Source organism: Amblyomma maculatum, chromosome 3 (genome assembly GCF_055883805.1).
Source record: "Amblyomma maculatum isolate TAMU_Amacu chromosome 3, ASM5588380v1, whole genome shotgun sequence".
Lineage (NCBI taxonomy): Eukaryota > Metazoa > Arthropoda > Arachnida > Ixodida > Ixodidae > Amblyomma > Amblyomma maculatum.
In genome coordinates this window covers 97,172,373-97,244,461 of record NC_139346.1, presented here as the reverse complement: position 1 = coordinate 97,244,461, position 72,089 = coordinate 97,172,373, and the positions used below count along the sequence as shown (strand labels likewise).

General features: G+C 45.0%; 1 pseudogene; it reads left to right on the top strand.

Moving 5' to 3' along the window:
• The first annotated feature begins 17,799 nt into the window (after positions 1-17,799).
• Positions 17,800-59,202, top strand: LOC146195387 (nose resistant to fluoxetine protein 6-like; annotated as a pseudogene).
• Positions 59,203-72,089: the final 12,887 nt, after the last annotated feature.

The following is a 72,089-nucleotide window of genomic DNA, read 5'->3' as shown; positions in this document are numbered from 1 at the left end:
ACAGCTTGTTTAGAGGAAGTATTCAGAAACTTGGAATGGGAGCAGTTAGGGATAAGGGTAGATGGAGAATACCTCAATAATCTGCTATTTGTTGATGGCATTGCCTTGCTAAGCAACTCGGGGGATGAGCTGCAAATAATGATTGATGACCTAGACAGGGAAAGTAGAAAGGTAGGCATGAAAATAAATATGCAGAAGACTAAGGTAATATTCAACAGCCTCGGGAAGGAACACCAGTTTAAATCAGGTGAGCAAAGTACTGGAAGTAGTAAGCGAATATGTCTACTTAGGACAGGTAGTAACCGCAAATCGAAACCATGAAAAGAAAATAACAAGAAAAATAAGATTGGGATGGAGCACATTTGGCAAACACTCTCAGATTAAGAGTAGCACCTTACCGGTATCGCTCAAGAGGAAAGTATACAACAGTTGCACCTTACCTGTACTCACCTATGGGGCTGAAACGTGGAGGCTAACCAAGAGAGTTCTACTTAAGTTGAGGACAACCCAGAGGGCTATGGAACGAAAATTGGTCGGGTAACATTAAGAGATAGGAAGCGTGCAGAGTGGGTCAAAGAAATAACTCAAGTTACCGACATTCTAGTGGAAATTAAGAAGAAGAAATGGACATGGGCAGGACATGTATTGCGAAGAGAGGATAACCGATGGTCACTTAGGGTAACAAACTGAATTCCAAGGAAAGGAAAGCGTAGCAGGGGGCGGCAGAAAGTTAGGTGGGCGGATGAGATTAAGAAGTTCGCAGGTGTCAAGTGGATGCAGCTAGCACAGAACTTGGTTAAGTGGGGACATATGGAAGAGGCCTTCGCCCTGCAGTGAGTATAGTCAGGCTGATTATGAAGGCGATGCTGAAAAAACTAAGGCAGTATTTTGCGAGCAAGACGGAAACAAGTTGACCTCACTTATCCCTTAATGTTAGTTAAGATAGAAGGGGCAGCGGTGACGTTGCGGTAGAACATCCGACTCGCATGCAAGAGGACCGGGGCTCAAATCCCGGTGCCGCACTGTTCTCCACGGGATTAAAAAAATATACCCGCCTTTCGATGGAATTGCATAAACAGGTTTGGGGTGCGACCTGATGCCGGTGGGCACCTCCGGCAACGCACTCCCTCACCAGAACGGGAGTTGGCCACCCTTGTGCAGTAATTGGCCGCAATCTCTCATGATATGTTCCATAAAACCACGGGCGTCAGTCACCAGCGGCTGCGGAACGACTGGCCACGGTAGCGGTCACACCTGTGACGCAGTGGAGCCAAGAATTCTTGGCTCCACCGGACAGGCCACCATTGGAAACTGACCCTGACAACGTTTAAAGCTGGAACCCTAGCTCGTGAAGCCATTTTATCAGTGCTGTTAGAGGAACTAGAGGGAATAAATGGAATGTCATAGGGCTTAGTGAGGTTAGGAGGCCGAATGAGGCATACACTGTACTGAAGGACCTGCATGTACTATGTTATCGAGGTTTACCAGAGAGGCGACAACTTGGAGTAGGTTTCCTTGTCAATAAGTATATAGCGGGTAATATAGATGAATTCTATAGTATTAATTGGAGGGTGGCAGGCATTGCAATCAGGCTTAATAAGCGGTATAAACTGAAGGTTCTACAGGCTTATGCACATGTATGTAGTTATGATGACCAGGCAGGAAATCTGCATTGTAGGCGAGGGCGTGAAGTTTTGAAGCTTGTTTCACCGGACGAAAAGCAAACATGTCGATAGACTTTTTAAACCTGGCTAAGCCTCTGGCTTAATCCTAGTGACAAGTGCCGGCAACGCGCTTTCTCAGCAATTAGGTATTTCATCGCCAACTGCTATTATAATCGTCATCGGCATCAATCCAACGGCATCAAATCCAGGGCAAAGACCTCTCACCTCTTCATTTTCCCCGTCCAGCGGGAGCTGCTGTGGCATAAACACACACTTCATTATCTCGTGCGGCCACCTAGCATTCAGCTTCCAGCTGTTAGATTGCCTTATATTGAATTCTATTAAGAATTGCTTTGCGGCTATATGTTACCTTGCCGTTGCGTCACCGGCCCTGCCGCTGCGCATTTCTTATTGAGTGATTACTCCAGATATGAAACTGCTTAAATAGTTTCTATTTTTATTTCCTTGGTTAAAATATATATTATGTGTTCACTGAATATCTGGCCAATAGTGAAAATTGTTCTGAGAAGATGTATAATATTACAACAAATTATGATCGGCGTCGCGCAGAGACACCTTTTTCATGCAAAGGGCCTTTTAGCAAATATACAATGATCATACAGAATGAAGATATGCCGCCCATGGCGATGACATTTTATCTCCAAAACATAAAGAAGCATGTATCGCAGGCATGTCTAGCCACATGTCTGAAATGATGCTATATTTAATGTTTTTTTATTCGGCGACTATAAGGCACGCGTGCAACTTGAAATTTACAGAATTGAAATACAGTTGTGCGGTAAAACTGTGTACGCCTGTTCTGAGTGATACATAGAATGAAAGCGTATGAAACAGAGTGCCAAATATTTCATGCTTGTACATAATACCTTTATCGAAAATCACAAACAAAATAATTGGAAGACGCTTAAACTTTTCGTTTAAAAATTCAACGCCATAGAGTTATCGAGCCCCGCTCACATCACCTTTTCATGCTCTCCAGCCTCGCAACCCACACTTATCACAACACAACGCTCCTTTTTTGTAATAAGAGCGTGGTGCAATTCCTCTCGAGCATTTGATTTTAACCACGAATCAGATAACCTTCGTTTGGGTATTTCATCTCGTTTAATATCTACAGTCTGTTTTTTTCTCTCTTGCCCTTAGCCCACAATGTGTTGAAGGCGTTGCAAAGATGTACCGGCTGGCGGCTCTCGCCATCTGTTGCGGCAGCGCCATACAATTGAAAGAACTTTGCAGTGAGCACCGCATGCGTGGTAAACAATGCGGGAGCTTTCTTTGCTACTCGCTTTTACAATTACTTCCCTAATTTCTTTTTTCGAACGACGCACCTAAAATTAGCTGACGGTCATAAGGCAGTGCATACTTTCGGTCCACAATTATTCTGAATTAAGCAATTCGGTTCTTTGGCAAAATGCCTGCATGCTGGCTTCGCATTGCGAAAGAACCGGGTTGGACTCCGCTGGTTTCCCCAAAACTTTTAATGTTTCTTTTATTTCTTCTGATTTTCGCGTTGCAACCATAAGGCCAACATCCGCTCTTCTGCGAAAGGAGCGCCTAAGAGTTTTGCGTGCATACCCATTCCCAGTCGTTTCTTAAAATATCCAGAACAATAATTCAGCACGAGGTAACAAACTATAAAATTACATCTCTTACTGTATGTTTCCAAAAGTGCCATCATAGCGTAAACGTCTAGGTTCTCATGCATTGTAACGAGCCTGAACGAAGGCGGAAAGGAAACAAATACACTGTTTTTAAAAATGCGCCGCCTGATCTATGACTGGGACCTTTGCCATAAAGGAAAGCATGATAATTAGGTTATTTTTATTCAAAGCTTATCTGTGGTGTAGGCAGGATGCGTCGGCAGCGCTCTCTACTGTGCGGGTTACCTCTCGAGGTGCCTGCCTTAGCAACAAGTATACTAAAATAATGGATTTCAGTGCAATATTATGATTTCACAAAGCTTATATGATGTTCGTGGCCCGATGTCCTGGAATTGTCCTTCAGGTGTTCGAATACCGTGTACTTCTGTTTCTCTTATAGTAGCCGTTCAATATGAAAATCTATGTTGGAATTTTCTTTGTCCTTGTTCCTTCGATTTCATAGGTTTCTGTATGGCTATTCAGCAGCAAGCATTATCACATAGTTTTATCATTTTATTTTCGTTTTGCTTCTAAGACGTACTACAGGGTAAGAAAAACCGGATTCCTTTCCGTACGAACATTAGAATAAAGCCCTCAAAAATTTGAATTTGTAAAACGCATCTGAGAAGCACATATTGATGTGATTTATTATTTGTGTGGTGGAGTTGTAATATAGGGCATAAATGCGTTTTCTCCGCCTATTTGCGGAGGACCATCCAAACCGCCGATCCCACCCAGTTATCGCGTGCGCTAACGAGCGCACGCCGCCCACTGCGGGCCGTGCTCTTGGGAACAAAGGAGCAACAAGTGCTGACAGCAAACAGCTACTTATTCCCGCAGTAACAACGCCAGCTAGCAATACAACACACTAATAAATCTAGGTCTTCCGACTCAACAACAATGCTGTTACGGGCGAATGTTCGCTCATTCTAAGGCAAGGAATAAACTCCGAGGCTGAACAGGACGGGCAAGCGGGTAAAGCTCCGCAAGGCTACGCCTCACCGGCGACTGCGGAGTGCTGCGAGGATGTGTCCGCTCGCGGCGCGTTCAGGATGACTTTCCCAGCATGCACAGGGACGAGGTCTTCTTTGACGCTTGTGCTGCCGCGAAGCTGGCGCCATATCTCGATAGTTGGTTAACGTTAACTTTCCGCGCTGCACCACCTTATGGTAGCTAAGGTAGCTACCACTAGGGAAAGCCGATTGTAAAGGGAACGACGGGAGATCATTCCCACAGTTTTCAAGAGATTACCACTATTCGCTCTATTGGATCGTCCTGAACTGACGACTCCGAATGGAATGTAATGAACGTTTTGAACATTGATGAATCTTTGACGAAGTGTTATTAGCTATGCTAATATTGGTGAACAAGGCTGTGAAAAGACTGCGAAAAAGGCTGACCGCCGAAGAATTGACGGGTTTGAATTGTAGTGCTGGCGAAGACTCGAAAGTGCCTTGGACTGCCAGAAGGTCACATCAGTCGATATTGTCGACCATAAACCCTGACTGCTCATTGGAGAGTCAAATTCTAAAGTTAAAGCTCAGCTACTTTGGTCACCTGATGAGAAGAGAGGAGTCGCTGGAGAAAGATTTGATGTTGGGAAAGGTTGAGGGTCGCCGGAAAAGGGGTAGGCAGCGAACGCGGTGGTTAGATGGCATCCTCGAGGCACTGCAGATGAAGTTATGTGATGTTAGGAAGATAGTGAGAGACCGGAAAGCGTGGCGTGACATGGTCCATAGGGTCACGAAGAGTCGGACACGACTGAACGACTGAACTGAACTGAATATTGGTGTCAGTCGAATATTTTGGGGAATCCCCCAAGGTTCATTAGATTTCTAATAAGGTAGTAATTACTCAGTGATATCCACCCAAGTGCAGCCAAACGGCTACAAAGGAAGCAATGCAGCTTTGATCTGTAAATCGAAATGGGAATGGTGTAGGTCAAACACCATTCACCTATACCATTCCCACTTCGACTTATAGATCAACTCGCTCTCGCCCTACCATCGGTGGTTCTTGCCATCCTTGTTAACTCAGACGGTAGAGCTACTGCCCCGGAAAGGCGGTGGTGGCGGGTTCGATTCCCGGATCAGGACGAATATTTCTCTAAAGACGAAGTTTCTAAGAAAGTTGTATAGCTTTCCTTTGTAGCCGTATGGCTGCGCTTGGGCGGATGTCACTGAGTAATTATTTCCTTATTATTGCTGCTTTCGCAATCTACAGGGCTTAACTAAATCTAAGCCACAGCTTGTGGCATCCTGTGCTCTAAGCTTATCGTCTACTTTCATAATGCGGCTGGGGCCAGACTTGGTCCTGGCAACGAGAAGCATAATCGATGCTGCTAACACAGGACGAGGTGTTGGGTGTCGTGTTGCACGTCACAACTTATACTACGCTGCTGCGGTGTCGGGTGATGACATTAGTTTGCCTTAGTTTTTTAATCCGTTGAAAGCCCACAATTACCAGCAAATTCTTTGTTACGAAATGTTCTTCCCTATTTCAAAAGCACCAGTGAACAAAGTAGTCCACAAGTACGCACAGACATTCATTACAATAACTCTTCACAATGTAAAGCATATCAAATACTGCCCCTACCGTGCACAAATGTAGTTGCCGCAAACAACATGTTAGTAAAACAGAGCATATTCCAGCCGAGCAGCCTTCACAGTATTCAGGAATGAAACGTCAGCCTCTGCCATGGGGACGGTAACATTTATTTTTTCACTTATATTTGGTCTTATCCCAGCTATTTCTTTTTTCAAGCAAACCAAAGAAAGCTTTTTAATGAGCACAGTAACTGCTCAACTCTTTTTCAATAGCAACCTTGTGTCATCCGAAAAGATTGCAGGGGCTGCAAGCAACGTTAGGAAGTGCTAACCGTCAGTTGAGTTAACAATCAAAGGCTCTGACTAGGAGTAACACCTGCTGCACGTGCATAGCATACATTGGGCAACAAGTTTCAGTTTATGGAATTGCTCTAGACCGAGTTAAAATGAAAGAAATTGAATCCATGCCACTGCCATTAGACAAAAAAAGAAAAAAACAAGTATTTTGGAATTATCATCAACTCGGAGAAATTCATTCCCATATTTTTAGAAATCACTGGCCCAGTTCGTAGAGATTGGAATGACCACAGACTCTGAGCAAAACACTGAAAACGTCAAGGTCATCATGCCGCATTTGCTGATGAGTTCTATGCTGTGTTCGAGACGTCAAAGCCCGTAATAATTTAAATAACGCTTGTTCTTATGTGATGAGCTTAGTATAACCACAAACATACCCACGGCACTTGCTTCAATGGCAATGCCAGCTATTGCACGAAATGAAAATGAACTTCTAACCGAAATGTTTGTGCCCAAGACATTTCACTATTATACCTGCAGACCTAACTTTACCTTGCATCTTGCAGACAAATACATGCACAATGTGGCAATTATTTAATGTTTTATGGTGCAGGACTACCATGTGAAATAGTAAGTAATACCATCATTGCAGCTTCACTACACTCTCTAGAGACCAAAATAAGATGAGTACACTCATTCGGGTGGGGATGATGGGGGGAGTATGTAGTGGAACTCGACTGTACTGCTAGAGGCACAGTGACGCAAACCATGGCTGCATGCCTTCGCTTTCTCAGCCCAAATGCAGCATTGTTCAAAAACTTGTATCATATTACACCGAGGAAAGCAAACAAACTCCTTAAGGGATACCTAATAATATCGCCTGACCGTAACAGCCGTTCCGTAAACTGTAAGGTCATGGCTCCAGCAAAGGGGAGGAGTCGGAGTTGATAAAGCTCCTGGAGCCACCGCGACAGCGACGGGAGGGAGACTGCTTGCAAATGTCGAGTCGACAACAAAAGGTAGAAGCCTGCTGTATTCCGTCCTGTAAGGACAAGACAGTATTGTTTGTTTCTTTACTGTTGTCAAGTAATAACGAACACATAGTCGCGCCACAGTTCAGGTCAGAAAGCAAAAACAAAAATATGCTGCTATAAAATACATCATGTTTGGCTCTTGAGTCTGTTTAAAGCAAAACACTAATTGGCTTGCAGAAAAACTGTCGAGTTGATTCCAGGGGTTACAGCTTCATGACTATAACACTGCCACTTATGCTTCAAGGTTGTTCCAAGGTGCTCTCAACATGTTTCATACGCAAAAGACTCATCAAGAGATATACCCCGCTCGAGTGGAGCAGTGGTTACGGCGCTCGACAACTGTTCCCAAGGACGCGGGAACGAATCCCGGCCTCGGCGGCCGCTTTTCGATGGAGGCCCAAAGCAAGATGCTCGTGTGCTGTGCGATGTCAGTTATTGTCAAAAAACCCCAGGTGGCCGACATTTTCGGAGTCCTCCACTACCTCGTCTCATAGCCTGAGTTGCTTTGAGACGTTAAACCCCACAAAACCACATCAAGAGATATATCTCTCCAAAACAAATAGCCCCGCCTCATCTAACTTAAAGCACTATAGCTAGCAAGATCAGTGTAACAAGATTTACACCTCTAACTTGTTGCTTGCGAATGGACATAAAAAGCAAGGCATCCATCTACTGTACGATATCAGTGCATGTTAAACACCTTCTGGTCTAAATTTCTGCCCACATTCCCCCTAGCCAGAATTGCTTTCGAACTATAAAGCCTATAAACCATACAAAACCAAAACATCAACCCTAAATAAACGCGTGTTCTCTGATGTCGAACATGCAATTGTGGTGTGCCAAGGTTGTGCAGCACAGTCTAGCATCATCGGTGCTCTAGCAGTGACCACCTGATGCTGATGAGGTCTCTGCAGGGAACGGTACCCTTGAAAATCTCTTCCTCTGATGAGCATGGTCTTGCTCGCCTCCTGCAGGACCAACACAGTGCCCTTGAAGAAGAATATTAGAAAACAATATAGCTGAACACTCAAGTTATCTTTAATACCACCTTTTCCTTTTGTGAATTTTGTAAATATTTTTTCGTTTGTAGCATTGTGATGAAAGGAAAGCACAATATCCGTGATACTTTTTGATGGACAAACACAAAATTTTATTACTGGTTTATAGAAGAGCATTGGAATAGTATCTTTAACAGTTCGCAGTAGACACTAAAAGAACCTAAGGGACGTAACAGCATTTAAACTACAGGCCTTCGTTTCTCCTACTATGTTCTGGACACTTCCAACAAACCCCGATCTCAAGGCGGGGAATGCATGGCGATGACTTTTTCACCAAACAAGCTGCATGCACTCAAGTAAAATGGACGCTATGAACAAATGCAAGAGCTCGAACTTGAAGCGGCAATCAAAGAACAGACGCTTGGTAACCTGAAACCTTGTAATCTGCTTTTTAGTACCTGTGTGAATAAAAAAAATTGCGTGTGGCCGTAAAATCAAGCCAACAGTCGGCGAGACCAAGGAAACGGTAAGGGATTTTATTACTGTTTACGTTTCGCTTTTCGTTTGAAGTATTATTGTAATGTCATCACGGTGCACAGATTGCGATACTAATTCAGGCCAGTAGCAGAAAGTAACAATAAAAAAAATTGTCCTACGCTCTAAACCTCGTTGACTGTCCGCTTTCCTTCGCGTATCCTTACGAGCCCCTCATTCACTCTTCAAATCTCTGCTAATGTGGCCTATATATGTTATGATTTGATGTTATATTGGAAATGCAGGATCAAAGTTTGCAATACGCAATGTCATTGCTAATCTATCAAATTACCTTCCTTGAGGTGTGTTTTGCGTACCAGGGTCTGATAGTAGCGTCATCACGAATGGTTGGAATGCTTATCTAACATCCCCGAGCAGCGCTCTAAGAACACCCTCAAACGAGAGTTATCAGATTCGGTGGTCGTGGACCACACCTGGCCAACTGGTGATGATATCGAAAAATTGTAGCTTCGGTCTGGTGACAGCCTGCATCAAACCACCAATTCATCAGTCAGCAAATTTAGGGCTGCGTAAGGCTTTTCATTTTATGGGCTTGGGACAAGTTACCCAGCTTGCAAAGATGCTTTCTGTTGCACTCAGTCACTGCAGGCACGACAGTCCGTCGTTGAGAAGACTCAGTTCTTTTAACAACTGCGAAACTCGCTCTCAGTCTCGTATTATTCACGTGGCAGCGCGGCGCTACATGCATTGGTAAAAAAGCTGTATTCTTGGGCGGCCATTTTTTCCAAAGCAGAAAGCTGAATCACCAGCACATCAATTGACATATTTCGCTTTACATCATGCACCAGCGCTCGAGACAAACAAGCTAACAGTTGCCCGTTCGTACACCGCGGAAAAATAATAATTGCTTACCGAAACGTTGATAAAAAATTCAGCGTTTGGACGGCCAGGTCTGTGAATTCTCCCGTCATCAAAGCCTATACAGCTTGTCAGTCCAGAGAAATCGGCAGTTTCAAAAAACTCCCGCGTCAGGGATGAAAAACTTCGCGTCAGGGAAGTGAATCAGCATCGGGCGCAGGTTCTCTGCTATGAACACGGTGACTTTACCATTTGCGCGGCGCACCGTTCACTGCGGAGGCCTCACGACGTCTTCGTTGCCGTTTCGAAGGTGCCAGTTACATACAAGCAATGCTATAAGCAAGCTTGAGCGTGGAAGCCACCGCCGAGGCAACATCGACAGCAGCTTTCGCACTGCGTTCTTGACGAACTAGTAGAGAGCTAGACATCATCATCATCATCATCATCATCATCATCAGCCTAACTATACCCACTGCAGGGCGAAGACCTCTCCCATATTTCTCCATATAACCCGGTTCTGTGCTAGTTGCATTCACTTGACCCCTGCAAACTTCTTAATCTCATCCGCCCACCTAACTTTCTGCCGCCCCCTGCTTCGCTTTCCTTCCCTTGGAATCTAGTTTGTTACCCTAAGCGACCATCGGTTATCCTCTCTTCGCACTACATGTCCTGCCCATGTCCATTTCTTTTTCTTAATTTCCACTAGAATGTCGGTAACTTGAGTTATTTATCTGACCCACTCTGCACGCTTCCTATCTCTTAATGTTACCCCTACCATTTTTCGTTCCATAGCCCTATGGGTTGTCCTCAACTCAAGTAGAGCTCTCTTGGTTAGCCTCCACGTTTCAGCGCCATAGGTGAGTACAGGTAAGATGCAACTGTTATATACTATCCTCTTTAGCGATACCGGTAAGCTGCTAGTCATACTCTGCGAGTGCTTGCCAAATGCGCTCCATCCCAATCTTATTCTTCTTGTTATTTCCTTTTCATGGTCCGGATCTGCGGTTACTACCTGTCCTAAGTACACATATTCGCCTACTACTTCCAGTACTTCGCTACCGAATGTAAACTGCTGTTCCTTCCCGAGGCTGTTGAACATTAGCTTAGTCTTCTGCATATTGATTTTCACGCCTACCTTTCTGCTCTTCACTGCTCTTCATCGTAGATCTTCAATAAATTTTCCCGATGACAAAGGGCTGGTCGAGGAATCTTTGGCAGGGAATACGCTTCTGAAGACACCATATTCATTGCGTTGCAAACATATTCAAGCGACGCAACCAAGCAAGCCACGTCGCTCTGGTGGGCAGCTATGTTAAAAAACAGCGAACAAAATCGCCCTCAGGACATCCCAATAGCTGACTTGCAAATTGACCTGACTTCGAGTGAGTCAAGGCGAGTGCAACCTACCTTTGAAGTCAAGTACGATTTATGAAGCGCGTTGCGGCCGCCTGGAGACCGCCGGAAGACAATTCTGAATCAAGCTACATCTCTGTAATTTGAGGTAAGTGCCATGCTTTTAATGCTTTAACGGCAAATCGCTCCCTTAAGATGTTGAAATTGTGTTGTATTGTGAACTACATAGTGAATCTGGCTGGAAAAAGACGGCCATGTTCTTTTCTCTTAACACGGTATCTTTGCGCAGCATGGCTCATGAATTGAAAGCGCTTTTCTGTTGGATAGATGTCAGTTTTGCATTTGAGAATGATAATAGAGGGGTAATATCAAAAACTCTTGAGCTCGCCGAGACCTCTTAAGAGCGATAAGACCAAAGCCGTCAGGGCTACTTCTACTCTAGTGTAGGAGAGCGCCTTCTACGGTTCGTGCCAAATTCGAGGTGAGTAGCTCTACTCGCCGGCGAAGGCGCGCGCTCGTTGCACCCTCTGGTCTTCGTAGCTGGGGGCAGATGAGCTGGCGTGCGCCACGCTCCCTCCTGTAGACGAGGGTAATACCTCGTAATCTCGTCGCACCCCGGTGTTGCAATGGAGATGGCAGGAACCCAAGACGAAGAGAATGAGGATGTGGTTCTCACGTGACCAGCGTGGCTTAGTTTGGTAGCTGGCGGGTTTTATTCCTTTCTGTAATGTACTATAATAATCTGTTATACTGTACTGTAATAATCTATTTGAATTTATTTGATTTTGATGACGTTATTATATATTTCTTTCTCTCTTTTTGTGAACAGATTTAGAAATAATTGTACATATTGCGGCGGAAATTGTCATAAATCAACCCTCACGGCTGCAGGCAGCGACGGCAATTGATGTCATTAGTACCTCTCCAGTTGACGGTCTCATTCCGTAGTTATTAACCGCCAGATAAGTGATCAGTTGCTGATATTTATGTTTGTAGAATGCTTAACCCCACAAACACAATGCTCGTTTTTGTGGTAGAATGAGAATACCGTTGTATAAACCGAGACACAATAAACTCCTTTCGGGAAGCACAAGGCCGTGGACTAAACATGCGTGCTCAGCAAAGGTGACCCAAAATGTTTATAATATGTTTACTACGTTCAGGTCTGTTGACCAACGCTGCTTTCCACCGGTCACCTTTAAAACAATGAAAGGATTGTAAACATTGGATAAAAACTTAAGGCATTCAAATATTCAAAATAACGGATCTCTAGAAATATTTCATCAAAAGCCGATCTCTGGAAGTTTTAGCGAGCTGTAATATGCACGGACATCATGTCTTTGTCTTTTTTTGGCAATAAAAAAAGAATATATGAAGATATATTTAGTTCAGCTGTACCAAAAAGTAATCACACGGTGTGGAAAACTATAACAATTTTGTATAGAGGTAGACGTGCAGTCAACACGTTGGATATATTAGTAGTCAATGAATGCCTGCATGAGAAACAACAGGCAGATAAATAACAATTGCTTCGTCGCACTGATAGGCGAAAAGCATGGTCCGCTGAGCTTGGAACGCCTTGATATCCGGTTCCATTCCTATGCATACTTGATACCTACTCATGCCACTGAGATAAAAAAGAAATGCATTTTGGCTATGCGTTGCAGCAGATCACGGCACGGATCCTAGATGGCTTTATAATTCTGCCGGAGAAGCATAAATTTTATGTATTAATCCAGTTTTATACTATATTTTAGTTGCTGTTTAGAACCTGTAGCCTTTCCCAAAAGATTGAAGATTGCCGAGATAAACGTTCTCCACAAAGGAAGAGACTAAAACCGGCTGCCAAACTATACCTCAATAACTATTCTGTCTATTGTTTTTCCGAAGTGTTCTAATAAGCGCGTACCCAGGGGAAGGTACAGTTTGTGTTATACATATAACATAATAACCTCTTGTTAGCGTCGTTAACTTTAGGAAGAAAACTTTTGACAGTGGGCAGCCTTTCAACAGCATACGACCAAATTAATCGCAAGGCAATATTAGGCAAATTGGAGCAGAGTGAATTTCGCGGGAAATAGTTTTAAATGGTTATATTCTGCCTCAGGTTGCGTATGCAGCAAACGAAAGTAAAAATAAATTATAATTTTATTTGCGTGTTCTCCCGCGTTCTAAAGGGCAGCGTTTTGGGGCAGCTGCCTTTTTTAATTTAAGTCAATAACAACTCCTGCTTAAGTAAGGTCGAGTTCCGAATTTACTTCGACGACAGCACTCTATTCTACTTAATGAATTGTCTAAATGCAATTAATAAATAGAAATGCTGAAATACCAAGACATTATTTAACAGTCGCCGCAAAAAGCTGATTCTGGCCGCCCACTTTGGCTATACGTTGTTCCCCTGTAATTGAAAAGGTAATGCTGTGAAACGTTTAAGGGTACTTTGTAATGAAACATGTCAAAGTATGAGCACGTAGAAATGATCGAAGACAAATTGTCGAAGGTTGCTAGTATGTTGCTTTGAATGCGACGTGTACTACCGCGGCTTACAAGGCACAACGTTGGCATGCACTGTATTCTTCTGCACCTAATTTCCTCATGTCGGGCATCATGTTATTTACTAATATTGGATGGCTGCAAGTACATCAGAAAGGTATTGTTCACAGTAATATACTGATCCCCGATTTCGACATACATCAACCTTTTCAGCACAGAACATCGTCCCCGTTTCTCAGCTGTATGATACCAAACTGTTTAGAAGCTACAAGACTAATTTATTAGAACATATCTCCTTCATGACACTACTGCCCATTTTAAGGCAAAAATACAGCAAAAGTATTCTACTTGCGCTGGTTTCCTATAAATTCTGCCTAAACCTCAAAGGAATTATGGCGGCCGAATGTCAAGCTATAATCTTATTTACTAAACAATGTAGCTGCCTAATCACTCCCAGAAATGTTTTGTCTTGTTAAGTTGCACATATGTTTGTTATATTTTCGTTAGGTTTGGGCGTCCTGTTTCATGCGCGATATCCCCTCCCTCCTTTAAAGCATGTGTAACATGTGTAGTTACCTGAACCTCTCTAGCTGCTTTCCCCCTCTGCATAGCTCCAGAGGCTTTCTTAAACTCATCTTTCGTTACTTATGGAGCATGCGGTTGCTCTTCACTACAGCCAATTTCGCTTTTGTCATTACTACCTTGGTTACTGTAGAGATCTGCGTAGAATCTCTTGGCTGCCTTCATTATCTTGCCCATGTTAGTAATGACAATTGCCGCCTTGTCCTTTAAAGCATACATCTCATCTATGCTTATGCCTAACTTCCTTATTACTGTTTTCAGGCAACGGCCGTTCTTGAGAGCAATTTCTAACTAACGACCATTTATGTTTTAGATCATCACTACTATATCACTCAGCTATTTCGCTGACACCATCAGTTTGATAGACAGACTGCTGCTGACTGCATTTTCGAAATTGCCGAATAACCGGTTGAGACGCCACATTAGCTATAGTGTGACAGAAAGGTGTGACATAATCGTGGCCGGCCGGCGTTATTATCCGATAAAGGTTTTCGCCTTAATAAACTTTTCTCAATTGGTTCAACAGACCAGTTCCACGTCGATCATACTGTTACGTACATCTCAGGAAGGCATGGTTCAAACCTCGGCTATAGGCAAATGTGACATCACGCCAACCGAAAGCGCGCAGAAGCTCCAATAAAAAAAAGCAAGGGGACATTTAGACGCAGCTGTAAAAGAGACAACCGAACAGGATTAACGGCTCTCCATTGCGGACCTTCATTCGTGTACACGCACTTCGCTTAGTCACTAATCACTTCAGTTTTGTTCCTCACTTCACATGTATCATTAGTCTTTTGTGATAAGATACCAACATTATATGAACGACCACCAGGCATAAAGCCCATTTTTGTTCTAGCCTATCGCTGTACTGCGCACGTTGTGCTGTGTATTTATAATGGTAGCATGCCAGACTAGAGATCGAAAGGCCGCAGAAGGTGAAATTTCAATTGTACCTTCCCGTCACAAAGGACCTACCCGAATCGGCAACTCCTGTGATTCGGTGAATATGGTCTCCTGATGTCACACAACGCTCCAACAAATCAGTGACCTCCTATATCGCCGATTGCCACCTATGCAGAGGTAGGCTCATGATTTTTCGCTCTCAACGATGAGGCCAGAGTTTCTGGAAAAATTGGCCTTGAACGCTACCGAGTTAATAGATCACAGGATGGTCGCTAGGCTGTGGCGCGACTGATTGATCGTAAGCTTTTTTTCAGAGTAAAAGACCTACAAGTGAGTCTGAGCTTGCACGTAACTGCAGTGATAATCCCGGTAGGTTCACAGTTATCACATGCAGCAGTGACAGTTAATCTGTACATGTTTTCATACATGCTGGTTAGAGGTAGCAATGTTGAACTTCTTGTGATCGCGGTATACAGAAAATAGTTGCAATTATAGGCGAACGAAATTCACTATCCAAGGGTGCACCAAGGTTTACGGAGCTTCCTCCATAAACTCGCCCTTAAGAAAGCTGGGCATCGGGCTGGGGTACGCTCGGGCCCATCTTTGTTCAAAAGAGGGTTTCGCCCCAATCTCTTTCCGCAGCCGAGGCTGACGCTCAAGCCACCGGATGCCAACCATTCCCTCCTTCACTTTACCAGTGGCCCCGTTATTCCTTCACCAGGTGGGGTTCGCCTCCCTTCTTTTCACTAGGCCGCGGACCCCGACAAATACATCGCGAAACAGAGAAACGGCCATATATAATATGCATTTATAATTAAAGCTCTCACAGCCTAAAAATCCCTCAGAGACAACAACACCAATAGACGACAGTGATATCTGATCGCATGGACATAGCGATACTAGTGGTGGTCGCGGGGCTTAACGTCCCTAGTGATTAAAGCTATCGTAGAGCCTGCGGCGGAGGGCTCCGGAAATTCCGACCGCCTGGGGTTATCTAACATGAACTGACATGACACAGCTCACAGGCGCCTTGCTTTTCTCCTCTTTCGAAAAGCGGCCGCCACGGAATCGAGTACGCATCTTTGGGCACCGCACTCGAGTTCTCTAGCAGCTGAACTACCACGACCTGACACATGGCAATATAGAAAACAAGTATTTTTGAAGGACGTCAACGACAGTTTGCTGATGAGTCGCTCATTTGAAGCAACGTTCATTAGGCCAGTTAACTGCTGGTTGCTTCGAACTTGTTATTCTAAGTGCGAAAGTGCCACACACTACTCTGTCCAGCATGTGCGCTTATTTGCTTAAGTTTATGAATGAAAATTCTAATGGCTGCCTTCAGCCGGCTGTTAAAAAGAATGCGTATCGCACCCCTGAGGTCAATATAGAAAGCGGGGGAACGGCAGACGCGACCAACGCTGCTGCGGAAGAGGACGCATTGTTGGCTGTTGATCGTTTCACGTTCTTGAATGGAATGGGTCGCATTTGGAGAAAGGCGCGAGCGGTGCAGCATGCGAGGAGGCGCCGCTAATAGCTCCCGTGTCGGAACCTTATAACGGGCAGCAAATAACAAACAACACACAAAATTTCCGGCTAGGACAGGTGCCTTTGGGTGACGACCTTGGTTGACCATTTAGCTATGGCCAGACGGAGTAGTACCAAAAAGGCATTGGAGCGAGCGTCTTCACGGGTTTCCACTGGGTGGATGACCACGAACCTGAACAAGGAAGAGTCACAAGACAGCGGGGGTGGTTGTGGCGGATGGACACGTAAGCGGCAGCCGTCCTTGGGTAAGCAAGGCATAGCCCTGGTCTGATCTTGGTCGCGTGTTTCTCTCAGTGCGAGAGCAGTGATGCGACCGGGTGCAGGGCGAGGGTAAATCACCTTAGCCCAAATCACTCTACTCATGCCCCCTGGTTGGAGGATTCAGACTAAGAAGAGGGGAACCGAGGTTATAAACGGAGGCTGCCGACAGAGAATTGGTGGTTCTGGCTGGAATCCCGTCTTAGGCTCCGTCGAACTAGGAGTCGCTCCCAGGAAATCGCTCCAGCCAATCCCAGTCTTTACTATAACATTTGCAATCTTACGCAAATACTTCATGTCAATGCGTTTCATATATAAAAGTCATAAGTAAAGATTCGAGGTCCTTCTGTCTCGCTCATGTTGGTCCCTGACGGAGGAGCACCTCTGGTGCAAAGGGCACACTGCCGGAGAAAGGAGCCAACTATGAACAACCCTTAGTTAGCGAAAGGCAGTATAACATTACTCACATCTTTCTGAGTTTACGCAGCGTTCGTCTCTTACATTCAATCGTTTGCCGCAGCGGGCCACTTAGAGAAGTGACACTTCAAAAATGAGGATGTCTGTTCACATATATGGTTCGCAGGAGTATGTAGTTCGCAAAGCCCTTCCTTCGGCAGGTATCCGCATAATAATATTAAACTGCCAATTTTAATTTAGGTGTAGGTAAAGCAAGTCCTTTGTTGAGCAATCGGATATGTTCGCAATTCTTTGTAGGTATTCAAAATACAATCACAAACCCTTTCAAAAGTACGGCGCAGAACATGACTTACCGAAAACACTGCAAGCATGCAGGGACTCCTGAAAGTTTTGCATTGCACCGCAATTATACCACTGTACTATTTTTCTATCAAAGTTGTTTTCAATCGCACGAGTGTCCCACGGCAGCAGTTAGCTTCCCATGCATATGAATAGACATAGCCGGACACCTGCGAGTTAACCGGCTGCGGCAGGCGACCTATAGAGAACTCGCAGCTGGCGGCTCTGGCTACCAAGCGGAACATGCGCGCTGCACATGTACCGCTCAGCGTACCCAACTGAGAAACGTGGCACATTTCCCGCAGCCGCGTCATTTGACCGCTACTTCGACCCCGACGCCGACCACAAATAGAGATATGGCGTTCAAATGGGCACAGCTAGCCTATGGTCTGCTTTGCCTCATGCTCGAACTGCCGCCCGTCAAGCCGCTTGAGATATGTAAGTGCTTGCCGTTCACTTTATCAACACCCAGGGCATTGCATTGCATTGATTTGATTTGATTTGTTGGGATTAACGTCCCAAAGCAACTCAGGCTATGAGAGGCGCTGTAGTGGTGTACTCCGGAAATTTCGACCCCCTGGGGTTCTTTAACGTGCACTGACATCGCACAGCACACGGAAGCCTTGAGTTTCGCCTCCATGGAAAAGCGACTGAAGAGGCCGGGATTCTATCCCGCGTCCCAAGGGCATTGCATCTACGAATCAGTGAAAGCCTAAACGTTCTGGGCGCACGAAGGCTTGGTGTCAGCCCCTCAGCAGCCGAAATTAATGAGGTAGTCATTTTTATGAGAAAGGCGTCTTGGTGGCCGAATCTGTGGTTATCGCTAATGACTATCGGATCAGCGCCTACCGACCAAACCAGAACCGTTTGAAGACGCATGAAGTATCTTAGTTATATGGGCTCGTTTCTATCCGAGTACGACATTAACTGCACGACGTTGGTGCCATAGTAGTTTATGCCTATTACAGGTTTATTCTACATGAGTGAAAAATACCGCCGTATAAATTATTTATTCGTTTCAATAGGCTACAAAATTTTACAATGTCACAAACTAAGCAATAGTTCCGCACAAGTGAGGCAAAGACGTGGCAAGATGAAACTATGAAACGTTACCGATTCACGCTATGAAACGTCAGCCATTCGAAATAAACACAGAGCTTTCTACTATGACATCCTACACAGGCCACGTGCCGCTTCACAACTTCCCAGCTTCCAAATCACATGCTACTTTGCAACTCTGTCTGCATGTACCTCTGGTCCCCTTGCTTATAGGCGTTAATAAATAAACAGCGCGAAAATGAGGACGAGACCAAACAAACGCGGTTTGAGGCTGTTTATTTATCAACTTCTATCACGCACCTACTAGCCCGCAAGCGCTCTCTTGAATCACCTTGCGTACCGATACCATGAGAGCACTTCTTTTCTAAAAACGGAAATAACTTGTAATGCGGAATTTGTTACGCAGCTTCTAACTTTGCTGTGGTTTACGACTGGAGTAGAAGGTACGTCACTGCTGCTGCTGCAAGCAAATATGATAGGCTCTCATAATGGTATACACAATTCAGTTTGAAACCAGATAGAATGAAAGAAAATAACTAATAAACAACTACTTTTGCTATGAAAGTGTGGTCTCATATTATTTATCTTATGTACGACAGGAGTATTTTAAATAAGCGCTGCAAATTTGACCAAATTAAATATTTCTCTTGACAATATAGCCTCGGGTGCGATCGGTCGTTGTTGCCACGGATTTGGGATTTATGGGACGTAGCAGCTAGAGATCGAGCAAATTAATGTTCATGGAGATGAAACGGATCTGTATATATTGGTGTGAGTTAGCCGTTAACAACACAAGAATGCAAAGACGGAGATCTATCAGGAGAAGAAATTTCAGTCATGAAGCGAGTTCAATAAGGAAGAACGAACTTGACAGAAAAAAACACGAAAAAAAGTCAACCTAGTGATATGTTATTTTACCTTACTCGCTTCTTATTACAATTATATAAATTATTTACCTGATATCCCCACCCTCATAGCTATTCCAAAAAGAAATGAACGGCAGAAAGATGAAAATTTATTGACTGTTACCTTTAATCGAACCGAAGCAACAAATTTCGGTTTGGTCTCTTTTGTTTCATCGTACGAACGCAACATCATTCTATTCGCACTCCTTATCTAAGGATGAAAATGAGTGTGCCTGCATATACTGAAACTGTGTGCTGAATACAATCTGCCTTTTCCACAAGGCCGCTCTGCGCATGCGCGCCTCTCCCCTGGCTGAAAACAAACCACCAACCCAAGCTGCGTATGCGCAGTTCTTGGCCTCCATGATCAACGCAGCCGTACCTGATCTCGGAGGTCATGTTTAGTTAATATTCGCGAAAGGCGCATGCGATAGATGGTTGTAGCTGTCAAGAACACGCACCGTCATTTCGCTGGCGCCAAGGACGTTTTCAACCAGTAGCAGAAGAATTTTCAACCACACCGAGAGGGCGCCACATTTTGTGAAAAGGGCGGATTTAATGTAAAAGTCGTATCGGACACTACGACTTGCACAGCTTTTAAATTCTAAGGCGACCTGCAATGCAGTTTGCCGAGGCTCGTTTCGCCACCTTGTAGCCACGGGTATCAAAGATCAGGCCTGCTATCTTCTTCCGCGCGCAACTATTGAAAACCGAACTTGAATTACTCGCGCGTTTTTGGACGTTGACTAAATTCCGCTCTTATTTGGTTCACATGCCCTTTTGCGTGGTGACAGACCACTATGCCTTGTGTTGGTTGTCATCACTTAAGGGTCCTATCGGGCGCTTAGGTCGCTAGGCGTTTACTAGAATACACATTTGAAGTTGTCTACAAGTCAGGCCAGTTACATCAAGACGATAACTGTCGCGCAATCCCGTCGATCCTCATTGATATTGACTGTACTGCTGACGAATACGTGTTGTTTGCAATGACCTTTCTGCACTTAGGCGCCGAACAAAGTCCTGACCCTTCCCTACGACCGATTATTGACCAGTTGCGCACCGACTACTCCGATCCTTCCTTTAGTATCTTCATCCTGCTTGACGCTACTTTGTTCTAACGTAACATGAGCCTAGATGGCTCAAAAATGTTGCTCATTCTCCCTACTCATTTCCGCTCTGCTGATTTAGCTCACCTTCATAACCCCCTAATGTACCGCATCTGGGAGTGTCATGCACGTATTATAGCGTAGGCTGGTAGTTTTTCTGACCTGGCCTTTATCGCTCTGTGCCAGCGCCTGAAAAAGCCGCCGCTTCAACTTAGTGGTCACCTTCAAACAATTCAAGTTTCTCCTATGCAATTTTCCCGCGTCGGCCTTGACGCCTTTGAGCCTTTCCTGACATCGACTTCTGTGAACAGATAGATTGTGGTCGCCAGTGATTACACAACATCATAATCTTTCACGCGAGCTATAATGAACAGCTGTGACTCCGACCACGATGATTTCCTTCTTCAAAACGTCATCCTACTTCTTGGCTGTCCCCGTCAATTACTTAAGGATTGAGGGCCCAGCTTCATTTTGAAAGTTGTGGGCGACTTACCTCGGTCATGCTCTATCCGCCATAAATTCACGACGGCCTATTGTCTCCGAACGACTCACCTTAATGAGAACCTTAACCGGACTCTAATGGAAATGATTTCCATGTACGTTTCTGACCACTATCATGAATGGGACGTTAATTTGCCTTTCGTCATATTTGTATAGAATTCGTCCCGTCCAGATACAAGCGGATACTCACCCTTTTATCTCCTCCTTGTCCGTGACCCTCTGCACCCTTCGACAGTTCACTGTCTGTTGAAGCCCATGGTAATCGTTATGCTTCCATTGCCATAGCAAGCCCCGACATCGCCCGAAACATTATTCTGGACCGTCTAAAGGCTTCCCAGACAGCCCGGAAACATTATTACGGTCATCATAGTCATCATCGAGATGTATGCTATCCGCCGGGCTCCCTCGTCCTTCTTTGGCTCCCGGCCTGCCGTGGGTACCTGTACGAGAAATTAATGCACCTTTCGGCGTGTTCCAACTGCGTATTGCAGCGACTTAGTAACGTGATCTGCAATGTAACGTCCTGTCTCTAATACCAGACTCCATTGTACCATCTGCACAAACTATTCACGTCGCTCGTCTTAAACCATACTTCCCGCTCCTCATTTGAACAAATACAGGGACCGTGTTTGCAACGCGTTGGGGTAGCGTTACGGTGTGTAGCCGAGATCTTAGAAGACGAGGAGGATGTTTTGGGCGCTGTGTTCAACAACGAAGACACTGTAGCTGAAGCTGTTGTGTAGGTGTACACTGATGTTTCCGAGGTGCTTCTGAAGTTGAACTGAGACTCTTACTGCTCGGGAACGCACCATAATCATATCACTAGGTAACAGACTGTCATTATACAGTTGCAGAAGAAACTCAGCCGACAGAAGACTGCCTTCTCATCTCCCCGTGGAAACAATTCACCTGACATTTACCTTTTTGCCTTGCATGAATACAAATTGCACGAACGACTAGGATGGCGGGAAATGCTTACGCTAGCCGCGTGGTAGTGGTAGATGGAAATGCGTGGATCTCTACTGTTTTTGCTTGCTATGCTCGTGTTCAAGTGTGCGTAAGCAGAAGAAGGAACTTTGTTGAAAGTATTAGAATAGGCGTGTGCTGTAATGAGGCATGGGATGTGTGGGTGGCGGTGGCAGCAGGATATATTGTTGCGTTGTGCAGAGATGGTGGAATGCAAGGCATCTGATGTGCATACACAAGCCGATGGCCACTGCCAACGACGCTGTGGAATATCAACAACCGTGCTGGCGACATATGTGAATTGCAATGCGTCACCTGCCTGGTTGGCAGCGCACACACCCCCTGCCTTGTTTTCGAACACAGGTGTGAAATCAAGCTCAATACACTTACTGCGCTTCATAACTTGCAACCCAGAGAATTCAACTGGTATTCTCTTATCAACGACACGCGCTTTTTTTTAAGCCAGCAAGTAAAAGGAATACCTGGTCAACAGACAATGATTAAAAAGCTGGTCTGCTTGGTTACGTGGCATTTAAATTCCTTCATTGCATTTTTCAGGGTGACTTTAAGTCATATGCGTGGTTTCACAGACATTTCTAAACGCAATATGAGCCAGATGAGCAGTCAGTGGTCCGAGAACATATCGATGAGTGCCGTCATAGAAGAGAATGCAGCGAAGAGTGCAGCGAACGGCAGTCGCACGGGAGCCAAGATTCTAGTGCCTCGGGGGAAACAGTAGCACATAGAGGTATCTTATAGTAGTCCCATAATGTCCCTAGAGAGCCCTCACAATTAATCTTTAGGCGCTTGCTGAGCTGCCGGCCCCCCACATGGTTACTCTACGCTGGTTCAGTTAACGCGTCCGCATGCTTTGTTGGTAGAGATAGACGCTTCAGGCGGGCTCTTTGCCCTTCACTTCTAACAAGCTTATACGCAGACATCTTCGGTAAATCAGGTGGAATCCTTGATGTAATAGCGGTAACCTAAAAAGGTTGAACATGCCTTTCGCTCAGTTCAGTTCAGTCGTTCAATCATGTCCGACTCTTCGTGACCCTATGGACATATCACGCCACGCTTTCCGGTCTCTCCCTATCTTCCTAACATCCCATAACGTCATCTGCAGCGCCTGGAGGATGTCATCTTACCATCGCGTTCGCTGCCTATTCCTTCTGCGGTGCCGCTCAACCTTCCCAACATCAAATCTCTCTCCATCGACTCCTCTCTTCTCATCAGACGACCAAAGTAGCTGAGCTTTAACTTTAGAATTTGACCCTCCAATGAGCAATCGGGGTTTATGGTTGACAATATCAACTGATTTGATCTTCTAGCAGTCCAAGGAACTCTCAAGAGTCTCCGCCAGCCCCACAGTTCAAACGCTTCAATTCTTCGGCGGTTAGCCTTCTTCACCCTAACGTTATGTATGTATGTATGTATGTATGTATGTACGTACGTACGTACGTATGTATGTATGTATGTATGTATGTATGTATGTATGTATGTATGTATGTATGTATGTATGTATGTATGTATGTATGTATGTATGTATGTATGTATGTATGTATGTATGTATGTATGTATGTATGTATGTATGTATGTATGTATGTATGTATGTATGTATGTATGTATGTATGTATGTATGTATGTATGTATGTATGTATGTATGTATGTATGTATGTATGTATGTATGTATGACTTTATTAAGGAGCCGTCAAAAGACCTTAACCTTAAATAACGATAACGATCATATTGTTACGAAGCGGCAAGCCGATGAAGACAGGAGGCAGAACATGACCGATGACGATGGTAGATGACGTTTAATGAATATTCCCGGCGGGCCTAGCGCGAGCGCTCCTGCCCGCGCTACTTCCCGCTTCTTCTTCCTTGTCCTCCGTAACATGACCCGGGGCCACCGAGCGATCGTCCCGATCGTGGACGAGGAAGTTTAGCGATGTTAATGATTTAATGGAATGATGATGGGCGTGTCTGGATGCTTGAAGAAGAAGAAGAAGAAGGAAGAGTAGAACGGCTTGCCGGTACGATGTCTGATGCGTGGGTGATCAGCCTCCCTTGGAGCTGTCAACCATCCGGCACCAGAGTCCATGGGACCGATGGCTCGAGGTCACGTCGGGCAGCTTGGGCGGGGGTTGCGTGTTCGTGTCCATCGGTTCCTTCGGGTCATTCAGGTCTTTCGGGCGCCTCATTTCGGTTCTGATTGGTCTGTTCTCCTTGTCTTCAGGTCCGGGCTGGAGGCTGGGTGGTGGTAGTTGTTCAGGTCTGGGCTTGAAGGGCTGGGGCGAAGCTGCTCGGCGATGTCCCTGGGCCCTCGGTGATGGTTCCGGCTTGAAGATGGCCTCGATGCTCCAAGGAGAGGACGGGGATTTCGTACGCCGCACCTCCAACCAAATGTTACGAAGCGGCAAGCCGATGAAGACAGGAGGCAGAACATGACCGATGACGATGGTAGATGACGTTTAATGAATATTCCCGGCGGGCCTAGCGCGAGCGCTCCTGCCCGCGCTACTTCCCGCTTCTTCTTCCTTGTCGTCCGTAACAATATACTCTCCATGTTCGAGTAGCCGATGGCTGCTTTGAAAACTACTGGTCGTCCTAGCCACCCAACGTTACTTGGCGCTGGCGTTGGTGGCGCTGAACGTTGCGATGCAGTGCTGCCAGCTATGCACTGTAGATTACCTGTAAAGGCAAACGAGCCGTTTGAACGACCGCGCTTAGGTGTAGAACGAAAGTTGTTTTACCATCCTGCCTTCGACATGGCGGTTTAAAATATTGGATTTAGTCGTTTTTTTTTCTCGAATGAGAAGCCAATAGAAAAATCGACACTGTTGCAGTACACTGCAGCCCATATGCTGGCAAACAGAACCGACGCACAAAACAACTGCAACAGCCGCTACATTTTTGTGGCATGTATTGCTAGATAAAAATGACACAGAGAGCAGTGCGGCTTTGCGCAGTATTGTACAGCAGCTGACTTATCGCGAGAAACACATAGGAAAACGAAAAGAGGCCTTTTGAAAGTGGCTGGCTTCAAGAACCACGCCAGCAGTAAGCTCATAAATGAACACAAAGACCACCGTGTCAGTCTTGTCAGCAGTGTGCACTTGTTGCAGACAGCGCTGGAGACTGAAATACAAGCGTTTTCGCAAAAGGACGCGAGAATCATTTGCCCCCTTGTGTTCGCATAATATTTAATGAAGTACACTTTCTCTCTGATCTTAAAGCGGGCGACTGAAGCCCATTATAGTTAGGCAGTGCGATCGCTTTACCCATGTACGCTTGTGCAACATTGTAGCAGAACTTCTACATCAAAAATGTCCCATGTAACATAACAAATGAGACCACAAAATATTTTTATTTTTTGCTTATTTCTAACAATACCTTGGCCTCAGTGGTTTCCATAAGCAAAACGAGTAATGTATTTTACACGTACGCACAAACACACACACACACGCAGGAATCACACGTTACTGTTCGCTACCAGCGGAGTACCCTATCGCGCCGGTTGTACGCCACTGCTGTTCGAAACATTCTCACACCTGAATACAGCGAACGAAAGAAGTAAACGACAACGCAAAGAGAATCAAGGGGTACCTAAAATAGCCTAGTGCTATAAGTCTACAAATAGCGCAAGATGGAAAAACAAAATCAATAAAAAATCCTACCCATCAGATGGGCTTAACAAAATTTGTTCACAAGCAGTGAAGTTTAAGGAGTATTTATCTACCACTGTCTGAGTTGATTCCAGCCAGTTCACGTCAATGCATTATGTGGTAGAAACCTTTAGATCAGATCATGGAATGAGATTTTTTTGATGCTCGTTAATTCCTGTTATATGTTCAGCAGTAACACCTCATCCTTTTGTTATATCGTCAAGCCTTATTCTCCGCTTATTTCAATGTGAACACCTGATCGACCAACACCGCTCCGCGAAACTCTTTCCAGTGTTGCTGCCGTCAATATTGGGCGAATAAGGATAGCGGCGAATGTGGGTGTCAGTAACGTCTATTCACGTGGTGCCTAGTTTTTTGCAATTAGTGTCTCTTTTGTGACGCAACCTTTCTTTGGACAGCATTCAGGTTGTGGTCATATCATTTTTCTGCCCATTAAGCAAGCATCTGATAGGGAGGTTAAAATAGTCGGCGATAGGGATTTCAACAGACGACATACGTACATGACCGTACAAAATATGTACCGACACGGCTCAGCGTAGCCGCACTCTGCAAAGCGTCAGCCTATCCAACATGGCCGCGCATCAACGGAAAGCGAATCAGGCGCACAGGTGCTTTGTGTTGTCTGCTACAGCGCGGGGGTGCGGTGTTCTTCTTTACTGAGTGCATCTGTGTGCTTGCAGCGGTCAAACACACCGAGATGTCACATTCGCGTTTCATTCACTGCAGCGTGTTTTTAGTCTTATGGAAAGTTATTAACTAGCAGACCATGCTAGGTTGGAGGCATCAATCTCTTATCCGCTGGCAAGGCTGATAAGCTACTGCAAATGAAGGCCAAGTCCTACTGAGAGATTTCAGAATGATTTGTGAGAGCTCGATCCATCACACATTATTTATGTTAGTCGTGTGACGACACGCTATCACTGTTAAGTGTACAGATGCCACTTTTTCTTTGCTGCTTATAATTATGTTGCCTCAGTGATACACTGTAGCACTGCAAGCATGGTGCGCTTTCACGCTGCAGTAGACGACACGAAGCACCGCCTCCAGGCCTCAGAGCTCCTACGCAAGTTAGCATTTACGCACGGCCGCGCCGAATTCGCTGACGCTCTGCGGACGGCGGCTACGCTGAGAAATGTTTCCACATATTTTGAACGGACCTGTGCCTCCTAGCCTATGCTTTAATGACCTCACACCAAGTGCTCTGGCACAGTGGGAGCTGTCAGAGGAGAAATGTAAAGGGGACGCCGCCAGTGAAGCATTAGAAGTAAAAAGGGCATCGCGCTTACGGTCACGTGGTGGCGCACGTTCCACAGGAATGCTCGTGGGGAGCGGGCACCGAGGCATCTCCTCTGTCATTCCAGTCGTCGGCAGAATGTAATTAAGCAGCCGCGTGCATGTGAACGTGTGTTATGGACAGTGAGCAACAGCCAAACAAGCAAGGCTGTGCATGGCAGGCCTCGTAAATGCGTCGATTCTGAAGAGGCACAGCGACAGCACGGAGAAACACAGGACGGCAAGAATGCGATCAGACATACGAAAAAAGAAACGCTCGGTGCTAACAAAACATCTTTGCTGTCTCCGCTAGGGCGACGCATTAGAAATTACATTGCAGCCAGAAACAGCAATTCTTTCGTATTCCCAGGTGCAAGCTTCTTAATTGTCTCTACCGAATTTTATTCTCAGTTGACACCGTCATCACGGGTCGGCGGCTGGACCTGGTCAAGTTCAAAGCTGTGCAGTGGGAGCCGTTCCTGCTGCTTCTCAACGCCACTCTGAACAAGCAGACGGTCCTGAACGCTGAGTGTCGCGCACACATGCAGCGATTCATCGACGCCATGGTCCAGCGGGAAGCTGCGGGCCTGGAACGTAAGGCTTGAGTAATTCTTGTGCGGCTATGAAAGCTTGATTCACAAAGGAGACAGCAAAAACGAATCAGATAGCGACAGAAAGGATTACTGCTAGTTTGGCTATCACTATGGCTCAGGATGCCTAACACGAGGTGATGTCCGGTAAAGATGACATTGCAATAATTCATGGGATGAGAGCTAGTGTTGAAGCTACAAAACTTGAACAGTACGAGCTTAATATCTCTTAACAGTTCCGAAAATATCGGTAGCTTGCAGATACCTGACCCAGGTGATCAGTCAGAGCGCCAAGAAGATGCAGTGAGAGTGCAGCTGCGTTGTCGATATCACTGATGCTTCGTAGCCTGGCCACCACTCACCGAAGGTTTGTGAACACTTTACCTAGATGGAGTGCGGGTTGTTGGGCTAGTTCGTTTTGAATATTTAAGAAGCAATTAGCGGTAATACTTGGACGGGGACAGAAGAAAACATACACGACGATTCACATACGCTACTACCAAATATATATTGGGATTTGAACACAAATAATATAAATGAAAATGTGAGCATGCGCAGACCGTACAGGCATACACGTCACGCAATTCCGATCTATTATGGCAAAAAAAGAATTAGAAAGGCACATTAAACGTCATAAATCAGCAAAGATGCGTCACTCGCATAGCGATCAGATAATTGTTTTAAAATAGATGGCCTCTAGCACAAGCCGAGCTTTTACATTTGCGCTCCTGCCTAGAATCTTCGTGTGTATTACGGCAGTTAGGAATAACGGATTAAAAGGATAAGCTACATGTGTACCGTCGCAGGCTATTTCGATAGCGTGTATCTGCGGAATATGGCGTCCACATATATTCACATTGACAGTGGTAGCCAAATAATGACTCCCTTTAAAGCTTCTGGGAGCATTAAGGTAGTATTCCATTAAAGTATCAAAGTAAACACGATAAACTACACGCTAAACAGTGAGCCCGTTCCCTTCAGTAAAATTAACCATGCAATTTTCAATTTTGTTTCACAGGAAAGTAAAAACTTACTTCAAAACTTGGTTGATGTAACTTATGAAGGTTGACTTCTTATACATATAGCATGCTGTAACCTAGTAAGAGTGCATGTGATTATACAACAATAAAATGCTGGGTCGCATAAACGCAGTATTACGATCCAGCGCTGGTCAACCTAACTTTGATCGTCTACATAATCACATATATTGGCTCACATTGTCATAGAACACCCGCTCCGGCAATCTTGAGTGCTGTATAAGGAGTGAGTGAGTGCTCGCGGCCTATACGTCTTGGCTCAGCACACTCTACATACTTGTTCAAAAAATAACACATTTTTGCCAAGCCCTCCTTATGACCTCGATAACACGCCCTGCCACAAACCATCTGCTCACAACAGCGCATTATGATGGACCACACACAGAGTAGTTGGTGCGCATATCTATATCGCAATAAACATTTTTACACCTTCAAAGGTGCAACGTTGTCCCCTGGTTATAGAAAGACCTGGAGTCTTTCTATAGCGGAATAAACAAGACATTTAAAATTCTTTCCTAAGGGAGCGACTGTAGACTTTTTATTCTATTCTATTTCTACTTTCAATATCTAAATACAACGGAAATAAAGAAAACTAAACAATGAAGATAGGAACTAAACGATATTCTCGTTTGGAATAGTCAACCATTCAGCCCCAGTGGTTGTCCATTTTCGACATCGTCCTCTTTCTTTAATGTTCCTCTCTTTTTTTCGGAGAGTTATAAGGATGAGCGGAAGAGGCGATAGGCAGGACCAGATTTTCAAGCTTTGTATGAGCGCTCTCCCGAACCTCGCCCTGCAAATTTCAACCCGTGCGGCGGCCTTGCTGCACAGTTCTTTCAGAATGGAATACGTCGACTTAAGTTTCCCTCTGCGACCACAACCAGCCAAACGAGGAGCCGTCCGTCTTCATCATGTGAGTTAGTCGATGACAACGCCCAAATGGTGTTCTTTATACATGCTGATCAACACTTAGTTTCCGTATGATCAAAGTGCGCGTCCTCTCGGCAAATGCTTCAGTAACAGATATAACCGGAAAAGAACGATTCTCTACCTTTTCCCCTTCGCCTTTCTGTGTTCTCATTGCATCGCTACTTTTAATGTGCAAGTAACAGCTGAGTTTCTTTTCATTTGAAGGGTCCTTACGCCATTCCATATTGCTTATTATAGAACAGCGCTTTAATTAGGTACGACATTAACTTATGTACAGCATACCCTCTGCGAAACAGGTCATCTTTAATCAGATTAAAAGGGAGGGTAGACAAGTGTGGTTTCCAGCGTTTAATGTCCCAAAGCGAATAAGACTATGAGAGACTCCGGAGTGGAGGGCTCAGGAAAATTCTACCGTGGGGTCCTTGTACAATGATGTCGCACAGTATATGGGCGCCTTGAATTTCGCCTCCATCGAAAGGCTGCCACTTAGACCAGAATTTGATCCCGCGTCCTTGGTTTCAGAAGTCGAGCGCCGTAAACAAGGAGCCACCGAGGCAGGGAATAAGTGTAACCGCCAGAACGTTCGAGAGTCTTAAATGAAACCCAGTGCAGGATTATGCAGCAGTGACTGAAGATTATGGCGCTTACATCTACTTTCCCCGACAGCATCATCTTGGGAGCCTTCGTTGCTGCTGTTGTCGTGGCCACAGCTCTGGACGTCATCAGCCGACTAAATTTGCCTTTTATGAATGACGCTTCCAGCTACACAGGTAGTGGTAAGAAAAAGATAACTATCCACTTCAAATCCAGTGAGTAAAGTATTGATAATATTATTGATTTATTGTCAAAAAATGTACAAGATAATAACGAATCCGTCTAAACAGATACGCTCCTCAAGTAGAGTAAAACAAGGCAGTAATGAGGAGTTAGAATAAGCAAGAACAAAAAATTGCGGAAATAATTGAATAGGCTGAAGGAATAGCTGATGGACAAGATATAAAATTATTATTATACGTATGCTTCTTATGTCTGTTCTCTCCATTACGTCTATTTTTTTAGAAACTGAAACGAGCTGCTCTTTTGCGTCTTTTGAGCTTGGCGTAAGCAGGTATTTCCAAATATAACACCTTTGTTTGTATTTTTCAGGAATGATTGATCGCAAATATGAATGTGGCCTTGTAAATAAATAGAAAAATGAATGGATTAAATTGCAACAATTAACACGAGCCCTGGCCTCAGATGCAGCCAGGCTAAAAGACCGAAAATATCGGCAAAGACCGGAGAACCCTTGCTTAAGTTCCTCGAAGTGTCAATTTTTTCTTCCTCTTTATGCTATATTCTACGTCCAAGGAAGTAAGTCCCCTCTAGCTTTTTTCTGTCTTTCGCTCCTTGCGACACTCTCATGAACACGAATTGTTGTGATATTATCTTGAATCATGCAATTGCATAAGACTAGTGACAGAGGGCAAGAACTTTGTGCCAATAATCGGAAAAATGCCGCGTGTGAATTCTTAACTTTCAGAGGTGCAAAAGCGCGTCGCTACAGAGGGCCTGTCTAAAGGCGCTGGGCTTTTTCTAGAGACCTTCCACAGAGCGACTTTGGTAATTAGGGTTGCACAATACAGCAGAAAACTCTTTGCCGCCCATTGCGCCGCCTGGATTAATCGACTAGTTGTAACCCGCACGGGCCAGACCGTTCTTTTGAACCTTGACTTGACTAGTCAGCAAGGTCTCGTACCAAAATTAGCTATACCGTCCGGGTGGTCGAACTCGTTCACAGCCTATCCCCCACTCCACAATATGCATCCTCTGTTCTACCAAAGGCACCGGAAGGCGCGGACCAAATACATCCAGGAAAAATACGGGACATACACTGAGTCCTACTGTGTAGAAGCAGCAAAGTCAGAAGCGGGGCGCACAGCAGTGATTGTATTTCACCAACAATAACTGGTTTATGCCCGCGCCCTCCCCGATGACAATGTAAAAACGGCGGAGGAGGTGGCCATTGCTTTAGTCGCCACGCATACCAACTGCGATCTATAATCACAGGTTCTATGGCTGCTTACCGCAACTACAAGGGGACATATTCGCCAAAGGACGAATATGTCCCCAGGCTGCCAGAATATTAAAAAATCATGGGCAGCCCGAACAAGACAAATGCCTCGTCTGGACACTGGGACATGAAGGCGTGGAAGAGAACGAGTGATCATATGCCGCTACCCGAGCTCTCCTTCCCCAGGACTCGACCCCTCCATTGCCCACACCCCCTGTCCCGACCCTCTGGCGACGTACGCGCAGAGGCTACAGCACTGCAGACTTTCTCGCAAAAAATATTCACCCCCAGCCAAGGGTCTCTCCAAAATGGAGGAAGTTAGATGGCGACAGGTACATATAACACACCAGCCCGTTTAAAGGCAATACACTACGAGTTCTGCGACCCCAAATTTAAATATTGCGGGGAGAAGGCAGGCTTTCACTACATGGTGTGGAACTGACCACACAATCCACCTGATGACCCAAATGCAGTAACAACTATTGAGGGGTGGGAGGCTGCCCTATCCAGCGCTAGACTAGAGGCCCAACGGGCCCTCCTGACACGCGCGCGGATAGCCGCAGCAGCCGCTGGAGGTCCGGGCTAGGGACCCCACCTACACATCCCCCTCCCTTATCAATAAAGTTTTTCAGACAGGCTGCATCACCTTCTTCATTCCCTACGCAGCGTCAGAGAACAAGGCTATGGCGCGGTTCCAGAAGCTGTCCGTGATTGAGGCAGCACGTTCCACGTTCCGCATGGACGGCGGACAAGGCGACTGCCTCAACATATTCAACGGCTTGCGGGTGCTGGCAGTTGTGTGGGTCGTCACCCTTCATACTCACATCTATATGGACAGCTCGCTCTTCGGTGAGAGGCTGCCCGCCTTTTCTTGCGTCTACATTGTTTTAAATAGCGTTTCTTTATTTCTTTACGATGAACACCTAAACGAGTGAACAGAGCACCCTGCCAGAAATATTGTAGAAGCTGCTGCTTCTGTTTCTGAACTAGAATTAAGATCGGCGTCCTCCTATCGTAACTTATTGTCTGGGATTATAATCCCGCATGCACTTAAGGGCGAACAGGGTCTTGGGAAATTGTGTGGGAAATTCTGTTTCCAATGCAGAGATGAAGCAGAGAGTAGGCCCACTTAGACGGTAGGCACATATTAGGCTCACACAAGTGCCACTCATCGGCGTTGTCCGCGCTGCAATGGAGTGTAAACTGCACTGCCGGGTGCTGCGATGGGCCGTTCTCTATCGTTTCGCTGACATGAAGTTTTGGGAAGTGTTTTTCGAATGTACGTTTTCGTGGTCTGCACAGCTTGAATGACCGTTACAATATAATAAATTCACTGCATATGGCAGCGTGTTAGGCTACAAAAGAAGCTGCTGGATTCGCAGGAACACCAGCGTATAGCGAACCTGTCAGCGGTACACACGCATGGCTTCACAAGCAGCGTTTTAAAGATAGATTGCTTCCGGAATAACGCATCCTCTTTGTGTTTCTTCAAACCTCTCGCCAACATTTAGCGACCTGTCACTTCTTCTTGTGCAATCCAAAATGAGAAAAATGTTTTGTTAAGTTGTGTTTTAAAGTGTTTCTAGGGACCTCCCTTCCCCCCCCCCCCCAACACTGCGTGTTGTTTTAAAAATAGTGTGTTGCGAAATGGCCTTTCCTATTCTCCCAATCTGCTCGGATGTTCATGGGTGCTCGGTACCAAAAAACGATAACACGACTACCCCGTGAAATTAGAAAACTGCTTCGAAATCTTTTGCATCCATGTATTCCTCAGGGCGCTAAGCCTACTTTTTACACCCAGTCTGTTGTGGCGTCGTGAGCACTGTCGTTGTAAACACGCTGCTAGTCTGTAAATCCCTGAGGCATTGAAGCCAATCGGTCATCATTGCAGTGTGGCGTCACGCACTCTGTGATAAGAAAATAAAAATAAACAGAATTCGGCCTACAAGCGATTTGAACGCACGATGAAGCCTGTAGGGCAGCTTCCTTGTCCGCTGCATTAATAAATTAAGCCATCGCCGTTGTTGCTGTTTTTTTGCTTCCTTCTTTAGTGCGTGGAACCGCTGATGCCCACCATCGGCGGGCTCCATAATGCGAGCCCGCTCTATACGCCCCTTTTACGTAGCTTTTAGCTGCCTCCTTTATCTGTTCGTATTTTTCTCCTCCGCAGAAAACACCAATGAAATGTACAAAATGTCAAGAACCCTTGGCCGCCAATTCCTAGTGAACGCAACCATGAGCGTAGGAATATTTATGCCCGTGAGGTTAGTCTAGACGAACATTTCATTCTATGTTCTTGCGGCCCTCCGCCTGACCTGCGTGCACTCATCAAATACGGCAATTAATTAGAACGGAAAACGAAAACCAATTTCTGGCACGCCGAAGGGAGAGCTGCATGAAGGATCTTACAACGACAAGACCTCAGCTACCTTCTTTATCAAGCATTGTCAAGAGCGACTCTTCACTTCCATATGCAATATGTGGTTCTCCTCACGAAATGTTATATCAAGACGTGATAGTCAGCATCACACGAAGAGGCCAGACGATTCTGAAGAATTACCAGCTAGATATGCAGGCACTGGTACTAATTATTCAGCTCGTGATGTTTTGCTTAGCGTTTTATTTTATTGATTCATTCGTGTACTTTCTTCATTGAGGCGAAAATTATGGTGATTAATGCATTTTAGACATGCAGGATGCACACTCTTTATTTTTATTTTATATTTCATTGACCATTTTGTCCTCAAAATAAATCGCGCCTCCTGTTTAACATACGCACGTTTTTATTTTTATTTAAGAATTGTTATTCAGCAAAAAAACGTTCACGTCTCTTTATTGGTTTTTGTTTAACTCACAAATACTGAGAACTGTTGGTTCGTGGCGCTTGAAGATAAGATTTTCAGATTAAGGAGCGTGCGATTCTGGTGCATTTGCAGCGGTTTCATGCACTGGATGACGGTTTCTAAACGATCTAGTGACAAGCATGGAAAAGCGCCCTACATCGCCCTAGTGCTCCGGCGGTATCTCAGGTGAGCTTTGATTTTTTGATAAGCCAATTAAAAACTATTAAAAGAAACATCCTTGTCAACTTATTTGGTTGGAAGCAAAACCGGTATACCATATGCGCAGTGCACCCTATAGGCGCCGCCACAGGAGAGGCTGCGTTCAGCGCCCCACGCGACAGGTTCCTCGTCCCTATCAGGAAGGCTCCCCCAACGTCTCCGCAGCCATGGCGTCTCCTAACGGTTTACCGTTTACTGTAGAGGCGGGATTTTGGATTGGGTTGAAAAATCATTTAAAGTTGCAATAATCAGCAAGGGAACTAAACTTTTTGAAGCAGACAGTGTGCATGACGGCAATGATGATGTTGAACTAGAAGCCCTGTGCATTGTGCAGAGAACCAACAGTGCTCCATCGGAAGTCATCAAATTAATGGTAAGATATATATATATATATATATATATATATATATATATATATATATATATATATATATATATATATATATATATATATATATATATATATCTGCTGGATATTTAGCGTCCTGACTGTTGCACCGTTAGCTTTATGCAATTCACCAACAGGCCCGGATTACATTCTTGAAGCTTAAAGTATAGCGTCCGGAACAGCCACTTGCGCTTGATTCTTTGTAGTCTGAGGGGAAAATACTTGGGTCGTAGAGCGGCATGCTCTTCTTCGTTCGATTTCGCATTTCCCACAAAATTCCTGCTATATATCTTGGATTTCGTTGAAGGCACCCAATCCGTGCCATCTTCGTGCAGAGGTAAGCGTAAGCATCTCAAATTGCTGCGCACATGCAATGAAGAAAAATGCGGCGCCTTTATCTAAAGTCATGTATTTGCAACATCAAGACACATGTCCAGAAACATATTGTTTTGCGCATTCTATTACTCCACTAAAATCCTACTTCTACAGCATGATGTGGATAAAAACATGGAGCTGGAACACACTCTTCGCGACGAACAAGCCAAATCAACGTGGCCGTTGTGCCGTCTCCCAATGCCGGTTTGGGAAGGCATATAATGTGTTCCAGCAGGCAAATGCAAGTATCTATTGCTGTAATCTACAACATAGCAATGCGAACGCCTGCTTTTACACGCTATTTGTGATTGAGAAAGTGGCGCAGAGCTCATTCACGACGACACGTACCGCACGGCACAGCACTGCGGGCACCGTCGTCTGTTCCAGCCTTCCTTACCGGGACGCGCTCTCCACCGCGAGTAGCGCGCATGTTGCGCCGGAGTTAGATGCTCAGGGTGCCTATACCAGGAACCCCGCACATTATAAGCTCACAAGGGACTATGGTTATAGACTATCGGCAGCAGAGGTTCAGTATAATGAACGAAACAAATGTTTTTTGAGTGGCCTTTAACTTTCCCTGCTTTGCACCAATCGCGGCTATCCAATCCTTCGAAATTCAGAACCATTGCTTAGCCAGAACTTGCTTAGCCGCTGAGCTTTTGTGGAATTACGTTTACACTGAAAATACATTGCACAGTCATACGTACATTTTTTCATACAGTATAAGGACAGGCTGACTCCAGAATCTCTAAACATTAAAATTCGTGTTAATAGTTTTCTTTATGGAGCTCACGGAGTGGAGCTCAAGGGAAAACACTCAAATTCAGACAAAGCTGCTGCACGCAGAAGAAAGAAAAAAGATAAGCGCATCTCCTAATTGGCTGTTCTAACATGTTTATTAGCCTTTTCGGTGCCTTGTAGCCATTTTGTAAGCCCTCTGAATCTCGTGAGGCCAAGACGTGTTTCAGCGTGATTGCGGTGCAATGAATATCGTGTAAACGGTGCGATCGTCTTGACTGCTCGTACTGCGTTTTGGGGGCTGGAATTGTTGGCCTGATCCTCATGCGTCTATGCGTGTTTTTTATAATTAAAATGTCTTTCCTTAGTGTGGCCAGTAAGTGTAAAGACATGCTGTTGACCCTCATGTGAAGAGTAGCATCCTTAAGCTACCTTTTTTTTTTGCCCTCGGATTCAGCAGTATAGCTACGTCAGCGTAACCTTAAGCAGTGAGTGAAGTAACTGAAGCGCATAGCAAAAGTGTAGGCATCAGGAATGCGGCAATTAGTTTTGGAGTACGTCGCAATAAGTGCAATATAATTTGACAGCTAAATCCAACTGGTGCCTCGTCAAAAGTAATTCCTGTTGCAAAAAGGAACGATACATAGTTTAAAGTGAATAAACGTTAGTGCTTCTCTATGTTACCTTTTTAGCCCCAGATATGGACGCTATTGCTGCCTAATGTGGCCGACTTAGGCTTCATACCATTCATAGCTAAGGAGGACACAATGCAACACTAGAAAACTCCACCGTAATTTTCTTCACTATAACGATAGGCAACAGCTAGTATTCTTCAGTTAGTAGCTACCTCCTATTTTGAAGACAGTGAATCCAGTTCACCAGAATCAATTGCACCTTTACAAAACACGGGCTTTGAAATCTACAACCTATGTGACAACGCTCAGAAAACACAAGAAACGAAGTAGAGGATTCAGCTAGGGATCCTTGAGCTGCACCCCACGCATCACCGTTGATGAAGCCTCTTCAGTAGTGCCTGAGAGCAAAGAGCAAGAGCCTGTTATTGATCCCCAGGTTACGTCATTCAAGCACGTTTTTCCGGCCTGGGCAAATAGTACTTGAAGAAGACAGCGCCAGCTCATCAAAAATACTACATCCGCTCAGCAGCGCAGACTATCCTGCATATGCTCGTGCCGCATTTTGACCCACCCTGTCAGTTATTCCATCGTTAAATTGCTTCGCTGAATGAGTGGCTTCACTGCACGTACAGCCTATAGTGGCTCAGCTTCCCAGCTCCTTCAATGGATACACGTTCTACGAATAACACAATGGTCATGACCACCCATCCCTGCCCAAGACCTTGCATAAGGTTGGCAGTACTTGTAAAATAAACAAATAATAACTGCTTACACGATGTCGCGGTTGTCCATTGGAATGCAAGTAGCTTAAAAGCAAGCTATTTATACTTTCTCAGACTACTTGTGCGCAACACGTTTGACTATTGCGTACAGAACAAGCTGGTATTAGTAACGATTTTCGCATCTCCATCACTGCGGGACTGACACAAACGATTAAACAACTGCATTGAAATGGCCATTCAAACAGCCCACACTGTGAGTGCTACCATGAAGTCGAAGACATAGGTCAAATATTGCTGGATTGCTACAGAGAACATGGAGAGTAGTAGGGGAAGACATAAGGGGGGGCTTCTTTAAAAAATAGTTTTCAGTTTTAAAAAGCTAGTAGGGCACGCAGCGGATGCCTACGTCGTACAAACGAGCCCTTGTGGTGCTCAAGGGATTCTTGAAGAAGGTGGCATCCTTGGATATTATGATATAGAATCAAGTGTTGTTAAGTATTATGCTACTGGGGCTTTCTTCGGTGCCTCGTATGTGCCTGTGATATCTTCAGTGTCCCCTTTTCAGTATCGATTTTATTAACACCTGATTGCACAAGTTGGCGAATAATCGTTTTTAAGCTTCAGGTACATGCATCCAAACCACTCTTTCTTATTGTTTTGTCGCATTTCCTTATTTCGCATTACTCATCTTTATCGGTTACTTTACATTTAGAGTGATTTGGTTGTTTATCAGGTGCTGACGGCGGCGACAATTTACGGCTATGCGTCGGGCAATAGCGTCGCGCGATGGGCTGTAGGCCGTCAAAGCATTACCACTCGTCGGGTCACTCGGGTTCTGGGCTTACAGAAAATTTCGCCCGTAGCCAGGAAGCAGTCCGCGAGTCAGCCAATGGCCGATAGGTTTGATGATACACAACTTTCGTTCTGAGTTTTTTGTGAGTGAAGTTTGTTTTCCAAATTCAGCGAAGACCCTGGAGGCACTCGCATCTAATGTGCGCATCGAGATAGTTCAATGAAGCTTGATAGAACAATAAAGGACAAGAAAAGCTCAAGGGGCTAGATGTACGTAGTTAATTACCGAAACCAGCGGGAGAAGGTCACATCTCGCGATTCTCTGCATCGCAAATTGTAGCTTGGCATCACGGCGCTGTGTACGCTAGAAGTGCGATGCGGTACCAGAATTTTCACCATCGCTTTTATCGTTCTTCAGGCTGTTTAGGTTTGAAACTGATGAATCTTCTTGGCCGAACGATGAGGTGGCGGTAACGAAACACTGAAAACACGCCGCTCTGTCAACGAGTCCCATCATCAAGTACGGGGTGCACCAGTGGCAACGACAGGCGATTACCTCAGTGTCGTGCGACACATGGCTAAGGGATGTCGCATCATGCGGTTAATACTTACAACACAACCTAAAGGTTGTGTTGTGTAGAGTTGCGTGCTGTGAGCTGCACCACTGTAGATATGTTTTGTTTTGGCGAGCTTTACAGCATCGTAGCAAGTGGTTCTTGGCTATTTGAAAAATGGAATATTCGGCGCCGTTGCCAGGCGCCAACCTCGAAAATAATGTATTCACATGTATATACAAAAAAAAATGTCCTGCACGTCATGTTTTTCAAACATCTTCTGCAACTTTTGATACTTCTTCCTACAAGCTGAGGATTGCCGGATTTGTTCGTCTTTCTTTATTTGTGGCGCGGATACTTTGCAGATTATTCCCGCTGGTACTAGTGGCGGCGTGCTTCCATCAAATGGCACCCGTGTCAGGGTACGGCCCTGCCTGGGCAGATTTGAGTGAGCTCCGCAGAAAAGCTTTCCTCCAAAACTGGCCGTTCTACCTCCTGGGAATGATAAACTTTGCACATCTAGACGCAATAGTAAGTTACCACGGCGATCGCCACTCTTGCTTGCTTCTTCCTTCATTCCAAACATTCTTTTAGGCGAGCACCCGAACATAAAAAGATGAAATCGTCATCCAAAAGAACAAATTTATTTAGACTAGTCAACCTGGAGAAATACCCCGCCGGGGTGGCGCAGTGGTTACGGCGCTCGACTACTGTTCCCAAGGACGCGGGATCGAATCCCGGCCTCGGCGGCAGCTTTTCGATGGAGGCGAAAAGCAAGGCGCCCGTGTGCTGTGCGATGTCAGTGCACGTTAAAGAACCCCAGGTGGTCGAAATTTCCAGAGTCCTCCACTACGGCGTCTCTCATAGCCTGAGTCGCTTTGGGACGTTAAACCCCACAAACCAAACCAATCAACCTGAAGAAATGAAGTCACTACCAGCGGTGCCTACTTTCTGACATTTCTTAAGAACCCAAATTCAGAAAAAGACTAGGACCGCTTTCCGAAAAGCGAGCATAGAAGAAAACGCATGAGCGCACACGCACACCGACACACACACACAACCAAAAAAATATCTAGCAGTGGCTTAACTTGGCTATGCTAGGATATATGCAGCGTTATGTGGTTATTTTATCTTTTCCACCACGTTTAGTCTATGTTCGTTTTTCGTGCGCTCAACCGTCAATGGCTAGGCATATAATTCGGGATCCGATGAGTTAAGCTTCTCCGCTCTTCTGCGCCGCCGAGCAGAAATTTCCCTCTCCTTCTCCATGGCTATACCACACGAGCAAAGTTTCAGTTTTCATACTTGCGTATATAGGAAGCGAAATAACGAACAGCAAAACAGAGTTCTTGTATATTGGCGGTTTCTTCAAATAATGATGGCGCGAGGTTATCGGTGTTCCCAAAATTTGGCGGCGGGTGATCATCACTAATTAAGAAGCAAGAAAAATATTATTTTTTCTCAAAATAGTTCGAACTAAATTTTAACAAAAACCTGATTACATGCGCGTCCTCTTTGCGTCAATAAAAAGGGAAATAAAGAAAACAGTGAAACAACACAACAAATATACTTGAACCAAACCACATGTTTCACAATTCTATAATCGACGCTAGTAGCTCAAAAATAAAACTGAGATCGTGTCTGTGAAAGAAGTGTTCTGTTTCTTTTCATTTTGTTCGTTAGTGTGCTCCGTTTTATTTTGAGAGAACTAGTACATCCCATGAAATAACATATGTAAGACAAGAGCGGGACGCGAAAAGATATCCGCGTGTTTTACACATCGCACGGATAGAAGGACGGATAACACGGTCATAAATCTGCTCATCGCGTTACTGTGGTATGGTGTACCTCTACTCAATTACTGTGATGTGTAGTCTACGTAGAAAGCGTTAAAATGCGGCACAAAATGAGCGCTAGTTCTAGAAAATAAAGTTGCAAAACTTTAGCAACGCGTATAAGGCATAGGTGTTTCTGAAGTATTGAGTGTCTGTAGTCGAAGTATTGAGCTTTTACAGTGGAAGTAATTACTCTTTGATATTCTCCCATAACAGTGCAGCCCTCAGCACTGGTATACAGGGGCAGATTTTCAAGTGTTTTCTATAATGCTATACTTCTCACGCCGGCTGAAAAGGCAAGTAGTTTTTTTTATATTCCCCCATTTGTGCTTTTTAGATGCATTAAGAAAATTAAATTAAGAAAATGTTGACTGAATACAACATTTCTGGAACAACAGCAAATAGAAAAGAAGACAGTCTTCCCCGCTATTCGGCCGCAAAGCCGTTTTAAACACGAGTACTCCGTACAGAACTGTAGAGAACTTGAAAGCAAACATCAATACTTACTCGAACATTGCGAGAACTAACGAAGACTTTCCACGGGTTCGACTATAGTACGCCTGTCAAAAAGACCTGGTGAAATAACGTAAACGACATACATGGCTTACCTCAAATTTTCATTTGCGTATTATTAAACTATCCAATTTACACTGCTCATTAGCTGCAAGAGCAGCTAAACAAATTAGAAACCACTGAGAACCTGTAAATCAGCAGATATTTCAGCATTACCAGAGTAACTAAAGTCCCAGGGCATAATGACAGGTTCTTGCTATACAAGAACCGGTAAACCTGTTGTGACGTGCATATGACTGGACAAAAAAAAAAATAAAATGCTTTGCTTCGTTCGAGCTTCCTTCACGCGATGTTGTGTGTTAGAAGCAACCAAAAATTATGGTTCACAAAGGAGAAAAAAAGTATTTCTCTGAGGTTGACATTTTAATGCGAATATGGTAAAAACAGTGCAGAGCAAGTCTTGCGATTAAGTTTATATTGATCGCCTCAACCAGGCACAAAATCAGATGAAGCCCCAGCGGCAGGGAAGTACTTCGTTATAAACTAAGCACTGGAGTGAAAAATCTGAAGCAGAAAGTTAAAAAGGCTCCGCCAGGGGAGCTGTTAAAATATGTTGACAGCTGTTCTTGGCGTTGTTGCACAGCATTAAGCACTCTGAGTTTGCCTGTATGCCTAAATAAAGTGGAGCATTATTGACTCGAAGTTCTTAAGGATGGTGAGGGTGACGATGAAGGATGGTGATGGCGTGACAATATGATCGCCTTATAGTCTTTCTGGGTTTGGCAGAACTGGCAGCCTGAAGCCGATTTTCATCATAATGGGATTGTCGACTCTGTTCACATACGTTCTAAACTACATGCATGATCTCGGCCCTGGAGTTCTGTACTACGCCGCACTCCGGAGGTAAGGCCAAACACTCTGTTTGCTTCGATAGCAATATCTAAGGCCAAGTATTCTGGCATCATAATATGGCATGCCAAAAACATCTTTCTATTTCATGAAAAAGAGGATGTCTTTTTTTTTTTTTTTTACCTGATGATTTACACGAACTGTGTTAATGCATATGGCTATACTGGAAAACGCATGCGATAGCTGTTCTTAATGTTAGCCTTTCCGTTCCAAACAGTACAGTGACAGTAATGATTAAAACCAATTCCAGCTTTCTAATTCATCTCTATATAGTGTAGCAACTCTGAGCTATTGCAGTATACCGCTACTCAGGTGTTGACGATAATAGATTAAGCTTTCGAGGAGAAGCTAACATTAGCCTTGAAAGCTTTTTCATGTGGTGGCACCAAGTAAATAAAACTGTAATAAAATCCAACAGAACGTGGTTTCAGAACCTTGTGAAGAAAATGAGGAATATGCTTGCATTTTTATGGAAATTTAAAGGAACGTTCAAGCTTGCAACGCACCGCAAAATTTTGTGTATGAAATCTATCTTGCACTCACAACAAATTATCGATTATCGAGTCTATCATCTAAAACCAGTATGGGGCGCTTTTAAATAAGTTTCAGTCAAATCCAGTCTTCTAGACAGTTTTAACAAAACTATTGATTGAAATCGTCTAAACTTTTGAATGCGTAGCAAAATTTCTATACTGAAGTAGGTCGCTCTCACGATTCGTAATTAGGACTGCTATAAGATCAATAAGGTACATTCTTGAAATAATATCAATGCATCACAAGCCTTCAGGTTGGGGAGGGGGGGTATCTGCGGATAACTTTCTTGTCATGATAGAGGGCAGATCGAGAGGAAGAGGATGACTACTCACTATGAAGGTGCATAGAAAAAGGGTTGGGAGCAACCTCAGTTCAAGAGCCCTGCCAATATTTGGACTTGCCCTAACGAAGACAAGTGCCCACATTGAAACGTTTTCTCGGCTTGCGAATTGCGGGTCCCCCTTAACTCTTTTTCAGTGCTCTTTCATATATGTATGGTACAGTTATACACAACATTCAGCTCAAAAAGCATTTCTTAGAATTTGTAAAACACATTTAGTGATCGAGCAGCCTGTTTGAGAAGGAAACTGCTTGCCATCTCAATCCTTTTTCTGTTCACTGCGCATGAGCGAGATGTTTGGTTAGCAGCCGTTTGTAGCGGTCAATATTAAATTATTCTACGTTTGCCCGCATGCGTTGGTTAATCTCGCTGGCATGAATGATAGAGAGAATCACGAGCATACATAGTGTAGGATAATCACATCAAGGAGACACCTTGGCAGAGGAACTACATTACTTCAGCTTAGCGAGAATGCAGGCCTGATACTTCTTTGCACTTTTGAGAGCTGTGTACTGCTACTATTATAAATACAAGATTGGTTAATTTATCCTAGGTTAGGTTTTAAATACATATAAGCCATGGCAACCTTTTTTTCTTCAATACCGAACAAACGTCTGATAATGATTTCGCCTCGCCTCACAGGAACGGTAATGGTGGTCTGACTTATTACATGCCACACACGCACATCCCCAGTTACTGCACAGGAATAATTGCCGGCTACTACTGCACGAAAGATACTTCAAGAAAACTTTCCAGGGTAAGTAGAATTGCTTATCAGCCTCTCGTCTAATTCTTACGAATCCGTCAATTTCCCCTAGCTGTAATATGAGCTGCGGTATTTTTACGTGTCCGAACACCGCTCCCAAGGCCATTCGAATACATTCTGACCGGCAAAGGCCCTGTCAGCCTTCGCCCCGCCACACTCCCTTCCTTTCTACATTTTGCACTGAAGAGGACTGCAAGAAAATTGGTTGAGCGCCAGAAAACTAACATTGGGAGCAGAGCTGCAACTCTCCCACATCTGCCAGTTCAAAACTTCGAAAGATATAGAATGTCGTGTTTGCATCATGGCCACGTTTGTATTTCCTGAGAAACCCTTCGTTAGCCTTACTGATGCAATTAAGTGGGCATGCCTTAATGACAAAAATACATGTTGTGTTTGCCCCTCTTCAGCTTAAGGTTTTGCTCCTGTGGGTGATAGCGCTCGCAAGCATCGGCATCTCATTGTTCGGCACTGTCATGTGACGGGGCACCAGCTGCCGTCCACGACTGCCACGGCCATCTACGCCGCCACGACTCGTTCCCTTTTCTCCGGGGGAATCTTTTTTTTTTTTTTTGTACGCAAACTTGCCATAAGACATATTATATAAACTCATGTAAATGGTTTTCCGTGAGGAACCGGAGCAGGCTCCCGCTCTTAGCGTTGTCGGTGAGCCATTTAGAAAAGTCATCTTCCCTTGTTGTGGTTAGACCCACTTCGCGCAGAATCTTTGTCCTTGATTCCCTTGTCCCTGCACAAGTCCATAGCAGGTGACGAACATCCACTTCTGCAGCTGGTGTGGAACACTTTGGGCATGTTGTTGGTCCGATTTCAGCTTGCGATTCCCATCGGCATTTTACCGACGGGGTAAGGGCCGCCCCAGCTCTTATCCTTCTAAGGGAAACCTCCTCCAATCTCGTTAAGTTACGAGGGAGTGGGAATGTACACGGGGGAATGAGGGCACGTGTACTTTTCCCTAAAGAGGATGCTAAAATGAAAACAGCGGAGCGGGCATCGAAAGGGAGCCTGGTGGGGGGTGCATTAGTGTGTGGAACTTCGTGTGTGAGGTGCTCAACTTTTCTCTGCTCAGCGTTCTCAGCATTGTCTTGTGTCCAATGTATCTGTATGCTTATCTTTGTTTTTTTATTGAGTGCGTGGATTTCCTGTGTAACAAATAGCGTCTTCGTCACTTTCTTTAGTTCTTTTATGGCGGCTAAGGAGTCTGTATAGATGTGGGCTTCTGTTATCGAATCTATTTTATTTATGGCCTCCATAGCATCGCGGATTGCATAGAGTTCCATCACAAGCGGGTCCGGGTATTCTAAAAGATATTCTTTATGTACCTTTAGTTCGCTGTGTGTTGGACTAGTAGCTGCTGTTCTACCGCCATTTTCTATAATTGATGCGTCCGTATATGCAATTAAGGTACCTGGAAGTGCATCAACCAGAGGTCGAGATGCCAGCTTTTCTTTGCGACGAAGCCGAGTGGTCTTGTTTGTCGTGATAGTAGTGAATTCCCAAGGAGGGGGGTCAGCCATTGGTGGTGTTCGAACTGCCACTTCGTTGTACAAGGATGCTATGGGCGTAACGTACTTTCGCTTCATATCCCTTGTTGCCTCTCGTTGCTCAATTAATTCTGTCAACGTATTTATCTGTGCAAACTCTTGGAGAATAGGGATAGGGGTAAGTTTTGGTAAGGCCGTGATAGTGCGCATTGCGTTTCTATTTATTGTTTCCAATTTTGCCCATTGCCGCCTCGTGAGTCTTTGGAATTGGGCCTGGTATAGTATCCTCGGCTGTAACACTGATTGTACAAGACGTCTTGCCATGTCCGCTCGAGCTCCTCCTCCCCTAGACGAAATGCGTTTTATCAAGTTTAAGGAAGTCGCAGCTACTTTTTTCACTTTATGAAGCCATTGTGTTCCTTTGCCGGATTTGTGAATTTCTAGGCCAAGAACTCTCAACTCGTCCACCTCTTCCAGTGCCTGATTTCCAATCTTTAGGGAGACTCTTTGCGTTGCCAATTGTTTTCTTCCATTCTTGTTGGCAACATGAATGTAACTGGACTTTTGAGGTGATAATTCCAGGCCTGCACTTTGCACGTACTCATCTATGGTATTTAAAGCCTCTTGCAGATGCCGAATCTGTCTGTCAATTTGTTTATGAACAGACCAAATCGTGACATCATCTGCGTATATCATGAACCCCACTTCTGGTATTTTAGCTAATTTCCACGCCAATGGGATCAGTGCGATATTAAATAATAAAGGTGCTAACACTGACCCTTGTGGCACGCCTCTGTTCGAGGTGTAATTGCCAATTTGTTTTCCGTTTATCCGGATAGAAAACGTCCTGTCCTTAAGCAGATTATGTACTGCTTTTATGACCTGCAAGGGAATGCCCATACATTCCATGTTGCTAAGAATCTTGGCATGTAACACGTTGTCGTATGCCTTCGCCATGTCGGTAGCCACTACAGTGCGCACTAGGTGGCTATAAGGCGACACGTGTATGACCTCTTCAGCGAGCACAGCCAGTCCATTTTCTGTCCCAAGGTTTGTTCGGAACCCAATTTGTCGAGCATGGTATTTTTTATTACTTTCCAACCACCATGACAGGCGGGTGGCTATCATCTTTTCATAGATTTTGCAAATTGTGGGTGTTAGCGAGATAGGCCGCAAAGATTCTAGACTTGTGGGAGGTTTCCCAGCCTTTGGTATTGTTACCACCACCGAGTGTTTCCAGCCGAGTGGAATGTCTCCTCCTTGCCATACCTCATTTACCACATCCAACAAGCCGTCAACTGCGGCTCCTTCTAAATTCTTGAATACTTCATAAGGAATATCGTCATGTCCAGGCGCAGTTTTACCATTCGCTTCTTCTATAGCAGCCAATAACTCCAATTTTGTAAATGGTAATGTTATTCCTGTTTTATCAACCGCATCCACTGTCGGTGAATGCGCCGGATAATGTGCGTGGTTCGGGAAGAAAAGGGCAGCAGCCTGATCTGCAAACTCTTCTGGTGTAAGCTGTAATGCGAGTCTAATACTTTCTGCATGATCTTTAACCTGCCGCCTCTTTTCCATGCCATGGAAAGTCCTCCAGAGGGCCTTGTTATTCGTTCCTGAGCCCAAACGACTGCACCACTCATCCCATCTCCTATGAGCCAGCTGTTTTTCATATCGGCGTGCCTGTGCCGTCACTCTGTTTACCTCAATTCTTCTTTGCACGTCTTCAGGATGGCGACCAGCCTGTATCTCGGCCCGCTTTCGGCGTGCCCAAAGTTTTAGTAGGTGCAGGTCGGGAGTTGGCTGATCTTCGTTCACTGTAGTTGTAATGGTGTGATCCTTGAGTACCTTTTGAAGGGTAGTAACGAGAGTATTCGGGCTAACTGAATGCGTTCGAGTATCCTGCCGTACACCATCCCAATGTGTAACAGACGCTTTCTTTCGAATTTTCTTCATATGTCCCAAATTAAGACCAATACCAATGGGGACATGATCACTACCCCACGCATCTAATTCCGCCTGCCATAGTGGTGCACCAGGGCCCTTCCACCACGTCAAGTCTGGTGAGCGTGTTTGTGTTGCAGGTAGTGTTGCGACTCCTGGATGATTTAGCAGTGTAAATTCCATTTCTGTGAAGGCAGTATGAACTTGATCACCCCTTTTAGAATCATAATCATATCCCCATACGGTGTGCGGAGCGTTAAAATCTCCACCGATTAGTATCACAATTTCAGGGTATGAATGGTGAATATGCTTAACCCATCCAAGATTAAGCACTGTGTTTCTTGGCCTAGCGTACATGGACACTAATATAAGGGGCGTTTTGTTCGGACGCGTGAGTACAGCAACTACTTCCTGCTGAGTGTTGCACCACTTGCTCAAGTCAAGTGGCGTTTGGGGAATGTTGGCCCTAATGTAAACGGCAGCTTTTCCTGGTGTTTCGGCCTCTGCTCTTGCTCGTTTATCAGGGATAGAAGGACAATGGTACCCTATATATCCTGTTATTGAATATAACCTATTGTGCTCCTGTATCGAGAACGCCCATGATTGTAGCTTACCGTACAATAATTTTGTATTTATTTCCCCAACTTTATTACAGAGCCCTCTGCAGTTCCATTGTGTAATCTGTTGCCACTTGTTTCGGCTACTTCTATCCATGATGTAAGCTGCTCTGAATGAGGTGTGTCAGTTGCGTAAGCGTGTCCAGTACCGCCTTCCAAATAGGTATGTTATCGGCAGGTTTACAATTCGGAGCATCCACTAACCTTGCTGTCGTACTGCCTGCAAGCGTTTCTTTCTGTTTTTCTAAGCTCTCCTTTCGTCGTTGCGCTATATGTGCTTTCTTTTGTCGCAGCTGTGCAATTTGTGCTGAAAGCATCGCAATTTCTTTTTCTATTGCATCCTGCTGGCTTGTGCAGTCTTTAAGATCCGGAAAATCATCAGTAGTGAATGCCACTGTGCTCCGTTTTGTGCGTCGTCCATGTTTTAGCTTAGAAGCAAAAGATGCACTGTTCTGTGCAACCACCTCAACAGGCTCTTCTTCTTCTAGCGGGTCATCAAACAGCTCTTCGGCCAGAGTTGCAAATCTGTTTTTAACCATTAACGGTGCATATTGTTTATGTCGTCCAGCCCTTGCTAACTCGAGCTTTCGCTTTTTTGTCGGACACTGAGATGAAGTGATATCGTGATCATCAGATTTGCATAGGCCGCATTTGAATTTCGCTTCTCCAGATTCAGTTATGTATTCGGGGTTAACTCCATATGGACAAAATTTCTGCATATGACCTTCTCTGTAGCACCTGTAACAGTGAACCGGTCTAGGTTTGTACGTTTTGGGTCGCACTATGCGGCCATGTAGTAGAATCTGTCCGGAAGAGTATCTGGTCCCTGTAATGTGATGAGAAAAGTGCCTCTGTTCCCCATACGACGTGCGGCTAACACAGTATGTGTTCCTGATATTAGGTCTCTGGCCACCGTCTCCGGGGAATCTTGTAGGTCTAGGTCATAGAGGACACATCGCTGAGTATTTGGACCTGACGCAAAATACGTCTGGACAGGAAGATACTCCTCTGTCGTGATTGGAATCTGTGTTACTGTGGTCATTTTGCGTGCATCCTCAATGGTGGCTAAATGTACTGTGACAGTATTAGATGCCCTGTGGCTTACAAACCCCTGGTAACCTGTGGTACCAAGCGCTGCGTCTATTACTCTCTGCATTGTTCTGGTGGGTATCTTAGTGATATCAAACTGCACTGTAGGTCTGATATGCACTCTGAAGGATTTCTGCAAGGCTGGTGTTGGATAAGCGGATGCTAGCTTATCAGGGGCGGCCCTTACCTTCTTTGCCGGTGGTGTGTTGACTGGTGGCCCAGGTAGTTTGACCAGCCGGGGTGTCCGTTGAGAAGCGTTAGTGACGACTTCCTGTTGCACATCCATAGCCTGATGTGTATCGTTTAGCTCGGGTAGCGGCCCGAGCGTTGTCCTCGTATTCGAAGTAATGTCTACGTTGCTCTGTGGCCAAGTGCTAGCTCCAGGTAAAGGCTCGTTACCGCAGCCTGCCGTTGTGCTTGCAGAAGTCACAGCGACTACCGGAGGGTCCATTGGCGTCCCCATTCTTGCCATATTATCAGAGCTGCGGCTCCGCCGAGTCCCAGTAGGCCTAGCAGCATGGCCGCGTCGGCATTCTGCAGCGTCTACCCGGAGGGCTGTGTCCTTGATGCTCTTCTTGCCACGCACGGGTTGTTTGGCCTTTATGCTCTTCTTCAAGAGTTTGATTGCCGCTGTGTGGGCGCGGACTGCAGACGTAGTTCGAAATCTTACTGGACACGATGTAGCCACGGTGCTCAGCGACACGTCTTCTTCTTTCTTCCCCCTCCGGGGGAATCGCCTGGATTATTTACGCCTGCCTCACCGACAAAGCGGGTAATTTATCGAATACTAACAAGTGAAGTTCGCGCAACTCTATAATCCACAATACCTGCGCAAACCAGTACCCCTCAGCACGCGACATAGCTTAAACATATCACACTGCGCATGACTCGCCAAGAGGTCCTGAATAATTATAGGTTGAAATCTTTCCTAATTTTTCTGTTTTGATCCTTAGCTTCACGCAGTTTTGTTTATTTGTAAAGTCGACAGCGTTAGACTACGTGAAAATATTTACGATGCAATACCCATGGTGATATTAAAATTTCCTAAGGCGTGGTAAGTCCTCAATAATGCTCAACCACTCAGGTGGTTGACCTTGGCTCTGTACACTTGTCTAATGAATGAGACATCTTCAACAAGGTATCAAGATGCGAACGTAATCACATTGTCACCTGAATTACGAGCAGCCATCTTCGTTTTTCGCAGACTCTGAAGGCCCAGAACTATAAACATGTCAATAAGTACAAAGTACACCCCTTCATTCATCGCTAAAGCGGAAGGTATCGAATTTTATGAGAGGTTATGGGAAGTGCATTTTTGATAACAGGCTCTAGAATATTTAAATGAAAGATGACCTTCTAACAATAAATCAGCGTATGTTCAACTGTCCTTTTTTTACACACAAATATGAGTCATACACGGCGACGAGATTGCTTTCTGGTCGCGCCATGTCTTAAAACAGTGAGGTTGTTAGAAATCATCCGAAAGGTAGACCTTGCTGGCATCGTTTTGACTTGCTACATTACATCCCCTCCTGGGCATATGAGTCTGTCATTCTACGCAGAGGCGTAGGCATCAAGTTGTTGACTAAGTTGACGCACAATCTTTGTCTTCGTTGCAGCAAGTACCAAATACTGAAATAAAACGTGGGCGGTGGCTTAGAACAGCAAAGCCAGGACATACGTAGCGAGAGCGACCATTCGGCGACATCGCTGAGCACTGGTAAATCAGAAACATCGGCGGATACCGATACCCGTGGTTAACGCTGTCAATGGAAATCCGTTTAGCAGCAGAACCCTTAAACGTAGCACAAATACTAGTTGCTTTGAGCGTTACGGCAGACCATAAGGGGAAAGCCAGCTCCAAAGTTGTATACATCGATTCGTTCACTGTTTACACGTCCGGCTAATGTCATCATTTGCAACCGGAACACACAGAGCCAAATTCGCTATTTCCAAACCCAGATTCGAAAGTTCTCGTTGACAATGGGCTAGCTGCCTGCAGAATGGTGTGTTTGGTCATCCGGTGCTTCATCTTCGCGTCTTGTTATTCTTCCCGGCATTCTTTTTGTTCACGTAGGGCTTCGACATCGGCACAACCTATGTCACTCCGCGACTTGAAGTTGCTCTTAGCGAGACGTTCTGTCCGCCTTTCTGGCGTCTCCGACGCAAGCTTATTCCTTCGAGCTTCATTCTTACGCTGACGGGCCACTTCGCGCCAAGCAACGACTTCTGGATCGTCCGAAGTCATAGCTGGTGAAGATGGCACGCAAATTACACGAGTTCCCCATCAACTTCGCTTATGGAGCACCCGCTCAGCGTCCCAACTTTTCTTAATGGTACTGCACATGTGCAGTTCTGGATCCGGCTTAACACGCGAAACTCAGCTCTGACTAGCCTATAGTGTAGCTCTCGCTACAAACCGTAGAATGCACCAATTAAAGAACACAGCAACTATCCCCGCAGCCAATCACATGGCGTATTTACTGTCCCCTTATTGCGCTATGCCTTCGATGTCGCTGTCTTCGATCAACTTAAGCAACTCACTGCCCTCTTAAGGTGCCGGCCTCGCACCGCAAAAACCGTCCATTTATCCCTGCCTTAGTATAGATCTCTAATGTGCTTTCGCATGATACTGTGTTGTCTGGCGGATACAAAATGTTCTCAGTATTTTTCAAATTGAATATTTGCAGCAATCCCTCATCGTTTACTTTACCATTGCTTCGGCTCCTAATCCTATATGGTACCGACTGGTAGACTTTATTTTTTAATTATTTTCCTCCTCATAAACGTACCATTTGCTTCCCCGCTTGTCTGTGGACGTTTCAGTGCAAACGCCCGAAACAGGAGCAAACCTTGCGAGTGAGAGAAGTGCACGACAGCAGGTTGTCAGCCGTTTCCTGCTTAGTCAGTTAAAGAAGTTAAACACGCTGTCAGTAGACGTTCCGTTTACCATGAGAAACTCTCTAGAGGTCTGAGTTTTTATCTGAGAATGTGGAAGATTACAGACCATGCTTCTTCGGTAGATGTGGTAGATCTTTACTATTCCATCCCCTCATTTCTTTCTGTCTGTAAAAGAATGCATTAAACTGAACGGCGCCATACCCTTCCAGAATAATGCTGCTATGAGCATTGAGAATTTCATGACCCTATTAGAGTTTTATCTAAATTCTACGTTTCTAGGTTTTAACAACATGTTGTATTTACAGCGCAAAGGTATTTATATTGGGTCATGCGTTGCTCCCGTGTTATGTAGCATTTTTCTTCCACCTATTGACCCGTCCCTGTTTGTAACTTTTGCCTCTGGGATAGCTTTCAAGGTTTTTAAACATGTCGACAACTTTTTAGTCAATTTGAAGAGACAGAACGACGGGTTTTATAAGGACAGCGTAGCACAAATACAAGGTGTTTTTCAGGATCGCGGAGACGGCTTAAAGTTCACGTCGGAAATACAGGAGCATGACTGCTTGCAGTTTTAGACCTAAATCATAAGTTAATGCAAAACGGTGTCTGCTGGTGCTATCGTCCCAGAGTTTGTATGGATTCACTTCCTTATGATTCTGCGCACACTAAGATAATTAAGCATGCAATCACGATGCAAGCGCTAAAATGGGATTTGCAGAGATCCTGCATCACAACTTGAAGGAGAACTTCGACAACCAACTGAAGAGTCTTCAATCAGCAGGCTATCCTGAACACCTAGCGGTGGCCGAGACGGAGTTCTTGGTGTAAAGTATGAATAAACACAAAAGTTTTTATAAAAGGAACCATAACGGGGAGGTCGGATGCAAACCTCTTTTTACCCCTTATATACATAAGGTGGCTCATAATTTGAAGAAGGTCGCTAGCAAACACGGTACCAGGATGGTCTTCTCCGCCCCCCAAACATTGGGTGATATGCGCGGACGACTTACGGGCGATGTCAATAGAAAGCAAAGCTGCACTACAACACATGTCAAGCCCTACGTTAAATGTGCTACAGGGGTTATTTATCAAATCCGCTTAACCTGTGGCACGCTACACATCGACCAAACTGGAAGATGTGTGAATGATAGGGCTGCAGAGCATAAGCGTTCTCAGAAAAACAGTCCGAATTTACATCTACCTATTCATTGCCGATCCTGCGATCCCAAAGCAAAAGTGATCCAAAGTTCACAGAATTTAAGATTTTAGGCAGAAGCATGGACTCTCTTGCCCGTGAGTGGCTAGAAGCCTTTTCTATAAAACGGCTGGTTCGGAGTGTATCAGTGACTCATCTTTATTACTATTTAGTAGTGAAAGCCGTCTTTTGAATTTTGGTAATATAGAGAAGACCTAAACTACTATGCACATGTTGCCGATGCTGTGAGAGCATTTGTTTGTTGAAGAAGTTTCTATGGGGGTTATATCGTTGAAGAAGTTGGAGTCAAGTCCTGTGTGACTATTTGTGAGTCTATTTATCATCATAATCATCCTGACTATACCCACTGCTGGGCGAAGACCTCTCCCATATTTCTACAATTACCTCGGTTCTGTGCTAGCTCTATTAGTCTCTCTTAGTTAGCGCTGCTAATCTCTCCTGTTGTTAGCCAGTGCGCCAGCACGCTGTGTTCAAATACCAGCTATTTTAAACGCCGTGGCCAGTTGTGTACGATGTTTCAATATCAGACGACGTGCGTAAATAAAAACTATATATACGAGCGCTGCAGCCTTCTCATTCCGCCTATAGATAATCGTTCAAAATTTGAGACCTTTGGTGATGCGGTAAATATATGTTGCAACCGAAGAAAAACTGTAATGCTCACCCAGCTCCTCGTGCTGGTAGGTCTCGAAACCTTGAAAACTTTCGGTTGCTTCAAACGACAGAGAACGTTTTATAATAAGAGATATTGGCTTGGAGTTGTTTGAAGGCACCACGTGTACCTAGTTGAGATACTGCTGAGAACTGTACCGCTGTACACATGTGTACCCAAAGGAGGTACCTGAAAAGCAGCACAAAGCCAGTCGTCTCCATTCCTTACTACGGAAAGGGCTGTTTTTGGCGCTGTCCTCCTGCCCTCCTCCCTCCCCCAACTCGAACTCAGCAATGTTATGCTTCCTCTTATATAGCTTCTATCATATGCGATAACTCTCTCTCTTCGAAGCCGATTATTTCTGCTCATCTTAAGATATTTGCGATTGATAAAACCTCGTCGAAATGCCGACATTTTCTGCGTACATCAGACTTCCGTAGGCATAAAAAAAGTCAGGATCCACGCGGGTTGCGGTGTGAAATATTGTATTTGGGAGTGCCAAATTTTATTGGTACTGTGTCTCCAAGTGAGAATTGTGTGTATTTGTGCCTTATAAGCGCTTTGAATCTGAAGCTCCACCGACTCTAAGCACCTCTAGGACTACTGTGGAATTGGTCTCACGACTATTGGTCTACATTGCGTTCCAGAATATGTTGTTCCTGTAGAGTCGAATTTCATTTAGGCCATACTGCTAGGTTATCATATTTGCTGTCTCAGCTAACTTAAGTTAAGAGTAAAAAAAAAACATTTGAGCCGAGCAATGGAAAGCGCTTGTATACAGCTGTCACCAGTCTGACCAGCTTAGGCCAATTTAGTTTATTGCACCATTAGCGAATTCAGTTCAGTTCAGTTCAGGCGTTCAGTCGTGTCCGACTCTTCGTGACCCTATGGACCATGTCACGCCACGCTTTCCGGTCTCTCACTATCTTCTTAACATCACATAGCTTCATCTGCAATGCCTCGAGAATGCCATCTAACCATCGCGTTCGCTGCCTACCCCTTCTCCGGCGACCCTCAACCTTTCCCAACATCAAATCTTTCTCCAGCGACTCCTCTCTTCTCATCAGATGACCAAAGTAGCTGAGCTTTAACTTTAGAATTTGACCCTCCAATGAGCAGTCAGGGTTTATGGTCGACAATATCGACTGATTTGATCTTCTGGCAGTCCAAGGAACTCTTAAGAGTCTTCGCCAGCACCACAATTCAAACGCGTCAATTCTTCGGCGGTCAGCCTTTTTCACAGTCCAACTCTCGCATCCATACATCACAACTGGAAAGACCATAGCACGGGTTATACGGATCTTGGTTGGCAGACTAATGTCTCTGCTCTTTACTAGGCGGTCAAGGCTAACCATTGCTCTCTTTCCCAGAAGCAGGCGTCTCCTAATTTCATGGCTGCAGTCTCCTTCCGAGGTAATCTTGGCGCCCAAGAACAGAAAATCTGTCACAGCTTCCACTTCTTGTCCATTGATGCTCCAGGACTTGATAGGGCCAGACGCCATGATCTTCGTCTTTTTAATGTTCAGTTTAAGCCCAAACTTCTCACTCTCTTCTTGTACGCGCATCAGAAGTCTCTTGAGATCCAATTCACTTTCTGCCATTAAAGTGGTATCATCCGCATATCTAAGGTTGTTGATGAGTAATCATGAAAATTTTATTTAATAATTATTGTATACAGGCAGTAAATGTGATTTTTCAAGTTGGAGTGCGCAATCAGAAATCCTCCTAATTCAAAAACAAACACGTGCCAGTGCGTTCGCGTGCGATTGTGTTCCTCTCGCGCGTGGATTTAGGGAACCAAAATCACCTGCGGCCGTGTCTTACCGTGCGGCCATTACAATTTTAGGCTGAAAAGCTGGCGATGGCTGCAGCCCGCTCTGCCAGCTCGCTGCACTCGATGAAACTTGTACCGTAACATGCGCCGACTAGCTCACGTGTGCGAAGAAACCACCACAGACATATCGGCCTGCCGCTGCGAGCCACGTCCGGAACCGATTTTATTCTCTGAAGCGACCGTTGGAAGCAGGGTGATGGGGGCGGGCGAATGCACTAGTCACGTGATTGTTATTGTAGTTCGCGATCTTTTTTTTTTTTGAGCTTAGGAAAAAAGATACGCCTGAGGCCTTCGCTATCGCAGATAAATGAAATGGGGTTTGGGAAGGTGCTTCCCAACATTGCAAATAACATTTACTGTCGCGTCAATATTTAGTAAATTAGAAAAAAAATATCTAACTGATCACTTGCAAAGCAAAAAATTACTTGTCGTGCGCGAGACGGTTGGCAGCTCTATGCAACTGGATTCTCTATTTCAATGTTTTTTTTTTTTAAAGCTTGGTTAAAGTCAGGTTGGACGCCCTCTATATGCATCAAGAAGTGCACAAAATTGTATTATTAGCAATCACACTGACTGCTGCTCTCTGTGATCTCAAACAAATGCACTGCTATGAACAGAGGAGGATATAATAATAAATTACCAAACTTGCACAATCCTTTTCTCACGTTTTGCTGCAGACCGGGTGTGAAGTGCCTCACATTTGTTTTCAAAGAGCTTGAGCAAGCTTCTCTCTAAGCCATGCCATGCCTTGTTGGTGTGCAGGATTCCTGAGCAGCGTGCTGGCGTGGCCAGGCTGGGCGCCAGTGAGCAGACTTTCGTTCGGCATTTTCATTATTCATGACTTCATAGTCTACTACCAGTGGATAAACTTTCCCGGCAGAGCTAACGGCGGCTACTTCTTCATGGTAAGCTTGTCAATTTTATATTCCTTCATGGTTTCGTTTTTAAGCGTGTCGAGTAATATGTTCACAGGCTAGAAAACAAGGCGAGATGTCATGGAAATTTGACGGCTCTTCGCGATCACATTCTGGCCTGTTAATAAACTCATTTTCATAGGACACAGATGTCTCGACAGGATGAGCCACAAAAAACTATATTTCTAACTTGGCGACTGAGTTAGCTCCCTCTAACGCGTCTGTCAATTAGTGTTTAATAGAGAAGAACATCCCGAGTAGTTTCGAGTAGCCATGGTGATGAACAACACATTCGGTTAATCATACGCCGTGAAAACGACGAATTGTGCGCTCCATAGCACCTTGGAAGCTGTGCAGAATGATTCTTCGCCTTTCATTCGCTGGACAAGGAGTCAGCGTTTACGCCATACTCTGCTCAAAAGGAGAAATTGGGTACTGTAGCTTTAACCTTGCAGCATTGAACATAAAAAGGACCACAGTGGAGTAAAATTCATGCGTTGCTTTACACAGAATGCTAACCCCCAAGTTCAAAGTATAGTGCTCCAGTACTGGCTTGCGATAGAAATTTGTCAGTAAAGCAGCTTGAACGCGCTAACTGGCTCGCCCGAACAACCAGCCCGCTACGGAGCCGAACAGTCGTCCCTTGCTGCTTTTCTGCCGAAAACGTTGTGGCTGGCTGAAATGGCCAAGCGCACAGGCCAGCAAATTAGAGAGCACACACTCAGCGTACCTCGATAATAGGTACACACCTTCACATTTAGGTGACAGGCAGTTCAGTTCTCATGACATTTTCGCGGTTTCAACGCTTTAGTTCACGCCAGTGTTGTGCGCTCTGCAGTGAATGAAAGCGAACAAAGAAACAGCGCAAGCATGCATTCTAAACGGCGTTTTCATAGTAGATCATCATGGTCAGAACTTTTTTTTAAGATTTCTTAGGGTGCAACTATGTTGCATATCTCTGCGTTCTTATTGAAGTGATATGTCTTCGAATATGTACAGAAATATAGCCGGTGCAGTTACAAGGACCATACTCCCATTTACTTTTCATGTAAATAAACGTGCACTGCGATGAAGCGGTCAGTTGACCACCTTTAATATTGCTTGTTCTTTTAGTAGCCCTTGATAAAAAACTTCAAACACGATTGGCAGCTCTCTGCTTACACTCGAGAACCAATTTTCCACTAGAGCCGGACCGTTTGGCGCAGTGCTCACTTTTAAAAAATGAGCTAGCCCGCTTTTCAGGGTCCAAACGTTCCTCAACAGTGCTCACATACGGGAGCAATAAGCGTAAGTGAAGGAAGCAAGCTTGAGCCCGTCTATTTGTGATAAGGTTCGAGCATCGGACCGGCCGGTGGCGCCATCGTTCGGTACCATCATAAATGTTAAACAGCATTCGACAAGCTGTATATGCCGGCACGCGTGTAGCGTTTGCGCTCTGTCGCCAGTGCTGACAGCGGAAAAGGGATTTTATATCAGACAGCAGCAGGCGCAGCGTTGTTTAGTGGTGTGAGCAATAATGCCAAATGCGTTCGGAACCGCTCCATGACCGTGCATGATAGGATGACACGAATTAACGCGACTTGCAAACAAAAATATGTACATACCATCTACGCCTTTTATAGCAAACAATCTAAGCAGTAAGCGGAAGTTTGGCTAAGCATCCCACTACCTGAAGCTGTTGGGATGAAGAAGGCAACTTTAAGACCAAGTTAGCACGGGCGTGAATTTAGCAGTCAAGTACCGCATCAAGAAACGAAAGTTGAACCAATCTTTTAGTCTAATCTTCCAAACCAGTTTTCTGTCCCTGTAAAGTGCACCTCGCTGGCCTTTGTTCATAGCTCCTTTACCGAGCCAGATTACACACAGCGCTCACTAGACCTTTGCCAATTAAAGACCGCAGTGTGCCTTCATATTTTAGGCGCCATCGGTGCATGGCAAACTCACTCCGTTAACTACACTCTGGCGGCTAATCTACGAAACTGTTAAGCCCAACAAGTTTCATAAAATGAAAACTAGACAAATCCAGTCCTTCGCAAGTCCTCAAGACGAACAACATAATCATTCTCTATAACACTGCCGCACCAAGCCAGAAGCTGAGTTGAAAAACGTGCTTGGAAGGAGGGAAAAACTTCATTTGGCCCTATACTATTTCCGCTGTTTTTGGGGTGTCATGAGAGGTGTCTCTTCGTTTAATCCACCGCGTACACTTCTACATTCACTTAAACACAGCGCTCGTTGAAAAGAGCGCCGCTGTCTTGCTGTTGCCACGGAGAGATGAAAGCACTCCAATTCATCCCGCAAACCAGCATTCCCGGGGACGTTGATATGCACTTTACATTAAGAGCTTGCTACATGCTATGTGGGCACTTGTAACTATGGTAGTCAGTGACATTTAAAAACCCCATCCCCAATGCAACGCTCCGCAACGCTGACGTGCAAGCACAGTATGGCGGAAGGAAAAACAGACAGAAAAACTTGTACGCAGAGTAAAAATAAGGATGAAAGCTAGTGAGGGACACTTTGAGCGGCACGATCTTGCACGACGCGAGGCTTTCCGAAGTAAAAAGAAGCATGAACGCAACGTTCTATTCCAGATGACCGTCGTCGCCGGAAACTGCGCCGCCTCATTTGTGGCGGCCTTCGCGCTGCATACAGTGTTCGAGAGGCCCATCGCCCTGATGGCCTCCCTGCTCGAGGAGCGGTGCTTCTCAGCCCGACATCGGCACACATCTTCCGATGGAGTCACCGTCGGAGACGCTGAAGCCTCCGCCAAGAGAATCACCGCCCCCAGAGGACGTGGCGAGCGCACCAAGCGCCACTGATGAGAAAGACGTGACTACACCCTGCTGGAGATTGGTTAGCAGCGGTCCTGCTGAAGGCGGCCACACATTGAAACACCGGAAGCCGACACTGCAGTTTAAGCCAGGACCAATTTTCCTAGCCCTTCCTCAAGATTTAAGTAGACTAATGTGCTTGGCTCCGGCCGCTTCATGGTCTGACGTCATGGCCGAGACTGTACTGTATGCTGTTGTGAACGGATACCTAGGCGTTTTCCTAAGTTGCTCAACTGCGGCGCTGGTTGTAGCTGCGTGAATGCGATAACATTTGTAGTTCATTTCCCTTATTCTGGGCACGAGCACATAGCGTCCGCATCTTAATTATAGGGCAGAAATATAGAGGGTAAAGAAAAAGGTTGTTCTTAAGTTCAGGAATGCGCACAGAGCTAAATAAAATGCCAATCGTTTGTATTTCTTTTTTCCTATCCATAGTTATTTGGAGTGACTCAGTTTCATGCAATCAAATTTCTGTATTTGCGCGTTGTGTTTATGATTCGAAGTGCTCTTTTGTATGTTTTGTATACGTTTTTCAAACTGCACGCTGAACGTCATCCGAAGCGGAAGCCTTTGTCAGGCTCTGTAGCCTTTAGCTTTCGCTCCGGCTTTCTGTAATGGAAAGGAACAAATAAATAAATAAATAAAGAATGAAAGAAAGAAAGAAAGAAAGAAAGAAAGAAAGAAAGAAAGAAAGAAAGAAAGAAAGAAAGAAAGAAAGAAAGAAAGAAAGAAAGAAAGAAAGAAAGAAAGAAAGAAAGAAAGAAAGAAAGAAAGAAAGCTACGCAACGGAAAAAGACAGGTGAAATGTTGTGTGACGGAAACTAGCAGAGTGGATCAGAAAACAAGCGAAGAATGTTATGACATTCTAACCGACATCAAGAGGATATTGACGTGTGCATTGTACGTAATGCCAGGGGAGGTTAACTAATGGTTACTAAGGGTAACAGACTGTATTCGAAGAGAATGCAATCGTAAAGGGCGACGGCAGAAAGTAAGGCGAGATTGTCAGATACTAAAGATTGTAGGGATCAAATAAATGCAGCTGGTACAAGACCGTGTTAGTTTAAGGGAGGTGGGAGATGCCTTTGTACTGCAAGAGGTAAAGTCAGGCTTATGATAATAATGATGATGACTATGATGATAACTCCTCTCCGTAGGTCTCCGGTAAGCGGGCAATGTGCATAATACGCACAAATACAGCAAAGGTGAACTTTTCCAATTCCTCCCATAGCCTCATACAGGAGTGTATAGTTAAACTATAGACATCACTTGTGATGGCTGACTTTGTTTATACCGTAATAGCGCATAAACCGATTACTCATGGTGTACCTGGACATTCTGGTAATTTTAAGGGAGTTTCCATCAAACGTCTTAGATATTTGGGCTAAATGCCAGGTCATATTTTGGGGACATCAACAGCCCAACAAACCTCCATAAGAGGCGAATTCAGACACCAGATCGGCGTCCGCCTTTATTTCTAATCGTCTTAGTTGAAGGTTCCCTGTGTAAAAGCAGCGCAAATTTACGGCACAAAGCATAATATAATAGCTGGTAAAGCTTTATGGAATAAGCATGGGCGTCTATATTGGCTAAGCAATTTTGTATATATATATATACACACACACATATATATATTTTTTTTTCTCACCCTTCAAACGTTCTTTAAATCGCTATGTTAAGAATCAGCACTGAGGAAATTGGTTTCACCATACCGGTTAGATTTAGGTATCGAACAATGAATTCTGTATTTCATTTAAACAAGAACCATTTTCAAGACTTCAGTTGCATAAAAAGGACTGATGTCATATCCGTTGCCAACTGCTTAAGCAGATATCGCAATATATTTTTGGGATTCCTAAATCCATAGTTTTATTGTTAAAATCATTTGTAGACATGGACATGAGTGAAATACTTCCACAGACCAAATAAAGAATTAGAACCTCGACTAATTGACCTTTGTGCAATATTGTGCATGAAATCTTAGTAATGTATTGTGAAAACAAAAGAATGAAAACATTCTTGAAAAGAAATCAAGAATTTGGACCTGGATGCAGACACGTCCTCGAGAGGAGGACACAACAAAATTGCAGTGACCACGCTGGTCGATTCGTCTCCATGTGAAGTGTCGGCCAGCGCCTCTATTCGGCACTGCACGGTAGCAGAGACCAAAGAAGTAGCCGTTGCTCTAGCGGTGGTGGAGGGCTATAGAACTGGGCTGACGCTAACGATAATCACGGACTCTCAAACAGCCTGTCGTCACGCGCGACAAAATTAAAAACCACAAAGAAAACAAGACAACCCACAACATTATGTGTACCGGGGCACATGGGGGTGGCGGGGACCAAGAGGCTGACAGGATAGCTCGAGTATACACTACTTTCCGAGCATCCGACGAGTCCACGGAACTTTTGGCAGCACGCAAGGTGTATTCGGCCCCATACTAGAAAACTAATAAATAATAAGAAACCTGCGGAGGCGGAATAATGCGATAACCTCCACCGCACAGTTCTCTCAACAGAGAGGAAGCTGTCATTTGGAGACAATTACAGACGACTTCATACCTAAAGCTACACATACTAAACAAAATACAGCCTACTATATACACAGACAAATATTCGTGGTGCGACGAATAATCCAGACTATACCACATCACATGGGCCTGTCAAAGCTTAGACGTGGCCCCTACAATTCTAAACCCGAGTGCGGAGCAACGGGAGACTCTGCTGCCTAGTGACCGCTGCGAAGACCAGCAAGGTCTGGTGCAGCGAGCTCAACGGGCAGCGGTAGCCAGTGGAGCCCTGGACTGAGGGCAACCGACCATTGGGTAAAAGTGGACGAGGTCGACGGGGAAGATTCCTGGGGATGAAACAAGGAGACAAACCACTGAAGACGCTCCAAAAACCGCCAAAATATTATCCAGCAAAAAGATTTTGCTTCCTTCCGTAGCCCTCCACTACGACTCCTCTTTCTTTTCAATTTCACTCCCAAGTATTCACAGTTTTTAGGCACGATAACAGCGCCGTGCTAGCTGTAAACATGACATTGAAATAAGACTAGACACGAAGCGTCTTTAACATGCCACCGATACATACTACCCAAACAGAAGTGCTACCACGGAAATTGGCTGAAAAGGAGCGCAGAAATAAAAGGCTGAAAGCTCGACGAGTGTCCGAGATACCCAAACAACGGGAAGAATGTATCGCTAAACGACGCAGCAAGGCCGAGTCTGAACAGCCTAAAGCACAACCATAATCTAAACCGTAAGCATATCCATACCTTAAACCATAAGCATTATCATAGCCTAAATCATAAAGCATAACCACAAGCTAAATCGTAAGCATATCCATAGCCTAATTCATAAGGCATAACCGTAAGCTAAACAATAAGCATCACTCAAGCTTTTTGCTTCGAGATATCAAGGCTCAACCTTAGCTAAGCGCCAGCCAATTTCTTAACTTATATTTCACTCCCACTTTCCTCCTTCCCCTTACAGTTGAGGTGTCTACGAAAAAGCATGTTATACGGCGCCTTTCGTTTTCTGTAAATAATTTCAATATAATTTAAATAAACAATATGCAATTTTGAATCATATGCATGATATTGTTTTATTAAACCAGAATGAATAATAACACACTACACAATGTACATAAAAGTATAAAAGGGGCAAGCAGTGCTGCGCACCACTTCACATTTTTTTCGACGATATTTTTATTGCTAACAAAATACTACGCAGCATAGTAGTTGGTTGGTTTGTTTTGTGGGGTTTAACGTCCCAAAGTGACTAAGGTTATGAGAGACGCCGTAGTGGAGGACTCCGGAAATTTCGACCACCTGGTGTTCTTTAGCGTGCACTGACAATGCACAGCACACGGGCGCCTAGCCTTTCGCCGCAATTGGAAAGCGCGCGCCGAGGCCGGGATTCGATCCCGCATCCTTGGGAACAGTAGTCGATAGCCGTAACCACTGCGCCACCCCGGCAGGGTTTACTACGCAGCATAGCTTCTGCTTTCGTGAAGCAAGTGCGGGCCCGTGAAACATGTAAAGGAACGTTGAGCCCATGCAAAGCATATCCGTTCAGCTCCGCCTCTGGAACGCGTCTCCCGCGTAGTCTGCGCAAGCCGCAGAAACTACGCAGCATAGTTTCTGCGGCTTGCGCAGACTACGCGGGAGACGCGTTCCAGACGCAGAACTGAACGGAAGTAGGGTTGAAGGAGGGTTGAAATCTGGGTCAGTTGGTACATAGTCAGAGAATAAAAACCAGCCAAACCGTGTGTACATCGTTTTTTTTCGTCCTCGTCCCTTGGCTGGTTTTTATTCTCTGACTATGAACGGAAGTGCTTTGCATGGGCTCAACGTTTTTTTGCCTGTTTCACGGGCACGCACTTGCTTCGCGAATCTCGACCACCGCTACCGTGAAGGTGAGAGGATCCGTTTGTCACCTTGGAAGACCGTTTCCGCTCATTTTCATCTTCTTGGACTACTTTTGGTGTCCTGCAACGCTGTCAATGTGGTTCACGCAACCTGTTGACATCGCAAAGCAGGGGCTCGACTTCGAGCCCCTGCGCAAAGGGCAGCTGCATTCCGCACCACACCGCCCCTGCCATCTCCGCTGCCCTTCGCAATCCTGCATGCCATCGTTATGAAATACCAATTAGACACCGTCTGTACCATTCCTGCCGAACCTGAATCCGACCCACACTGGGTGCGTACCATAAAGGCACACCGCACCGCGGCGGCCCATCAGCTCAGCGTGCCATAGCCGCCTGCCTCGCCCCCATCTAAGACCCGTACTCCAGCATCAACCAACACCACCACTACTGCCATTCTCCCGAGTTCGCGACACATGGTGGAAGCGTGCGGATTGGCGTCTTTTTTTATTATTACACGCAATGCAGAATGCTCCAAAAGTATGCATTTACTTTCCGTTTACTGCATTTATTTTTATAAGTCAATACAGTTGATTTTTATAACTCTATACATAACCTTCCTTAGGTACACGACGGATTTCTGAACCCTATAACGCAACATGGACTTCCCTTAAAAGAAACAGCCCCCAACTGTCAATAGCCTGTTAGATGCATGTGACCGAGACGGAGACTAACACGATTGTACCCCGCAGTGAAGTGCTCGGCCAACTGTATTTAAACAAGTTTCATGTTTAATATAGCGACCGGCTTGTAGGGTCCAGTTTGTGGCTTTAGGGGCGTTGCCTAGATGTCTCGATCAATTTGGAGAAGAGCAGAGTACCGATAGTGAGGACCCTGAATGGTTTTGAGCCCAGCCCTCAAAAGCAAAGCGTCAGTATCCTTGCAATGTTTTACAACTTAAGGAAAGTATGCGGCAGTGTAATAAAGAAAAAGATAGTAACAAACAACCATATTTGTGGTTTTGAACTTAAAAAACGCTGTGCAAATACACTTCCCCGGGCAGCTTTTTGAGAAGTACCCCGTTTGTTTAGTGCCTTATTTGTTGTTAGCTTTTTTTCGTAAAAGCTTTATAAATTTCCGCACGCGGCAGCGGCTCGACCGAAAGCAGGGGGAATCGCACTACAATTCCTCTTATTATTATTCCCTCAATTGAGTGTAAATTAACTCTGGCCACCTAGAAGCACTGTAGATTTTGGGACTGTCCCGTTGAAATAACGGATGCATCGCTCTCGCTCACGGCGCTGACAAAGAACACGCCATAGTATCTGTGAAGTAAAACTCAGCGGTCATATTTCGCATATTGGCTGCACAGCTAGATGCGCAGTATGAATACAGTGGCATAAATGTTTAGACATGCTAGTTTTATCGCAAGCCACCTCTTTTCGCTGTCATAAAGAGGTTATGTGGTCATACAGCAACAGCCACCTACGCCGCCTACGTCACGATTGTGACCTCGTTGAAGGCCACTTGCGAAGTGTGTCGTTGCGTAGGCAGCGACGCCGCAAGGCTTTTCTTTCCTAAAAAAAACAGCTTAGACTGCAGAAATACAATCAAGGTATATCGTTAAATATTCAGTCATTTTTTTTTTGTTTTTCTGTGGAGTATTACGATCTCCAATGTTCTTAGAATGGGACTGTAGTCCACAATGTAAATTTTATTTTATTGCTTATTTAAAAAGCTGGCGGAAGTGTTTGGTTTAGAAAGGGAAAAATTAGTAATAAGGAACCATAGCACTATCGACCAAGTAATGCTACTGAAGGCAGTTACAATCAAATTAGTAAAAAATAACGAAACACCAAAACAATTTTGCATAGTAGAAAAGTAGAATCCGGCCTCTTGCGTCTGTAATGTTTACACTGACTCGCAAGCCGCTTAGAGCGCTTGGCAAAAGAAAAAACTAGACCGTTCTTAAGATCTTTCGAGTAGTTTGTCTCCTGGGAGAGCATGCCTACGCTTAAAATGTGAACTGAATTTCTGACCTTGATGAAATGCGTGTAAACAACATTACACCAGATGGCGCGCATATAATGTCTTTTTAATTTTTTTTAACATTGACACCAATACGAAATAACAAGTGTACAGGAAATTAATAACTTATTGCATAGTCCCCCTGCCCTCAATAATTTTTGAGGTCACTCACATATTGCGTGATCGTTCTCTTTGTTCAGTTATTCATTCCCTAAATAACCCCGCCGGGGTGGCGCAGTGGTTACGGCGCTCGACTACTGTTCCCAAGGACGCGGGATCGAATCCCGGCTTCGGCGGCCGCTTTTCGGTGGAGGCGAAAAGCAAGGCGCCCGTGTGCTGTGCGATGTCAGTGCACGTTAAAGAACCCCAGGTGGTCGAAATTTCCGGAGTCCTCCACTACGGCGTCTCTCATAGCCTGAGTCGCTTTGGGACGTTAAACCCCACAAAACCAACCAACCATCATTCCCTAAATAGAGCATGAGCTTCACGCGTTTTATACATAACTATTTTTCTTTCTAGTGCTCATTATTCTGTTTAAAACTTCTACTTTTGAATCCTGTACATCTTGAATCTTCTCGCCTACTCCAATTACCAACTTCAAATTAGCATCCAGGTATCGAGAGTTGATGCAGAGTGTGTGCTTCGCTCACTGGCTCTGGAACTAACACATACATTGTGGAGTGCAGAAGACTTTCCAATGGCTGCATCAAGGCATTTGACCCTGCGCTATCCTCAAATGTTCTGCAGCAGCTGTATTTCGTACCAGGTCACTTTGAAATCGCTAATCATGTCTTACGAACAAGTGCGCACGCCAAGCCGGCTCCTTGTGCTAATTCATCAAGTGCATCTCATTTGTTCTTTGTAGCGAAAGCCTACGTCATGCAGCCACGCAGTTTCGCGTGTGCGGCGGCCGCCAGTTTAGCGCATACGCGAAATCCAAGTGACGTCACGAGAGGCGCAGGTGCGCCGCCTCTTCGCCGCACCCATCGCCGACTCCACCGCCGGACTACAGAAGCGCCGCGCTACTGCCTGAGCGGATACTCATAGGAACCCATGCATTTGGTCATCGTAACTATCACTAGCCAACGCTTACTAGTTAAGGGGTGCTTAACTAACGTAACCAGACATTAACTAGTACTCAGAAAGTGCAAATCATGGTTAACTATCACTAACCATAGTAATGGTTAGGCGTTTCTAGACGTCCATAGCTGTCACATGGGGACGTCATCTGCTGAGACGTCATGATCACACGTGGCGTGATTATGACGTCACATTTGGTCATGTCTAATTACAGAAAGTGACAATAACATCACATCTGGTCATGACGCCATAACTGGCGATGACGTCACCAGGAGATTCATGCATATACGAAGCTCACCCCGTCGGGCGTTCCATCAAGGCGTCCGTGCGGCACCTTTCATTTGCCGCTTCCTCGAACGCCGCACAACAGAGCACATATAGGAATAAACGAAGTACAGCAGGCATCAGCGACGTTTAAAACTGGTTGGCAGCAAAGAAAAGATGCAGTAAATGTTCCAATTCTAGTCAATCACAAACGGTCTCGCAGTAAATGCCTAAGCTGCACGGCCGGGAAGGCTTCCGCATTGAAGCACCTTTTTGCTACTTATATCCAGGCTTAACCTTAGCTGAGCTACAGCCAAACATTTTTCAGTTTGTTTCATCGTGGCTGCTGCTTTTTGTTAGTTACCTGCTTCATCATAGGAATCACAGGTTACCGTTTGGCAAAAAGCTGTTGAATTAAAGAGACTCCTTGAAACCATACTCTCCTCGCCTCCTTCTTGCTCGACCACACTTGTGCAAGCGGGACATGATGCTGCAACTGCGACATGACATAGTGGACTCGCACACTAAAGACGCGAAGGTAATTTTAGGGCTAACCTCAGGAAGGTGTTTGATAACGTCAAACAATACGCGATGTTCAACGAGCTCAACGAGCTTAGGGTAGGGAGGAAAACGTGCCCGTACATCAAGGACTTTCTCTCAGGCAGGACTGCTTGCATAAACTTTCAAAATTTAAAATCGCCTATAATAGACCTGAGAAGCAGGGGCACGCCATAGGGTTCGGTGCTATCCCGCTTCCTCTTTAACGGGACCAAGAGAAAGCTCCCGTGCAAACTCGCGGAGTTGGAGGGGATAAAATTTAGTGTTTACGTGATTGATATTAACCTTTGGGTAAACAAGGGGGAGCGATGCGGAAGTCGAGAACTTGTTGCAGTCTGCTACTGACATCATTGTCGAGAATGCAGCTGACAGGGGCTCGCGTGCTCACCGAAAAATCGGAACTCTTTGTTTATAATTAAAAAAACCTCCCATGCAAAACATTGACGGAAATAAAGATTGAGGTGCCAGATAAAGAATTACCCAAGGTTGAACTGATAAGAATATTATGATGAACCCTCCTGGCTAGTGGGTACAATGGAGAGGTCATAAAGGAGCGCGAGCATTATGGATACAAACTCTGGGACTTATTAAACGCAAAGCAGTCAAGAGCAGAGGACTTAAAGAGGGAAACCTGATGAAACTAGTACAAGCGTACGTGATTAGCAGAATTAGCTATGCGACGCCATACTTGGATATCGAAGTGGCGGAGAGAAACAGCATAGACGCCCTCATAGGCAAATGCTTAGAGCGCACCAGGGCTACCCCTGTGTGCCTCAACAGAACGCCTGCTCGCTTTGAGAGTATATAATACGTGCAGGGAGTTAGTAGATGTGGTTAGTAGCGCGACGAATAAGGGCAGGTTAATTCTTGCGACAGTAGGATTAAACCCGGAGAAAGGATTGAGAAAGAAAGTTGACATACAAAGGGAGATAATGAATGCCTTGATAGTCCCTCCCCTCCTAAATATATACATCCGGAATTTATTAAAAAAACAAAGGGAGAAGTGAGCCGAGGCCTTAACTGTAAAATTCGAGAACATGGATGGCAGTGAGGTCGACTAGGTTGATGCGGCCGGATGCCAAATCGGGGTGGCGGTGGATTCGGTCACAAACGGCCGAGGAGTGCCATTTTCCGCTGCGACTATACGGAGACACAATATAGAGGCTGCGGAGAAAGTGGCGATTGTTTAAGCCTGCGCAGGAACAAAAGCAAACTTCATCATAAGCGACAGTAAGACTGCCATTCAAAATTTTGGACAAGGCAGGATCTCGCTGGGGGGGGGGGGGCGAAAATCCTTAGCCAACAACCACTAAACAGGAAAATTGAGATAATCTGGACACCCGCGCACGCTGCCGTCCCTGACAACGAGGCGGCCCATGAGCTAGCTTGAGCAGTCTACTTCCGGGCAGGCATGGGTCTCCCGACGACTGGGTAACGAGGAGAGGCTCCTAAATTATGGGAAAATAATCAACCATTATCGAGTGGCTCGTAGGCTGGTACCCCCCACCCCCAAACCCAAAATTGAATAACAAAGAAGCTTCTGCATGGAGGCTCTTTCAGACTAATACTTTAGTGAATCTGGTCTTGGCGTACCATGTGTACCCTGAGATGCGAGACCATGATATATGTAGTGATTGTGGGGCGAGTGGGGCCCTCGACTGCATGATATGGGAGTAGCCGCACTCCCCCGGGGTAGGACAAAATATGGTTAGTAGATTCAACTGAAAGCCCCTGTTGCAAAGCTTGAGCTCCAGCGGAACATCGTCCACCTGGCGGAGCAGGCTGCCATAGGCAAAGGCCTGCCAGCCAGCCTTTACCGCAGTGGCAACCGCCTCCCAGGCCTACGTGCCTGGGACGGGAGTGGACGGCTTCTTCTGGTGGAAAATAAAGTGTTTGAGCAATTAATTCGCTGCTTTTGTTTCTTCTCGCATGAAAGCATTTATAAATCCTGTCCAAAATAACCTCTGCACTGATACAAAGGCAAATAATCTGGTTTAAACGTTGGCCAGTACAGTAAAGCTCCTCTTCAAGACTTACTAAGTTTATGTGCGAATCTTCTTCCCCTGGTTCTCCCTAGTTATTTTTTCTTGTGTACCGCCTTTCACCCTCACATTGAGACGCTCGACGATGTAGACGCAAATGTGACCAAGTGCCTTGTGCTGACACCAAATAAAATTCCCATCCATTCATGGGCTGTGTTTGCTCATTAGCCTGATGAGAGCTCAGAATCGAGCAACGAAGTTCGGATCGGTAGTGTAAGAGTGTTAACACAAAATTCCCCCTCTCCCCGTTAGCTAATGTGTCACGTAGCAGTCGAAGTAACAAGACCCCACTTCCACCACTGTGGATGACAGCAGCCCTGATGAACGCTCTAAATTAAAGTTTACAAGCGATATAATGCATACGATCAAGTTGTAGTTCGAACAGCCGTAATCAGAAGACAGTCGGTAGTTTACCGGACGCGAAAGTTGGAAATCATGGGTTCGGATCCTGCAAGAGGTTTTTGCCTCGTTTTCTTCTAATACCTTTAAAATTATCTCCATAAGAACATTATCATTTTACACTGATAAACACCGAAAAATGGCTTTAGTTTTACCCGCCTAAACGTGATTTATTAAGAGGAAGCTCGACTGAGCATGGTGAGCCGAGGCTTCTGTGGTTCCTGCATCGATGTCTGCGAACGTCAAGGAAATGCAGCCAAGAAACCGGTTCTATTTCGTGTTTCTTCCACACCTGACTGTAAACCTCAAGAACATCTTAATTGGGGGTTCCAAGGAGAGAAGCGAGGTGGAAAGCAGTGGCGGTGGAGAGAAAGGGTAGGCGGGGCACTGGAAGGCTGTGTCGCATGTGTAAATAGTGCAATTATGAGACAGCTATTTGAAGGTCACTGAACTACGTTGTATACATAGTAGTGTGGGTTGTTAAATGGGGAATTCATTTTTCTGATAGAAATTGTTATATACGCGGAATACAGTCTTCGGTTGCTGTGTTTTCTCGACGCATCTTGCTGAAAAGTTTAACTCAGGCGAAAATAACATAAGCAGCTTGAAACGAAATATTTCAGCAGGCTACCATCCTGTTATATATACTTGGGTCTGCTGGGTCCCGAACGTTGCCAAAACTCTAAATTTTATTATGAGAGTTTTCGTATTGAACAACACCATCACGTAGTGCTTGTGCATAAAAGGTGCTCTATTTTGAAACCAGTGCTCTATTTTGACATTGCCTTGCTAAGCAACTCGGGGGATGAACTGCAAATAATGATTGATGACCTAGACAGAAAAAGTAGAAAGGTAGGCTTGAAAATCAATATGCAGAAGACTAAGGTAATGTTCAACAGCCTCGGGAAGGAACAGCAGTTTACATTAGGTAGCGAAATACTGGAAATAGTAGGCGAATATGTGTACTTAGGACAGATAGTAACCGCAGATCCGGACCATGAAAAGGAAATATCAAGAAGAATAAGATTGGGATGGAGCGCATTTGGCAAGCACTCGCAGAATATGACTAGCAGCTTACCGGTATCGCTCAAGAGGAAAGTATACAACAGTTGCATCTTGCCTGTACTCACCTATGGGGCTGAAACATGGAGGCTAACCAAGAGAGTTCTACTTAAGTTGAGGACAACCCAGAGGGCTATGGAACGAAAAATGGTAGGGGTAACATTAAGAGATAGAAAGCGTGCAGAGTGGGTCAGAGAAATAACTCAAGTTACCGACATTCTAGTGGAAATTAAGAAGAAGAAATGGACATGGGCAGGACATGTAGTGCGAAGAGAGGATAACCGATGGTCGCTTAGGGTAACAAACTGGATTCCAAGGGAAGGAAAGCGTAGCAGGGGGAGGCAGAAAGTTAGGTGGGCGGATGAGATTAAGAAGTTCGCAGGGGTCAAGTGGGGGCAGCTAGCACAGAACCGGGTTAAGTGGAGAAATATGGGAGAGGCCTTCGCCCTGCAGTGGGTATAATCAGGCTGATGATGATGATGATAATGATGATGATTTTGAAACCGAAGAAAATAGTGTGTTGTTGAAGAAGCACATCATTCATGAACTAACCTTAACATAATTTTTAACACATTTTCGAATAATCTGGTCATTGTGGTCGAAAATGCAATCGGCCGAAAAATACTGGACAGGTTGGCGATTGCGCTGTTTTTTTTAATGTCCCGATAACTTATTTTCTAAGTGTCGGTCATGTCGCCCAATATACATACATTGCTAAATGAATTTAGCAGCGCCTCTACTATGATATCGGAAAGATAGGCTAGGTCCATGCAATGTATTTTGTCAGGCCACAGACTAGTGTTCTCACCTGTGAACTGTACCCAATGGATTTCTCAAAGCATGAATAACTTGTTGTCAGGCATATTTATTCTGCAACTTGCTGCAACCTTTTGTTTCTCGGCTGTGTTCCTGAACCTCAAAATGAGTCTGTGCAACGTAAGGGACCGATAACGCTAGGAACATGCTGCCCTAGCATTTCTTAAGTTCGCCTCTTGTAGATAGTGCTACCGGGAAGAGCGAATTCCACAAATTGGTTAAGCTACTGTAGCTTTTCATTCGCACGACAGTGCAAGTG